Below are 67085 nucleotides of genomic sequence, written 5' to 3'. Positions count from 1 at the left end.
CCGACAAGAAAATGGGCTTGGAAGCAACCGAGTGCTACTCGGCAAGGTCTTTTGGCTTCGAGATTGCCAGGGCCTTGTTCTTCTCGGAGCCAATCTAGCAGGACTTCGGGGTAACAACCACTTGGTGGCCACGATATTCGAGTAACCAATTCCATGGTCAGATGACGTTTTTCTCCTCAAACTCGGTCATGGACTTGTCTACGGCGAGCGCATGTCGGAGTTCCATGACGGTGAGAGATGTCGTCGTGAATGTGATCCATGTGAGAGCCTTTTGTGCCAGCCGCCGAGCGCTCTCACCTTGGTCGTCGATCCTGTCAAGGATTCCCTTGTAGGCTAGTGCCAAGGTCTCGGAGTGGTCATTGCCTTTTTTGAAATCGTCAAGCCGCTTCTCGATTTCCCAGGCTGTGGAGAGGCGCAGGTAAAGTTTAACAATAGGGTCATATACACTGTCGTGAACATGATCGGCTCTATACACACGCTTAGGCACCACATCGACCCATGTTAATGTCCAAAATCAGGTTCACAAACCACGACATGGTCAGTCAAAGTCACCGACTTGAAGGCTTATGTAGGCCGTACCATGCTCAAGGCAGACGGAATGAAGGTGTACATGTTCTGCTACCCCAAAGGCTATGTGGTAGTTTGGCGGACCAGAGCCAGAACTTAACCTCACGCTCACCCACGCTCACCCACACGTATCTCTGCGCAATCTCGAACAGGCCCGATGTCATCGACACCATCGGACAGGCAGCCGTGTCACCCAGAAGCCAAGGAGCTACAGATCAGGGCCTACCACCACACTCTAGAGGCCGCCCATGGTTCTAAGGAGGGTGGGACTTGGTGCAGGACATGCCCAAGAATCCGGTCTTGGCCATGCAGAGTAACCATCACCAAGTCCAGGACGCTGAAGATCAAGAGCCTACCGTCGACCACATGTACTTGAGGGCGTGACTGTCCATTTCCGGGTCTGGAAGTCAGATACCCGTTGTGCCCTGCTCTCAAACCCAACTAAGCAGCTAGTCAAGAAGAGATTCAACAACTCCGATATTGTCAGGAGGATGTCTGCAAGCATGTTCGAGAGACAAGTCTATGTCCACAATACTGTACAACATCATGTGTATGTCTATCAACTTGAGGCAAAGGGTGTGCAAGATTGGCCAGACATACACGTCGACAGGTCAGGGAATCATCGTCATCGCCAGGGCCAAGAGGTTCCAGGAGATTAGCTAGATAAAGCTCTCGGAGTTCTCCTACATCGCAGCCAACTCAATCTTGATACAACCATGCTAAGGAGGGGTGGACAGAGACTCATGGCCATCCCATACAACACCGGCACAAGCATGTACAAGCAGATCATGGCTATCATGAGGTCCCCCAGGTACATGTTGTAATTAGTACGCGGGCAGATTCACCCGCAGTGTTCTCGTTTAGTATATCGTATCACATCCCAATCGTGAATGCGATGAGGGACTCGGGCGTGAGGTCCTACAGATGCACCTTCATCCACGACAACATGCCGATAAGGGGTGCGAGGACTGAGCCAGTGAGCAGGAATGTAGATAGGTCTGCGTCTAGTCAGTCGTTGGTCAGTCGTTGGTCAGGACGGTTTTCAGCATGTACATGTACACCAAGACAATCCAGAACGATGGAGATGGTCCAGGGCATGCCCTGGACACGGAGGTGTTCCTGGAGCTGTGGCTAGACCTTGACTTGAGCACGTTCGAGACTATAATTAGTCCAAGCTGTTGGTCAAAAATCAGAGCCTGTGTAGGTCCCCATTCCCGTCGTTGAGAATCCCCGTGGTTGCGTACGTGTTGGGCTTCACGTCCGGGTACCTGACCGCAACCACGGTCTGCGGCGACTTTGGCCTGGGTCAGTCCCAGTAAAGGCCGCCGACAGACGGAGTAGATGCTTACCTCCGAGAGGTCGGCCGTCTACAGAGCCTCCTTTGCCCCGATCTTGAGGCCCCGCACGATTATTGACAACAACTCCGGCCGAGATCCTCGGGGTACATAGCCTGTACCCCCCCCCTCAGGATCTCCATCGAATGGACGGGCCTGGTCGAGTAGTGCTGCTTGAGCTACAGCTTATGCCTGACAACCATCAACCTCGCAATGCCATAGTTGCACTTGACTACCCTCATCTCCCTATTCACATCCCTGAACTTAATTCTCTGCTTGTCTACGAGCGCATAAGCCCTCCAGGAGGATGGGTGTAGTCGCGAGCCTGTCTATGTGCGTCAATGCCTTACTGCCGGTAGGCTTTTACAGGGATTAACACCCACCAATATTTGAGTACGCCTTTGCCTAGGCAGACATCTCGCTGACCTGACTGTCAATCCCCCTCGTGAGGTTCTTGGTAGAGACAAGGAGATTCGGTTTAACCTTCTCGCCACACCACACATCCTCGACTCCAGACATATCAAGAAGTAGTTCCATGGAGCTAACTGTGAACTTGAGCCTATGCTAGGTCACAAGCCGTTCCCGCCACTACAATTACAAATGAGGCATGCAATTGTGTTAAATTTTGCCAAGTGAATGAACTTTCCAGATACTTGGCTAATGATTTTTTTGACAACACAATCCGCAGCCACTGGCATATTGCGATTTAGAGGTCTGTCCATATCGTGATTGGGACCCACTTTTGTTACGGCGGACCGGCAGAATGGATCGGCCTTTACAGCCTCATTTCCCGGACTAACCCGGAGCTCAGGGTCAGGAGTTCAACCTCCGGACCCGTTGAACTCCAGACCCTCTTGATGAAACTAGACCACGAAAAACCAGCAGGTTCGGATGGATGCGCGGGAGGTCTTGGGGATTACAGATCCGTGCTGAAAGTTTTTAGTCGACTTCCGATATTTAATTGGACAATGGAAAGATAGCCAAGACTCTCCTCCTCAAGATCATCAGGCTGCCCTGTCCTGCCAACGAGTCCGGAGAACAGCCTGTCCATCTGCAGGGTGACTGGGTGAAAGCGGTGACTCTTACCCCCAACTTTAGACAATCCTGTTGTTGGTGTTGGGAATAGGAGAGTCGGACTAGGACCCGAAGTATAGAGTTGGAAGCGACGGGAGGAGCCGAATAGCCCTAGTGTAAGACCGCGCCGGTACAATTTAATTACGCTCATGCGCAGAAAGAAGATATTATGGCGACCTAGAACAACCTGGTGTTGATTCGGATCTGTCGACGGCTTTTAAATTTAACGAACATGATAATTACTATTGGATTGCGGTGGTCGCCTTTAACATTGGATGTGGATTGCAAGTGAACCACCTCTGTCCCCCCCAAAAGGGTTAAGAAAATGGCCTAGGTGGACCAACCTGCCTAAGCACAGAACGACTCGCCTATCGGCACCGGCAGCGGAAGAAGGCGTGCCAACCAGGTGCACTCAATGCTCCTCCATATCCAGGTCTGCAAACAACGTCACCCAAATATCACCACACATTGCCTCAACAACACTCCATCTCGCCTCCCTCGCTGTGCGCACCTCCTCCGACACCCTCTCCTTAACCAAGGGCTGCGACAACCTCGCGTAGAACCACCGCAGCCCCGTCTTCTCAGCAGCCGCATTCATAGCAGGCAAGAAGTCCCCAACATACAGATTCCGCGCATCCTCGTCGCGCAGCATAGCAGCCGACGAAGTCAGGGCAGCCAACCAAGCGCTCCTCCTAGCCTTCTCGTTAGCAGCCGAGTGGCGGTGGTGCGCCGGGGGTCCGTCGATGGTGCGGATCCCAACCGCAACGTCGAGCCCGTTGCTGCGCAGCTGCTGCACCGAAAGCCCCACGGACCCCACGGCGCCGAACACGCCCTGCGCGTCGTTGCCGTCCCAGTACGGCGTCGCGGCCTCGATCCACGCCGCAGTGATCCCGGCGTTGACGTCGTGGATGTGGGCGGCGCGCGCGGAGGAGGACCACGTGGTGGGCGGCCGGAAGAGCGGCGATGTCGGATCGAGGCCGAGGATCTCGAAGGGGTCGGGGGCGAGGGTGGGCGTGTTGGGGGTGGTTAGGCGAAGGGTGTAAAGCGTTGTGCAGACCTGTCGCTTGTTCGGTGGGTAGGAGCGGACTTGGTCGAGGGAGGGGGTGCCTGGGGGTGAGCCGGGCGTTTTGCCGGTGAGGTCGTGCTTGTTGTTGGGGCTGTTGCTGCTGCCAGTGAGGGAGGTCAAAGCAAGGATCGCCAGGATGGCGACGATGATGATGGTGGTGATAATGGTAGTGGAGGGGAGGCCGAATTTCGGGGGCCTGGCTGTTCCTCCCGCGTGCGTCGTGTTGTCTCCCCAGACCCCTTCAGCGGGAGTGGCACCACCGACAACACTCTCTTCATCGGTAGAGGAGTCGCTGGCTCGTCGATGCAGATTTCCTGCCCGCCAGTGGGTGTCACTGTACCCTCCAGGACCAGCGCGTCGGGCATCCCCACAACGACGCGCATTATAAGCGGCGAAGATGTCGGCAGGCCTGCCAGGCGGCAGTGTCGAGGATCTTTGGGCAGTGGCCCTCGAGGAATACGAGGTGTCCCAGCCTGAGTCCGGTTCGTCGTGACGTCTGCGTCGGTTTCTTCGGCGTTGTATGTCTTCGTAACTCGACATTGTCTTTCTATGGAGACGGCATGTCAGCGAGATGCAAACGGAGATGTGGGGCAAAACAACGCGTGATGGGAGGGAACGAGTCGAGAGAAGATTCCAGCTTACCAACCAATAAACCTTTGCTTTCTTAGCAAGTTCTTCGTTGTGTGTCTCACATCTGCGTGTTATCGAGTTCATGCAGAGTCTCCAATGGAGGGTGGAGTGGAAGGAAACGGCTGAGAGAGATGGGATTTTCGGCTGGAGATACAGAACTGATCCCCCTGAGACGCGTCTACAACCAAGAACAAAGAAAAGTGACGGATAATCGGAAATTAATGATCCGGACATTGCCTTGTTTATTTGCTCTCTCCTTTTCTCTCTTCGATTCCCGCCCTTCTCCCTTTTCCCCCAAACATCAGCAGCAGACCAGATACAAACCAAAAAAATACCAACAGGAGAAACAGATTCCAAGTGCCATGGCTCCTTCCACCATCGATGGCGACGCCTCCAGCGCCTCTGGGTCCAATACTCGCCCCAAACCGAAAAATTTTGACAAGATCAGCAAGAAGGTCCGCTCTAGGCTGAGTGATGGGGTGAGTCGCCAATGCCACAGCCCGTCGATGCAGTTTGGCGCAGGAAATAGTGATCCGTGGGTATTAATTATCCTCCAAACAGGGTTCCACTGGCAGCAGGGCCAGCAGCGGCTACCCCGGCGAGCTGGACTTCGAGTCCGAGGCAGGAAAACGAGCCACGCCCCGAGCAGCACCAATTGCTCCAGTCGGGGAGGGGAAGCGGGCGGATGACAGATGGAGCGCGGTAAACCTCCAACCAGAATGCCAGCATCGTGGCCAGCGCCAGAGCCAGTGCCTGAACACTCGAGGATTGCCGTCGACGTCGACTCCGTCACTTACCCGCAGTTGGTACCATTGTCAAGCACCCGAATGGGCACGAGCAGCACCACAAATACAGGAGCGTCGCATGACAATGGCCTGCACACCACGGTCACAGATCACGAGGGGGTCCGTTACAGACCCAGAGCCCACCCGACCGCGTCCAATATCCAACCGATATCCCCAACGTCCCCACCGTTCCCACTGTTTGCGACACTCCCATTCCAATTCCCAAGACACACTACCGAGATCCCTTTCGACGCCGACATCCCGACCATCGAGCACCCCATCGAAAGGCGGCTTGTTGGAATTGCACGCCTCCAGAGGATTGATTGACACCAAATTTGTGTTTGCGATGGAGGAAATGGAAAGTTTGTGAGGCTTTTCGGGGGAGGAGGACTAGGCCGGCGAACTACAGCAAATTATCAACGCAACTACGCAATGCACCTGGTCAAGAGTGTGCTCGTTGGAATCGCTGGATTCAGGGTAATTGATTGATGCTAGTTACATATCTGTAGGGGAAAGGGCTGTCTGTACCGTCTTGTAGAAAAGCATCGTCGGGTGCGCCGTCTTTGTTGGCTCTCTCCAACGGTCCCGAGGGAGGAAGGAATGAGGCGACGGAAACGGGCAAGCTGAAGATGCCAATCCAGTCCAACAAAGACGCCAAACGAGTATAATAGACTCGACCATTGCCCCCCGAGAACTCGACAGTTCCAAGTCCCTCTTCCACCTTTTCCCAGTTTCTCTTGCTTCTGTCACCGATCACGCTTTCCTTCGCTTCACAACCCCCCACCCACCGTTTCACACCACAACAACAACGAGAACAACAACGTCCATCGCGCATCCCAATTGCTCCCAATCACTCCCAATCGCCCATTTCGAAGGCGCCAAACAGCGACGAGATCTCACAATGGACGGCTGGGACGAAGATGACCAGCATTCTCGTGGGCGACCCTCGCAATCGCCCATCCCGTTTGCCTCGCCGGTTCGCGACCATGAACACGACCCAGCGGATGGCCATGACCACCCAGACACCTTCTCGGCCCTGCGCTTTACCCCGATGTACCAGCTTCAATACCATAACGCGCCCCAAATCTAGCCGGTTGAGCTCTGCTTCCACGAGGGATGGAAGGCAGACCCAGTCAAGCCCGTGTCGCTTCACTTCGACAATGACGATGCCATCACCCGCTACAAGGACCCTCCCAACCTCCGGATACCGCCCGTGCCTGCCGTCCTCATGGAGGGCGGGGTGCTCTATCTGGTGGGATACGACGACGACGACTACGACGACGACGACAACAACAACAACAACAACAACAACAACAACAATAACAACAGCAACAACCGCAACAACAACAACAACAACAACAACAACCGCTACAATAACAACAACAACCGCTATGTCAATCCGTACGACGGGTCTCGCTCCAACAGCGACCAGAGTCAAGACCAAGGGCTGTCACCCTCGCCGCCATCGTCATCGCACTCTGGCTGGGCCCCTCACCCGCCCAGCCAATCGCCACGGCTGCGCTTTGCATGGATTCGGACTCGCCGCCGCGAGACCAAGTGGTTTATTCTGTGCACCATGGCGCCCCTCATCGCCATGGGCATCGCAACTGGCTGGATGTGGGGCGTGTGGTCGTCTTCGACAGCGGCCAACAGCAGCTGGGCGCCGGTGGAGGTGGTTGACACGGTCGCTGTCCTCAATGTGACGCAGACATACATGGACCTTCAGACATGATACTCCCGCACGGGGATGTACCTCCCGGATGATGCCCCGTTCCCCAACCGAGGCCAGATTATCGAGTTCGGAGAGGCGCTGTCAGAACTTCACTCGTCGCTACGCGAGTATCAATGGAATGCAAGGAGGATGAAGACCAACCGGACCGAGGAAAACAGTCTTTGGTATCGGTTTCATTCGACGCCCGATTATGACGAGGAAGAAGAAGCACGCAGAGAGGAAGAGATGGACACACGCAGGCCGACAAAGTGGAACACAGTCAGCCTCAACCACGGCATCATCGAAGACTACCACGTCGTCATCATCGCCGAGATAGGGCTGGTTAGGAGCCTGTGGGCCAACATTGACGCCTGGATGGTTGGCTTTTGGACAAAGATGCAGACCATGTCCATACGCCTCGACGGTTTGTATGTGCATTGGAAAGCGCCGTCGGTCGAGTGGACCCGGAGCCCCTGGTCTTCTTCTCCCACCAATGGCACCCTCGTCGACGGTGCCTTTTTTCTCTCCAACCGCAACACAACGGCCGAGGAAGAGGTCCGCCGCCTTCTGGCACTGCGCCTGCCCGACGGCGAGACCGACACCTCGCCCAGGCGCGCTCCTCCCCAGGTCTCGGACATCCCCCGTCGCACGCCGGACGTGGACGGGATTGCCCACAAAATCCTCAAGGTATACAAATGGGGCATGGACAAGATGCACTTATCGGGCAACCTGTGCAACTTCTGCACCAACGCCTGCTCCATCGCCTCCGTCAACGAAGAGCTGGGCCACCCCCACCCGGGCTGCGTTGGGTACTTTCCCAAGGACCTCGACTCCCCAGCCTACGGATCGCCCGGCGACCTGGCACGCGGGGAGACGGGAGCGAGGGACCGCGCAAGAAGAGCGGCGGGAAAATCACCACCACCACCACCATCATCATCATCGCCGTCGTCGTCCACCCCGGCACCCCCCCGGCACAAGGGCTACTCGTCCCTCCTCGCGTACGCCTCGACGCTGGGATACGCGAAGCGCGACAACGAGAGGTTCGGCGACTGGACGCGGAACCTCGGCGAGAAGGCTGAGGACGAGCGCGAGACCAGACGCTTCAAGGAGAGGTGGAACCGCAAGAACCGCGTGCAGCCGGAAACCCTCTGGGAGGAGCCCGAGCTGTTCTCCCTGGCGAGGCACTACACGGTCATGGTGGCGTACGCCGACGAGCTGATCGCCATCAACCATCGCGCGGGGCGTCCTCGCCGGCACCAACCTGCCGCAGGGCATCTTCTGCGACTGCCGCCCCGTGCCCGACGTGTGCGTCGCGTGGAACGACGCCCTGGCCCGCGGCGATGACGTAGCTGGCTTCTTCTGGCTGCGCGACTGGCCGCCCACCGACTCGTACGACTTTACCTCTGCCGACGAGGGCGCTGTTGCCACGGTCAGGCGCTGGCTCCGCTCGGTGCCCTATCCCGGCAGCAAGGCCAGGCCCGAGGAGGCCCTGCAGGCTCGGCGGAAGAAAGTTTGGGAGCAGTACACACACCTGGTACAGATCGATAGAGGCCCGTATGGACCCGACACACGACCCGGAGCTCGTCGCCATAGCCCACATCATAGCAACCGCGTCCGCCTCGGACCTCGCCTACGAAAACCAGGTGGTGATATCCGACAGGATCTACCGCGCCAGAGCCGCCGTGGACATCGACCGGATCAAGCTCCAGATGGTGCGCTCCCTCTGCGGCGACGGCACAGCGACCTAGACCTGGACAGCGGGGGGGGGGGAACTCGTTCCTGCCGCGCGAGGCCGGCGCCGCGGCCCTGCGCGCGGGGCCCGTGGCCGCGCAGCTCGACGCCATCGACAGGTTGGTAGGCGCCACGCGCGACCTCTGCACCCTCACGGCGGCCTTTGACTCCCAGCTTACTGGCCGGCTCAGGGGTGACGGCTGGATGCGCGTCTCTGCTGAGGTGTCGATGCTGCCGCCTGAGGAGGCCTGGGTCGTTGAGTATCTGAAGTACGACGATCCAATGAAGAGAGGGCCCTTGTCTACGCCTGTGCCTCCGCCTGCGCGGTCGTCCTCGCCTGTTACTGTCACGCTGTCGCGGATGCGTCTGGTTCTGCCCCATCTGACGGACTAGTCTGATGTCATTTTTGACCTGGCAAACGACATCGACGTCGATGCAAAGGACCACGCGGCGCTCTGCAATGGACCTATCTGGAGGCTTGTGGACCGGATCAACGAGGCGATGAGAAGGCACAGGGAGAGGAGCTATGCTGAGTCCTTGGAAAGAGAGGCTGCGTACTTGGAATTGCTTACAGAGGAGGAGCGTGAGGAGTATCTTTGCAAAGAGCAGAGGAGGGAGGAGAGAGTGGAGGAGAGGAGGAGGGCTCACAAGGCAGAGGAAGCTAAGAGGGTGGAGGAGGAGTAGGGGAAGGAGTGGGAGTATGTGTACTGGGGGGAGGATGCTAGGGATAAGCACTGGACAGAGGCGGAGGCAGAGGCCAAGGCCGAGGCAAAGGTGAAGGCGGCGGGAAAGGCAAAGGGAGAGGCAGAGGCAGAGGTAGAGGCTGCGGGGCCAGAGGAAGATGGGACAGATAATGCTGAGCAGGCTGGGCATAATGGCAAGTAATCTGGTTTTTATCTACTTTCTACATTGCTTGACTTCCATTTTGTTCTTAGGGTTTTCTATTTCTATGTAGTTATCTTCTCATACCTTGGTTTCTCCTTGCGCTTTGTCATTTCAAGCTACCTTTCCTTGACTGTCCCGTTTCCTTGCACAGTATGTTTCACTTGGTTGCAATTGAGATAGTTAGTTGGTTTTCTTTTGCAGTTGTGTCCCAAATTCCTCTTCTTTCTTCCTATCATCCTTTTTTTCCTACTTGTGTTTTCCTACTTGTGTTTTCAAACTCGTATTCCACAGTTTGTTAGGTATCAAATTTGATTGATCAGTTTTCATCTACCGTGTTCTGTGACACCTAGTGCTCGAAAATGACATGCCTTAGGCTTAAACCTGCCTCTTTAAGAAGCAAACGGATGAGAACATATTTTCTCAATCATCTTCCTTCCTACATCGCCTCCATCTTCCTTTCTACCTCGCCTCAATCCCAAATCCCATCAAGCTCCCATCAACAACATCAGCAACATGTCCAAGCTTTGCGACTGTGGCGTCCCTCTCAATGCCGGCGATCGCATCGCTATCAGGCTGATGAACGAGGGCAAGCCGTGGGAGGAGTATGCCAAAGAAGAGGTCGACGCATACACCGAGCTGATGGACTGTCACTGGCACTATGCCAAAGTCACCCCATCTGTCTCCTCCGTCGCGAGATCGAGGCTCCCCAGCGTCCAGCAACAGGGTTATCGTAAGTATCACATTCCTCAAGCCTCCCACCCCGATTTCCCACGCTGACGGCACCCGCTCGCAAAAACCAGACATCCCCGACGTCCTAGCCACGTCCCTCTCGGACATCTCCCAAGCCGGCACCCTCCCCGACAACCCCCTAGGCCTCCCCCGCCACGTCGTCTTCGACAAGAAACTAACCCCTCGGACCTCTCCAACTACGGCACCTCCCCAGCACCCCGACAGGCCTTGACTGCGCTGCCAACATGGCCAAGTATGCCGCCACCGCCGACGCCTACAAGGCTGCCACCGCTGCTCCTCCCCAGCAGCAGCGACAATCCATCGGTGGCGGCCTGGCCGCGGCTCGGTTCCCGCTCGGGACGCCGCCCCCGCTGATCCTCGGCAATGACTGCGAGGTGCAGACCATGACGAACGAGTTCATCGAGCGCAAGAGGCGGTACAACGAGCACACCAAGGCAGCCCTGGAGGAGGAGAACAGGATGTGGACCATTTGCGTGCGCTTGTAGGAGCTGGGGTGGATGCAGCAGGCTGTTGCTGGTGCTGCTGGTCCTGATGAGGTGGTGACGCCGCCGCCTAATACGCCGACAGGGAGGAAGAGGCAGCATTGGGGTGGGGGGAAGGACAATGCTAGTGCGCAGCAGGGTAGCGGTGAGATGGGTTAGAGGGTGGGATGTGGTTTGGAACAGGAGTATTGGATCTTGAGGTGGGATACATACCTGTGTATTGCAAGACTGGATGACAGATAGATGACTGGTTAATATCTTTCGGAACTACCACACATAATTATCAGTTTGGTTCTTCTAGCTTCAACATACTCAAGAAATTCAATGTCAAGGTTTACAGTGACATTCTCATAAAGGCGTGGAACTGTTTACCGATGGTGACTTGAAATCTTTCTAAGTGCTTAGACGATTGGCGCAAGGATGGTAATTATTAGTGTTCGGATCACCCACAATATCTGTGTCACCAGTGTGCCAATGCACAGTCCGAATGAAGAGTGAGTGAGTGCTCCGTGGGGAGAAGTTATGGAAGGTTACTACTGTTATATCTTGACTTGTACCTCGTGGCGCTCCCAGGCTGAAGGTCGAGGGGCTGGGGCAGACGCACCCCAATCCAAGCGAGTCACTCTAGGAGGTGTGGGGTAGGATGCTGGTCACGAAGCCCCCACATCCCCCCTGCTTTTAATGCAGACTATGCCCTTGCCATGGATCGGACGTGACTTCCTACCCATCCCTTCATTCGAGTACCGGGCAGGCGAGTGTTGACAATGATCGATACCATCGACTGTAGCAGCACCATCGCGGTTGTGATGCGTACTTTGTCACCATCCTGGAGCTCGAGGACGTGGATTGGTGGAGTCCTAGAAGCTCTTCGGGTGTGATATGGCGGGCGTGTTCCCCGACTGAGACCTAGGTCGACGGGACGAGGAATCCTATCCCGGTTATTGTTATTATCCGGCCACATGAGACTATCATGTCATACCATTGTGACAGTCGGGGAACATTAGGAAGGGCAGTACTCACCAAGAGACCCTCTCAAGAAAGATCCAGGCATCCCAAACGACGCCGAATGCGCTTGTTTACCGTGTCGAGGTCGGACAGCCGAGGTTCGGGTCCAAGCCTGCTTTGGTCGATAGCAGGCCTGGCGGAGTTCAGAAACAACGGGCCGGCGGTCTCGGCCCTTTCTAATCTTGAGCTGCGGAAGTAGCCTCGCATGGAGCGTTTCGGGCCGCTCGCGACGCCATCTCGCTGTACGGCATCGGTGTCGGTACTGGCGAGATAGGCCAGAGCTGGGTTATTTCAGGCAGCTGCTCATAGCTAGGGCCATGGACGTTAGCATATCCTAGCAGTTAGACCTGTGAGATGGTTGACGTAGGCCCTGAAAATTAGTGAGATGTGAACCAATGACGAGAACCCTAAGTTTCGATGTGGCAAATAGCAAATGGTAGGAAGGTGGGAGCGGAGGAGTGGGGCTGGTTGCGTTGTGGGGGTCCCGTAGGAGAGTTTGTGGAAGATGAAGCGGTTGAATAGCTGAGCCTAAACTCTTTTTGCCAGAGCAAGTCGACTGGTCCGGAGTTGGTGAAGAAGGAGCAGCCTTTTTACAGCGATTGGCGGCGTCGTTGTTTGCGGTCTTTGGCTGGTTTTCTGGAAGGCGTGACGACCTGAACGCGATAGAGAGCAGATCTAGGTTGGCGAGGTGCATTCTATTAACCTTCCCTGCCTCTGGTGGGTAGCTAATATGAGGCGGCTATGAGATAGCTGTATATCTTTTAAATGGCGGTTTGCACCTATACCAAGAAAGCTACCGTGACCATCCAGGGCACAGTTGACACAATCCCAGGTCCCCTCGCTACTACCATAGGTAGATGGCTGGCAGCGCTGTCATGGGAAATAGTCATGGCATTCCTCCCACTACCCTTCGGAGCAGCTGTGCAGACAATGGTGCTCGCCATGGGATTTTCTTCGCAGCAAGTGATGAAAGTATGCAAAGGCAGAATGCATATTGGCTGCATCGGCATGGGAGATCAACCCGTTGAGCGTTGCGGCGCTGGCAAAGTGGGTTTTATGAATGTAATGGCATTTACAGGACGGACTGTGATTGACGAAACTCGACTGTAAGAGACTTGGGATTATGGTCTCGGACGTCCGATGCTTGACTTACGATACAGCAATGTATGATACGGAATATGCGATACTGGATTTACAGTACCGGAACATAGGTACGATACCAAAATGTATGTATGTACGGTAGTCCATCTCGGAATAGACGGTACCGAGATTTACAGTACTGGAACTGAAAGTATCGAGATGAGGATGGTTTATTATGGGGGCCGACTCATCCGGCACCGAGATTTACAGTACCGGAATTGACGGCACTGGAATCGACGGTACTGACGTTCAGGTATAACAGACGCCGAATGGCGGTAACCCAAATTCCCACGCCATGTCTTTGAGATGAATCGTTCCCGAATTCAATGCTAACCCTAGGGAACAGTAGTGGGATGTAGGGAAGCGCCTGAGAGGGCAGAGTAAATGATCCAGCAAAGGGTATCACACGCGGGAGCTAAAACCTCGCGCACAACACTTTCGTCGATGGCCAGATGCTTTTTCCTGTGGAGTGGGGGTGTGATTTGTTGCAACTCCTTGCGAAGCGCATGGGGTGGGAATGAAGCTTTTAACGTGCATCTTGTAAACCCATGGGCTGATGGTCAGGAGTAGGTTGGGCGCGGAACCAGTCGGTCCGCTCGTCTGGCTGCCCAGCCAGTATTTCAAGTTTCGACGTGACGTCGAGGCGCGTCGGCCGCGAAAAGGACGGCGGCGCGGCCGGATCCGGGTCTAGGTCCAGGTCTATATCGCCACCGCCACCGCCTCCGAGGAGGTCAAGGGGCGGCAGCAAAGACGGGGTGGACGGGCTGGGGCGGAGGACGAGTCGTTTGGGTCCTTGGCGGGGCGGTGGTGAAGGAGCTGGAGATCGAGGTGGTGAGAGCTGGGACATTTCAAGCAGTTATCGGGCAACGCAACTGCATCCCTGGTTGATTACAGTACTGCTTTGTCCTATCTTTCCCCTAAGCTTGCCAGGCAAATGACAGCGCACTAATAGCTGTCGGATAAGTCAGTACACTACACTAGGGTTGGAAGGATGGATTGGTCAAATGCAGGGATGTGTCGGGTGGTTGGGACACTACACCAATCCGGCTAGGGGGACGAAAACTCTGCATCCACAGACATCCACAGTCACAGTACAATACCCACACAACTTTTTTGCATGCGGGCACGGGCCGATTGGGCACCTATATAATCCATCCTCCCCTCCCGCCTTTCGGTTTTCTTTTCCTCTTTTTTTTCTTCATGTCGACAATACTTCAGTAAGCCTCACCCAAGCTTCCTCCCATCCATCTAACACTTCGCTGACCATCCTTCCCCCCTTCCCACAGGAGAATCATTTCTATAGTATTCGTCTTCTTCTTGGTTCCCCAAAAGAGCCACAGATTCCACCCGGGTTGATGACCACAAATCCTCGACACCCTAGAGTGAAGCCTTTTCTTCTAACTCTCGCTCTGCCTGCAAAGGCGGCGGTCCGGCCTCGCGTCGCGGCTGTACAGAGAGTGGTGATGATCTCTACCCCGGTTTCCGAGGTCTTGCCTTTGGGCGCTTGGACGGGGTGGGTGTTGATGGACGTCTGACCGGCCTCTTTTCACTGTGCTCCTGGGCTGGTCTCGGGATGCGGAGAAGAGATGCTGCATTGAACCACGGTTTCCAACTGTACCATAGAGCCGCATGGTCAGGGCTCTGTCATCCAAGACGATACTGTTGAGTCCAGCGTGTGGGAGTCAAACATGGAGCAGGGTAGCGTCCCCAGATGCAATTCGGACGGAGGAAGGATGTCATTCCTTCTCGACGGTAACCAACATCGGACTTTATTGACCATCCCTTTCCCAGAAATTCCTAATCTTTATTCGGCATACAAAGAGTGTGCCGTCGGTACCTGCCAAGCTCTCAAACTAGCCAATGAACAGCCATATTACTTCCAGATTGGGAAGCACCCTTGCGCACGCACAGCCTCCTGGATAGAATTGGAGGCCACTCTTGAGTCCAATGATCATCCAATCTGACTAGGCTAGAGTTTTCGAGGCATTTGGAACCCGAAATCATTGCGCAGGATGTGGATTATGCGGTGATCCTTGGATGTTCGCCGACAAAATCCGGTCCTAATGCAAGAAGATCTACCTTACGGCAGAGTTGAACCGAAAACTTCAATGAAATGATATAGTAGCATGCACAGAATGGGACAGGATTCGCCGCGGAATAACTCTCGTCCTCCCATGATGACGTTGTTTCGATGGCGGAATAAGGGAGGGGACGCCCAGATAATCTATCCCAGGAACTATGAGATTGACCCCGCAAGCATCGTTCATGCCTGTGGCAGCATTCATAAACCAAGCCTCGCGCTCAGCAGACGTCTTTTGCAGTGGTAATTATCGCCAGTCACCCGACCCCCCTCCCACCAGAAGAGGTACCGTACCGCAGTAAGTCATACAAGATCTGTGGATATAAATTGCTAAAACTCTCATGCTTTCAAAACTCTCCAAGAAAAGTCCAGTTACACACTTGCAACCTAGGCGTTGAGATGTTAGGCGTCGCGGATTGAGGGGGTAGAGGATAGGGTTCAGGGGATGGCAGAATTAACTATGTTCACCGCCTGCGCAAACGCAACAAAGACAAACACAAGTAAAGTGTTTCTGTCTCCTTCACCTCCACGCAACCTAAACCAAGATTGCAATCTCAGCCTCGTTTCCCAGGTCATTGTCATCGTTGTCCATTACCTCTCTTTCTTGTTTCAACACAATCCTCGTGCCATGGCCGCCCAGGTTCCTGCGGCGGCCACGGCTGCGCTAGCCGCGTAGGCGGCCCAAGAGCGGTCCGAGTTCATCTTCCGGGGAAGATTCCTCGGGATGCTCCTCGCATCCAAGCGCTGCAAGCCATCGTGGACTGAAGGAGACAAGATCGCGATCAAGTCGTTCCTCGCAGCAGGGAGACACAGCCCCGACAAGGTCAAGATGCTGAAGGTGACGCCAGCGGGCGACGCAGACCTGAGATCGTTGGCAGCCACGCGAATGACGCCCCCAATTGCCGTGGATACCCTGACGCCGGCGGAGTAGACTTGCATCAAGCATCACATCGTCCAATCGCTACTCTACTACATCACCACCCTCACAAGTCAAGGCATCGTGCGAATGCGATTCAACAACGGCACCCAGTTGCGATACATAGAATGGCCGGATTCTGTCGTGGAGGAGTGGATATCCGATGAGTGGAGAGGAAACATCCTTCCAGTCGGGGTGCCGGAACCTCGGCGGGCCGACGACAATGGGCCCCGCGTTGTGGAGATCGTGGACGAGGCAGACATGGATGGTGATGTGGATATGCCCGACGTCGACGTGCAGCGAGGATGGGACGCCTCAGGCGGGGGTTACGAGTTCTAGCCACATGACCGGTTCGGAGGATCGGGTCATCCACCACATTTTCGACCGTCCCAACCTCGACCTCAACCTCCCTCAATTTACACCTCAACCTGCCCCTCAGTTTCCACCGCAACCTCGACCGCCACCGACTCTAAAACTACTCTCACAACATCCACCGGTTCCTCTCGGACGGCAAGTGTCACACCTACTGCCAGTGCCTTCCAACCCGAATCGACAAGATAGACCACAACAAACACCGCGCCTGTTTTTTGCGCAGGACTTGCAACATCGACCAGCACCGGCGCCGGCACCTCCAATAAATCAACCCCGGCCCCCAAATGCAACCAGGTCAACGGCTCATCAACCGCAAGCTCTGCCGCCCTGGCCTCTAAAGATACCGCACAACCCACCGCCTCCTCCGATTCAGCCCCAACCGTCCCAACCTCAATACCCGGCGAACCAGGCATACCACCCGCCACGTATGCTGCCCAGCAGAGAACTAAGGCATTACCAACAGCCAGTCCAAGACCAAACCGTAGACCGGCAACAACAGCAGCATACCGACAATACATTTCCTTCGTCGCCTGGCCCTCCCGCCAACCAACCCCTGCCTGTGTCTCAGACCCCAACAACACCGACACAAGCCCCCCGGCCGACCCACGAGGGTTCAGGCCGCCGCAGCATATATGTCTCTCCGCTGACGCTCGAGGTGCGCGAACAATTGAAGCACGAGACGCAGAAGCTTGAAGACTTGGCTGCCGACGCGAAGGAACAAGCAGAGCTGAAGCGGCAGCTTGATGAGCTAAAGGATAAAATAGCAAGCGGGGGTATGGACATTCGACGTGGGGCCGGACACGAGCCCCAAGGTGGTGACAGTCCTGGTGCGGGAGCTGGGGAAAAGGATGGAGGAACCGATAAACAGGTTGGAGGAGTGGTGGTAGGACAGGGGGGAGCGAATAAACAGCCGGGTGCTGTGGTAAACCCTCGTCCTGCGTCAAAGGCACAGAGGAGACGAAACAGGTATGGACCTCTCCTTTGTTTTGGTTTTGGAATGGATCCGAGAATAACTACTGACGGCGCGCAGGCGGGTCTGGCTCGACGAGCACGAAGTTGCCTAGGAGCTTTTCCTAAACATGCCGGGCCTTCCAAGGGGCATCTAGCAGGGTCTCCCCAAGAACAACCAAGGGCTAACTGCACCTGGAGAGACCCCTGGCGATGGCTGCGACAGGGGTGATGATTGCTTGGAGTCTACGCAGCGTCTAGACTTGCCCCTCAATCGTAACCGTGGGCCGAAGCCCGATGCCGGTGGCGCCGGCGGTGGCCATGATTCCACGGCCGTGTCTAGCCCCACCTCCCGGCCCGAACCCGCGGCCAGATCCCGGACAAGCATACCCCGGACCTTTCTCTACGGCGCGGCAACACGGCCAAGCAGACGATGACCTCTTCCGTTCTCCCGACTCGCCCGTCTCGCCATCCGTGTTGAAGCAGCAGCAGTCCGAGACTTGACGAGTCAGCAACACCTGCCTGCGTCCCAGCGTTAGCCTACTCTTCCTCAATCCAGATGATGGCTTCCAACTGCCAAGTTCCAGCCAGCCCGCACTTTCTCCCGAGGCTGCTACTACGACCATCCCGCTTAATCTATGGTGGTTTCTTCAATTGGGGTGATCTCCTGGCGATTGGAGAATTTGAACAAAGTTGGGTGCCTAGTTAATCATTTATAACTAATCCCTAGTTGTTGGGGCGGCGCTTGTTGTGGTTGTTTCCTGGGAATTTCTGTTTGCCATACGTTGGAAACCTGTTGTAGGGGCGCTCCTATTGCAAAACCTACAACTGCATTTTTCCTGACAACAATATGTTAGATTGGCATGAAACTGCATGCATATAAAAGTACTTCAATCAGAGTATAATTCTACTGCCTTAGAATTTTGAGATTGCTAATAGCTTCAATTGCACCGCCGCACAATGTGGATTTAGGCAAGAACGCCATCTCGCTTTCTACTATGCCATATGCAGCTATTGAGCGTAACACTTGTCTAACAACCTTTAGTGGTAGAAGATGAAAGCCTGGCAGTTTCAATTTCCCAGCGGCTGTCATTTCCCGGCAGCTTGATTGTGACCTGGTAACTCCTCTCCTGTTGGGGGATGGTACCTTTTTGAGTGGTGGCCAAGCGGTTTAATTATGGGGCCGTAGGATCGCTGGCTGGCTCTCAAATTGACTTGACATGGAGGTATTGGGTGGCAGGCCGGCAGCTTTCATGGTTGTGGGCCTAGCCTTTTTGAGGTGTTGCGTGGGTCATGGCTCAAGGTTGGCGCCATATATGCGGTTATGTCATAGCAACACACAGTTCCCTCTATGTCATTGGTCCTATCACTTAGTCCTATAACACCCCATAACAACCTGTGGTGCATGGCAGTGCACGGGCCCATACCAGACTGACAATTACATGGCAAAAGGAAAATTCCAGTTACTAGGAAAGAGGAAAGCCCTATTTCCTAGCAACCAAGTACTATAATAAGAGCCAATTTTGGACCAGTGCATTCCAGACATTTAAAGCTATCTAAGGATACCACATTAGACAACCTCAGCTGCAAACCTAGGTCTCACTAAAGCGTTTTTCTGTTTTTGGGTCAAAGGGGGCGCCCGAAAGACCCACCTCATAGGAAAGAAAGCAATTCCCAGCAACCAAGAACTGCAATGAGAGCCAATTTTAGACTAGTTTATTCCAGGCATTCCGAGCTACCTAGGGATACCAAATTGGCAGACTTTCGCCGCGGACCTAAGTCTCATCACAGCGTCTTTCTGGTTTTGGGTCAAATCCGGCCCGGTACATACATTTGACCCAAAAAGGGGAAATGGCGCCTCAATCGGGGCAATGAGCTAGCTTAGCGCCCCGCCAAATAAACTCGATCGTCGAGTAACGCTGCTAATCAGTAAGCCGCAATCCTACACCACACATCAATTGCATCAATTGTGACGTCGAAGCATGCAATGCGCAAACTAAGGCTGCGTGCTAGAAAGCATTGGTTATTCCAAACCAATTGTAAAGCTGTCGTCAATCGTGGTAAGTCATGATACACAGCTTGACCAAAACCCGCCCCATTTATTGCCCCAGCCACCGAAACCGACAGATAAGGTCAACGTCTTAATGTATAGTATATCAACATACACTGCACCTTTGATACCCATTCCAAGTCCTTTATTTACCGTCACTTTTGCTCTACATCATGACCTTAGAGCATATCTCCTTCATGCGCCGCTCTGCCTTTACCAGCCTATTGAAATGCCCCTGCCGTTCCTCCTGCGACGCGCTGAACTGCTCATACAGCTCCCCAAACCTCTCCGCTTTTGCTCCGCTTTCCCGTCTGCTTCCCTGTCTGCTTTCCTGTCTGCTTCCCCATCACTTGCACTGCTAGCAGCCGCCGTCCTTCCGCTGCTGTATCTGAGGTGAGTAACTGCCCTCATCAATCAAGGCCAACAGCAAACAACCCCATCAAGCCGCATACCTTCTTACACCCCCGCCCTTCACCGAGGGCCTAAGCGTGTCCCGCAACTTGGCCCTTGTCTTTAGCCACGTAAGCTCCAGCTTCTGCTTCTGCTTGGCCGTCAACTCGTCGAGCTAGTTGTCGGTGAGGCCTGTCGGGCCTGTGAAGCCCCTGACGCTCGACGACGGCATAGGAGACTCGGGCTTGTCGTCTTCATTTTCAAACTGCGGAACCCGCGCTGCGGCATATTTCTTTTCTCGTTAGGCGTGAGGGCCGGGAAGGCGATGTTCTTGTCGAGGAGCAAGCGGGCGGCGCGTGTCGGCGTGATATATATTCCCATGGTGTCTTTGTTGGTTATTTCATCTTCAGCTTAGCTTCCCTCTTGCTGCAACTCCATTTTCCCCCAATCTACCTCATAACACTACATTCCTTCTAAATGCGTCATCCAAACATACCTGTGTCCCATCAGTATAAATCCGTCACAATGTCTCTCGCAGTACGTCGTTGGTCGATTGAGGCAAGTTGTCTCTAGCTGTGTAGAGACCCTAACCGCTAACTTCCGCTCAGGTAACCAACCTCGACGCTGTCTAGATCCGCAACGTAAGAGCCAGCTCCTTCTGCACTGCCACGAAGATCACATAGACCCCCTCCAACCGCATAGCCATAGCCTGCCACGCCGCCCGCCACTGTCTTAACCTCTTCAGCGCACGCCACGGCACCCACCTCTCCGCCCTCGCCAACGCCTTCAATGTACTCTTTGTCTCCGCTAACTATCGCACCGCTGCCCGCCTCCAAGCCATCAACCAGATGCTGGCTGCCAAGGTCAGCAACGTGCTGGACTACCTCTTAGCCATGGCTGCGGGCAGTCATTGGGCCATCCTCATAAAACATGCGCGATCCAAGCACTGCTGCCTACCGTACGCGCTAGCCGGCGTCGACGATGGCTCGGGCGGAAGATGCGTTGGATGGGGATATTACTCTGCCGCAGGATGCGGATTGGACTAACAGAGGCAACGTCTAGGTAGAGGACAACAGAGACATTGTTAGGATTGAGGGCGTTGCTGTGCCGCAGGAATAGCTGGAGCAGGTGGCGTAGCCTGATGTTCCTCCGTCTGAGATTTCTAAAGCAACGTCAGGGACTTGTACTACATGCACTACAGCATCGTCCTGCTCTTGTTCTGGCTGCCAGGGCAGTGCAGCAGCATACACCTACCAACCCCTCCTCCGCCAACACCCTCACCCAACAGCTCGACCCCAGTTCTCGACGCCTCTGGTATTCGCATCCATCGCAGAAGAAGAGGAGGATGACGAAGGTAGCGGTAGAGGTGCCGAGAGCGATCCCTCCGCGCGCCCGCCGACGTCGCGCCGTCGGACGATGCAGACGCAGATGACGCTTGAGATGGGGACGTGGATGTTGGCTGCGTCGAGGCACAGTGGATATGGACATGGGAAACGGCATAGGCGGAGGATGGGGTTGCCGCGCGGTGTATGCCCAGGGCAACTTATCAACGCTACCTTCATGTGCCGTCTCAAGGCAATAACGCTGCCGCCATCTCATTAGATATGGTTTCATCTAGGCTTTGTTTATCCCACCACTGTCACGGTTGCCCTTGCAGATGAACTCTAGCTGCATCATCAGCCATCGCGGGGCCTCATCCTTGTTGCTTGTCTTAGAAGAGTCATGCTAGTTCGCTAGCCGCTGTTATCGGCTCTGCGGTGGTTACGCGATGGTCTGCGCTGTTGTTGTCTGCGCTGGCCATGATTTTGAAGGCACATATAATCTAGGCATCTGCCTGAGTGTGCTTGATGGTGATTATAGGACAGCTATAAGGCGTTTCCTAAAAGGCAGTGGATGAAAATGGTGTCGGGGGAAACTAAGTTATGAAAGGGTACCGATGATTTGACGACTGGTTAGACGGCAATCGAAAGGATGGCAGCAGCTTGTCTGCTGTGTGGTGTTGACTAGTATCCTAATCTGCCGGTAGTGGTTGCCTCCTAGCTGCGCGAGTCATGCGGAGCTAATCAGGACGAGGACAACGAAGACACCCCGGAAGCTGCCGGTACAGCGCCGGCTATCTTCCAGACCCTTCCCAAGGCGCACATGTAGAGCATCAAGGCCCGCGCCATGTACATAAACTCATTCCGCTACACGTCTGTCATCTTCAAATGCAACACCTTAGACTTGGCAGGTGCGCTAAGGGGATATCGTCGGTCAAACCTTGCAGTCCTTGCCTGCATGTTACCAGCTAAAGAAGACCCCAATCTGCAAGGTGCTTCCATATAATCCCGACATCCCAACCCTCATAGACCTGCCGACCGAGGCGGCGGGGGTGGCCCGCATCCCGCCTGGACACCATGTTGCGTACGATGGAAGTATTTCGGCCCCTAGCTTAAGTATTTCGGCTCTATGTACTGGTACGGATTCCTCGATTCCCAATTGCACCCAATCCCCACCCACACCAGGAGGATACACGTCAATCCAGAATGCCTCCGCAGACGTGCTTCAGTCCAGCGCACTCGCCTATCTGCAACACCGCCCCGTCCCATAACACGTCTGCGCGCCAGACGTGTGATGGGATGAGGCAGAGCTGCAAGACAGGTCGAGTAGATGCGCCCTACAGGAAACACCAAGCAGTCCAAAACACACTACCAACTACCTCTCCAACAACAATCATCCCATCAATCCACCTTGCCCTCTGGGGGGATAAAACCTGCCCCAGAAAGCAGCACACCAACCAGCAATCAAGTCAAGCTGCTGCCCCAACCCCCAAAACAAACACCAGCTAGCGCGCCGCGCGCCATCCCAAGCCCCTGCTCCACCCCACCCAGTCCCAACACCTCCCAGTGCCTCCCCCCCAGCCCCGCACCCCACACCACCTCCCATCCAACTTACCAGGGAGACAAAACACATAACAAAAGCCACGTATCGCCCCAAGCAACACCCAAACCAAAGCACATGGAACACCGCAAACGTGCAGAAGTGGAGGCAGACAGGAGATAAGGGGAGGGAGCGATGACTCCCCCTCTCTCCAGCCGCACAATCCCACTCCCGCACAAGCGGCTTGTTCCCATGTCCGGTGTGTGCTGCTCAGCGTGGCTGGTGTTTTACTCCCTGTGTGGATGGGGGGTGGGCGGATGCATGGGGCTGGTTGGAAGGGAGAGGCTTTTTTTTGGGGGGAGGGGGAGGTTGAGAAAAGGGGTGGGGGGAGACTTAAGGGGGGTTGGGAGGCGCTGCGTCGGCGCTGGCGGAGGACCGGTGCCTGGTGGGTGGAAGCTGGACGGACCTGGGGTTGGGCGGCGTTGGATGCGCCGGAGGAGGGGCTGCAAACGCGACTTCGCCCGATACCCACAGGTGCGGCAGCGGTGGCCTAGAGTCACACCCGGCCGGAGGGAGGGCCAAGCAAGAGGCCGGAGCGGGAGCCCGATCTAGAGTCGTCGAGGAGGAAGCCCTCTTCCATGTCCTCACTGCGGAGACCGGGGACGCATGCCGACGCCATTGGGGCCTGGCACGTGGTGCAATGGCAGAGTTGAAGGTGTTTTCTTCCCTTTGATAGGCGCTGGTTTGCAGCCTGACGGGCGTGGCGGATTAATTGCCCTGCTTGGTCCCCGAGAATGGGAGGGAGAGGAAGAGGTTCCCCGATTGCTGGGTGGATGGATGATCCGAGAAGCGGTGATAGTCACTTCAGGCTTTCTTGTAGGTGCCTTGCTTGGTGGGAAGAATGTGTGTTCTCCAAAATGAAAAGGCGCCGGAGGGGCTGCCTGAGTTTTGGACTGTAGAGACTGCTCAAATTGAGCCATGATGGGACCCCGTGAAGAAGGCAAGGTTGGTGGTCCAGGTGCCACCGGTCCAGGTTGAAATGCAGTCCCAGTTGAGCGTCTGGCCTGCCTCACCAGCCAACAGGATGGAATGTGCTGTTAAACTAGTTAGATCAACTGAAGTGGCATGAGGTTAATGCTTGGGATAAGTACCTTTGGAGACAGGATGCAATTGGTCCGCGCTCCATTGGAGAGTGGCGGACGGCCGGTGGTCAACAGGATCATCGGCATAAGCCGACCGTGATGATTGTGTTTGACCGGAGATATGTGGCAGATGATGCATGCCATGATGGATGTTTGAGTAGAATGTTCCCAGTCTGCTCCTGCACCAAAAGTGTTAGCTTTTGATCATGTGGTCCACAAGTTGGACATGTGGTTTTTGGGGCAGACGGGTTGACTTACTGTAGGAGCGTGTGGAATGAGCTAGTGGTAGGCAAATTTTTTTTTTTTTTTTTTTTTTTTTTTTTTTTTTTTTGCGTGTGGTGTTGCGGCCAAATCACGGCAGCAGGTCAGAGGTGCCAAGAGGTCAACCTTGATGTAAGTTTTGAGTCCTTTCTGGGCCATCTGATGGAGACAGAGGCAATGGACAATTTGGACATGGAGCAGAGATGGACAGATGGAAAGCGCGAGACGCAAAACGATGGGGGACGACGAGACTTATGATACATTTCGGTCTAGAGCAATACAGGTCATCATCACAAGCACGCCCACCCACACACCTACCAGCCCCCAAACTCAGCCCAGGAGCGGTGAACATGTCTTACCAGTCCCGGTAATGTTGACGCCATTGCCAACGTCTTGATCAGAGTCCTAAAGAGCGGTGAGGAGGAATGATCTAGCCTAGAACCAACTATATTGGATGGAATTCATGAGATCTGTCGGCGAGAGGGGAGGTTGGGGGCGCACTGTCGGGTAGCTGCCAGCTGCATGAACAGGTTCGCAGCTAAGCTGCAGTGGGCCGGTGCATGAACACGTTCGCAGGGCGGCATTTCTGGTGGGGCATGGGCACACTGCGATAATTGTGTCCCTTCCCGCGTCACGCTATCTATCTATCATCTACAGCACTCCCTGCAAGGACAAAATATGATAGATGCAAGGCTGAATCTTATATCTGAGGCGCTAAATACGACAGGTTCCATACAGAGAGTTCCACACGCACTGGATCGGAGTGATGAGCTGGCTTATCTTCATGCAATGTTGAAGAAGTCGGAGGCAGCGAGATCGGCAGGACCTTCCTTCTCCACTCCGGCGGCAACTCCATCCTTCCGGTTGATGGACAGATTGATAAAGAAATTGCAAGTTTCGGCGTCATTAGAACCCCACTAGATCATGCAGGCGATATCTGCTGTCAATTCCCAGCATTTTTAGCCCACAAAATTATCCCACGCTCCAACTCCCGAGTGGGGGCCTGTCTAGCTTGCAATGCGCGGTCCCAGAAGCCGTCGCCTGCATGAACGGGTGGTTGGTGCGTGTCTTGGACGACAGCAGAATGGCGTCTAAGTTTTCTTCACTCCACCCCACCATCAAAATTAATCTCACCTCCTCAGACAAGCACACTACAAAATGGTCAGTCGCTTTACTCCACTCTCTTGCCAGACACTAGACAGCAGGAAGTGGCTTACCTAGCATACAGCGTTTAGGGATCTCCCCGTATTTTCCAATCTGGCTTTAGAGTCAGGTCTTAGATGCCGAGACATTGACCTCCTTGATGAAGTCGCGTGCATTTTGAATACCTTCGTTGGGTTTTTCCATAGAGCTCCACTCAGTGTACGGCCGTTTTTCACTCCGTGTACAGCCTTTTTGAATTTCAGCCACAAGGTCCCACACAAGGCCCCGCAATGCTTACCGCCTACTAAATTTGGTGATAACCGACATTCCAACCACTCCTCTATAATCATTACCACTACTTGTGCTAGCAATAGGAAGTCAAAAACAGCACAAAGTTTGATTTTTCAATGTTTTGGTATGTACCTTTACAGCAAATTTACTAGAAAAAGTACATTAGAATACATAAGTGTAAAATTCCACCACTGTGTTTACACTTGATTCCTATCTACTTAGTAAGTACCATCTATAAGGCACTTGTGAGATCAACTTTGTAATTATCGTTGCCAAAGGGGTTGTCATCTAGCCTAACCTGCCTAGCTAGAGAGGCTAGGAGGCCTAGAGAGGCTAAGGCGCCTAGGATAGGGAGAAGTGTATAGTACTGCAGCCTGCCTGTAATGCCTCTGCCAGTATTAACCTTCTTTGCCTTTGTTCCGCCTGCTGCAAGGTTTTTCTTTAGCCAGCCTTGCTTTCTTGCCGTCGTCGTTGTCTGAAAAGCTGCTAGCGCTATATTTGATAGCAGCCTCTAATTACCAATATCCTCTGCAGTCAAATCAATACCCTCCTATTAAGATAAGTGACAGCAGCTACTAGCTAGTATATGCTGGTTGCCCTAGGCACTTGGTAGACTGTATGGCTTGGCAAAGGCAAAGAGCCTAGCACTTTGCAGGCGACTTTTAAGGACTTTAACTTTGAAGAGGTTGTGGATTTGGAAGTAACAGTCAATATTGTCCTATAAGAGTAACTCTGTTAGCTTGTAAGTCTAAATGAAGGTATCTTACATACCAAGTTGCGCTAAAAGTGCCAATATAGATAGATATCTTCAATCTTCACACTCTTGCTATCTTCTTCCAATTGCAATAGCTTGTAAAGGCAAGGCAGGCTATACTAAGCCTAGTAATGATTTAAACAAGAGCTAAGCAGTCTGTATAGCCTTATTAGTCTAGAGATTGCTTCAAAGGCAATTTGATGCTAGTTTTTTATCAAGACAAGCGCTTTAAGAAAAATCCGTCAAGGAAGATTGCCAAGGTAAACCTAACCACTAAATTCAAAGCAGACCTAGGTCTGTTAATCCTTTTCTTCACGCTCAAAGCTACGCTTCTAATCTTCAACCAGCTTCTTAGCTAACTAAACAACCTGCTTAAGGGTAGACTTGCTAGTAACCCCATAGCTCTTGAGACTGCAATAGGCGCTTTTAGTAAGTAATATAGTGCGCTAGCCAAAGTTAGTATACCAAGAGATATATGCCTGCGCTTATTCTTCCTTCTTTAGCATTACTATTTCTTCAATATACTTCAAAATTGCCGTCTAATCTTTAAAGTCCCTCTTTATCATAGCGTAAGCCTTGTTAAAATCACCTTTAGTCTTCCTATAGATAATGTAACGCTATAAGACAAAAAGGCTAGCCTAAGAATTCTCCATGCAGTTAGAAAGCTTGCCAATATTAACATACTAGCTAGTCTTAACATAAAAGTTAAGGCATTAAAGCTTATTGTTATCTTCTTCTTCAAAGGCAGAGGCAGTCGATAGAGAAATCACGCAATTGTTATTTCTATACTAATAAAGGTAGCTATATTCTAGCTTGTCAAGTGTTGCTGCAGGCGTAGAAGTAAGCGTAGAAGCAAGCGTAGAAGCAGGCGTAAAAGCAAGCGTAAAAGCAGGTAAAGGCATTTCCACAGATGCTAAGGCTAAGGCTAAGGCTAAGGCTAGAGGCTTCTTCTACTTCTTCTTAATATTCAACACTATATTCTTGTTGATATAGAAGATATAAAGCTGCTACTATACTATATCTCTATACACCTCTGTCAAGGCTATCTTAACGTTTGCTTCCTAGTCTGTAATAAAGACTCTAGGACAGGTAGCATCAATGCAAGCCTAAAAAGCCTTAAAATGTTAAATCAACTACTTGTATCTCTCTTTGCGCTTATTGTCAATAAATCTAAAGCAGGCAGTAAAGGTCTGGTTGGTATTTGCAACTCTAGTGACTTGGAAAAGCAAAAGCTAGTATTTGTTAGTCTTGTATATATTGTCTGCCTGTAAGACCTAGGAGAATCGCTTTTACTGCTGCTCACACCAAGAAAGCGTCTAAAAAAAGCCAACAATATAGCTAGAACTGTCAGAATTATACAAGACTTTATGCTTAATATCTTTTGCCTTAAAGATGCAAATTACAGACTAGGTAGGCGTATAACTATCATAGGCTTGCTTCTTCTGCTACGCGCAGAGGTTCTCAAGGTTTTTATTGGTAAAGACAGCGTTAGGAAATTCGTCGCGAAAGATCTAAGAGATATCGCGACTTTAGACTGCCAGGCTAGCCCTAGTGATCTAAGCAACGCGCTCTTTCTAAAGGTCTATAAACCCATAGTAGTTGTAGTGCTTGTCAGGCTAAGTAGAAGCTTTGTGATTCTCGTAATAGTCTTTGCCTTCCTTAATCTTCAAGACATACTTCTAGTCTGTCTTCTTAGTTGCAAAGGCATAAGCCTTTCAAATGCACTCCACCTTGGAAGTCGTATAAGAGTAAGCTTTTAAAAGGCAGGCATTTCCTTGGTTGCAATACCAGTCAACCTGCATTAGACTTCCGTCATGATACTTAGAAAAGCAAGTGCGTGATATGGCAAAGCCATAAGCTTTTGCCTAGTCCTTCAAATCGCCTTCAAGCGCCTCTAGCGAGTTGTACGGATCCTATAGGCAGTGGGTTACTGGCGGGTTCGAGAGAAGAGGTTTAGCCATAGTAGCAGCGATAAGGTTGATAAGGTTGGTAGGTTGAAAGGTTGGAAGGTTACTAAGGTAGGTAGGTAGGAAGGCAGAGTGCGATTCTGCCGGCAGTATTACATGGGCCTGCTTCCACTAAGGCGCAGGCGAAATTTCACCAATCAAATTGCTCAATTCCTCGCACGGGCCATATGGCCGTACACAGAGTGAAAAACAGCCGTACACTGAGTGGAGCTCTTTCCATATACTTGGAGATGGGATTTTCCCACCGCAAGTTGGCTTTAATTTGCCCACACCTGGCTGCCAACATAGTTTCTAAGAATCGAGTTGCCCTTTGTAGATCCCACGAGGTCAGACAGGCGATCCAGCAGTCTCAGGAGCGCTTCCAGTACTTCTAGGCAGCATCGCTTTCGATAGAGACTTTTGGTATTGGATGGTTTGGATTGGCAAGGTGTAGTTTCAGCGTGATGTCCGCTACTCAGAGTCTTGCGACAAGATAGTATATCTATGCGTTGTCTTCCAACAAGTCCTATCGTCGCCGTCGTCACCGTTAATTACCACTTGCAGCAGCATTCCCCAAGCGCTTCTATGGCCTTTCCTTGGTATTGTCTCCGTGGAAGAAGCAAGAGTGGGAATATTGTCTGCAATGTCGGTGGAATGTGTAACTATACAAGAAAGTATCGGTGGTGTCAGTAGTTGGCTATTCAGAGCTTGTCGCATCATCGCTGCTGTCGTCGGCACTGGCTTCCGCAGTTAACTTCCTCAACTGCGGGTGCGTACAAATCTACATTGCCGATGCTATTTCCTATGCCAGTAGTGACTTTATGTACAATCAGCACTATAAGACTGAACTTGTCAAACCCGAAAACCGGGCAAGTCTTCTGCCGTCAGTGGTCCGCATTGCAGGACCACCTGTTCAGTGTCGCCCTTAATGACACAGAGATCTGTGTGGTCCCAAGCTGTAAAGATGATATTTATCCGCGTCAGTCTCGTGGTGGCGGATCTCTTTCTGAAACCGGGCGATTTTCTTCAGTTGAATGTCACCGAGCATGAGGGTGTTCATGCCGAGCCCCTTATGGGGCTCGGTATTGGGCAACCCAACCGTGACCGACGTCCAACGAACGCATGCGCCATATTCGCAGCAAGCCGTAGTCGCACGCTGCCCGACTAACATCCCAGTTTTGCCATCCGCAGTCCCTGTTTTGGGCCACTTCCTAATATCGTGGTCCTTCTGCCTTTGGGCCTTGTTCTGGGCGCGTAATGGCTGTTAAGGCCATGCATAGCGACGATGTTAAGCGAGGGGGCAAAGTTACATAAGAAGTTGCAGGACGCGACATATGACGCAAGAGGCTCGAAGAGCTGTGGAGGAGAGCGACGAGTTACTCAACTATAAGGTCGACGCCACCCCACACCTCTCCGAAGCCGATCGGCTTGCCCGCACAGCAACAATGGCTGTAAATCCCGTCGTCGGTCAGGACTTTGGCATGGCTAGCATCAAGCCGAATTCCAGTGGGTTGACGCTGAAATGTGTCGAGTCCTGCGCATGGCGCTTTCTCGGCGCCGCTGAGAACTTGTACTGCTGGTGAATGGCCTCGATTAATTGCGCGTGGTCGGGCCCAAACTCGGATGTTGTTGCAGAATAGAACCCGTCCGTGCTAACTGTCGGGGTCTTGACCAGCCTCGAGTTCGTAATCGTCACTGCTCTCGGAGAAGTTCGGCTTCCCTGGCGGGGACTTGGATGGAAAAGTGAGGAGGCGAGGCCGATTCTCAAAGGCAACAGGACTTGAGCTTACTGTCGCTGAATTTAGAGAGTGTTAGTGCAAAGTAAAATGACGGGTAGAGTAGACCCATGCAAGGCAACAACAGCAACCCCGGCACAGCGCGCTTCATAAGGATCTTGGGACAAACCTGTACCCCAAGATCACAGCTCTTGATTCACGACGAAGTTTTTGCGATGAGCCGCCGCTATGTTGATGGCTATAATCCCACCGCTTCCAGGGTCGTTGACATGGATAGGGCCTCGATGCAACTTCCGAGAATCCGGTGGGCCGACGAAATCACGTCACAACATCACGCACACATCGCCACATGGAATTAAACGCGTTCCAACAACTCGTCTTCCTTCCAAACCACCTTCTCTTTTCCAACCACCATAACTTCGTCAAATCGAGGCCAAATTATGCCCCCGCAACGTCCTGGCCCGCGATTTCGACTGCTGGCTAGAAAACTGTTCTCCTGTACGATACTGATAATACTGCTGATACTGCCGGTACCTAGACCACCCAAACCTTCGAATCGCAGCTTCCAAGCAGCCGGCCTTCCAATCTAAACCGTCAACAACGAATATATATCCATTTATATGGTTAAACGGACCCCTGAATGTCATGCCTAGTCTTGGTGGACACATATAGCCCTGTTAAAGTGCATAAGGATACCCTTTGCTGGATTTTGGGTAAGCATCTTCCTCGAAAATGGAGAGCAATCAATCGCAATGAATTTTGAGAGGTATCTTGCAGGTCCCGCAGCTCGCTTCCTTCAGTTTCCGCACCTTCAAGGAGTAGCATCCAATGACCTCAACCATCTGCAGACTAACAACTGGGAAGACATCTGCCTCTGCCTCGGGCACGCTTGGCCTTGACAACGGCTACATCGACTGTCTGATCAAAGGGCCCGAATATCCCGAGAAAGCGACTCAAATAGACTGAGGACTGATGTCCGTATGTCTATGGTAGTCAACAATAGCTTCGATAATGCGAGACAGGCTTCTCGGTGATGGTGGCGGAGTCCGTGGAGCCGGAGGAGGAGGAGACGTGTACCATTATCAGCTGTAATTGGTCCCCCAGTCGCAACCTGACCGCAACAATCGATGGTGGTGGTAGTCACTGCTGTCACTCTAGGCTACCGCACTCAACCAGGTTGGCAGTATTGGCAGAATCCAGCTCCCTCACATCTCTCCCAGACGCACCAGACTTCCCCTTTCAAAGTCGTACTTTTGTCCAGGGCATGTTGATAATACGTAGTGTTGTCGTTGCATTCAGTTTTCCCGCCATCACCGCCTAGGCAGCCAATGCCTTCAACGTCCACGCGCTATCCATCCAGACCGTCAAACTGGCCGACTACTACGGCCGCAGCAAGACCGCATCTCCACCGCCATCACCCAACGCTGCTGTTCTGCTCGGCCGGCGCGGCCATCTCGGCCTGGCGGGTAATAAGTGACGGCGTAAGTATTCCATGGTCCTTAACATGGTTGTCCTAGGCATCCTGCGGATTGCTACTATACATAGCAGCATGGTTTCGTAGTAATTGGCGGTGCAGGGCCTATTTGGTCTGTCTATAGAAGATACCTATGCCAATGCGACTGCCATGGTGCTGCACCACTGCTTATAAATATTTTAAATGGTTCGCTATCGTGCCCTTCTTGCCCTCCCGTGTTCCAAGACTAGGCTGTCACCTAGTCTCTGCCCAAGCCAAGTCACCACAGCTGCGCACCAAACATCTTCACATAGCAGAGGCGACTCCACAGCAGGCGCAGCCCATCGAAAGCATAGCAAGAGACCTTGACATATACCTAAGGCATACACTAACCGCCCTACTCTACCGACATGCAGGTGCTGGTTGCGCTCAGCGTGGTGACATGGACTGGATCGGCCGGAGAACACGAAACTGCTGAAACCCGTCAGCCTCTGCGTCGCTGGTGGCAATAAGCTTGTCTAGCAAAGGTGAACCAGCTGTCGGCGAAGATCGAAATAGATGGCCAAAGAATCTGAAATAGATGTTGCTAGAGCATGCTGCTCTGCCCTGCGGCCCCACTTTAAGCCGGGCCGGGGTAGCGTAAGTATTTCGGACTATTTCAGCCTAGCGTAAGTATTTCGGCTTTAACGGGGAGTATTTCAGCTTTAAAAATCGGTGTCGCCAGGCTGAGGGAAACATGCATCCCACCAAAACACAAAGTTCACTACCATTGCAGCACAACAGATCCATTCTGTTTAGTGACTATCGAGAAACAGAGAAAGCCAATTGAAGGGAATCGATTGGTGATTATTGCATGCTATATGACGATTTCCCGTCAAGCTGACTTGACTTCTTGTCTCTGTCTCCGCGATGGGAACTGGAACGTGGGGATTAACTGTATACTTTCAAGGCTAGACGAGAAAACTACAAGCCGACGGGTAGAGCTTCCAGGATTAACTGGCGACACCGTGTCGGGATCTGGCGCTGTTGCGGAGGGTAACGTGACGAACATCACGGATGCCGGGCTTGTCTAGCTACAGACTTTGGATCCCGTTCATTTGGGTTGAAGCAAGGATGGTCAATTTTTGGTTAACTTGACAAGCTTGTCTTTCTGGATACTCCCCGCCCCCAATTGTCTGCGTCGAATCTGAGTTGGTTGTTGGAGACCTCCCTTTTTAACAGCTCTTCGGATCTGTCCCCTCGCACATGGGCAAGGTTGAAGAAGCCTGCACTATCATCGAGAAGGTTCCCCCCGGTTGAGCTCACAGCCTCACAGTTTTGGGAAACTAGGCAAAGAGGGGGCCTTGTTGGTGGATGATTCGAGGTGGGGGCCATACATACGCTTGGATGTTGTGAGGTACATGCTGTAATTGGTTGTGGTTGGGGTTTACTCCCTCACCTCATTGCAAGAGTCCATATGGCTATACACTTGTGCCGGTGGTGTAGTTGAGAGATAACTGGCGTGCGTAGCCTTGGATATAAGTCGATGAAAGGACCTAGAAGAGTCTTTATCATATGTTGATTGTTGTTGAGAATGTTGGAACTTTAACCTGAGATGGGGAGAGAGGGATTCATCAATGGTTTCCAGGGGTTGTTGTCCTCGAGCTGGTTGTCCGATACACCACAATGGTCAAGGACAAGCCCCTCCGTGTTGTTTCCATTGGTCCACACCCTAGGCCAGACAGATATGCTAACCAACTAAGAAACGGAGGAAATATGCGGAGACCTTTGAGCTTAATCAGGTCTCTCGCAGGAGAGCGATGGAGAATACGAGCAGACGATCGTGGAACATTTACAGACACAATAACCCTCCCTCACTTGGCCTCCTCATCGGTATACAACTTGGCCATCAACGCAACCCAAGCCTCACTCTTCTTAATCACGACAGCATCCCACCCATCCAAGAGAGACTGCACCTGCGCCATCTTGGTTTCAACCTCAGCCTTCGTCAGAATCCTCTCCTTCAAACCCGACCCCCCCGGCGACGAAGCAGCGTCAACAGACGTCTGATCAAACTCCCTAATCTTCGCCTCCACCTCCGCAATCAGATCCTCGACAGACTGCATCACCTCCCCCAGCTGCGTCACTTCCTTATCAAGACTCCCCACCACAAGGGCAAGGGCTTGAGCCACGTTAGTAGCCTGAGCGCAAGTCAACTGGCTCAAGTCAACAGCGTTACCAAACTCCCAGACGAGGTTTCCAAGCTCATTCACCTTCGCGCGCCGATCCCGTCTATCCTTGCGTTCGCGCTTCTCCGCAGCTTCATCTGCTTCCGTGGATGCCGGCACCGGTACGTCACCACCATATCCAAACAACCGCATCACCCTCTCCCCAATCCCACCCCCTCTCTCCGCCCTCTCCTCCTCCTCCCGCCTCTGCCTCTCCGCCTTCTCCTCATACCTCCTCTCCGCAACAAGCGCATCCATCCTCGCCCTCTCAACCGCATCCCGACTCCCCGCCAGCACCTCGGCAACACCACATATCGGCTGCACAAGCTCATCAGGCGTATACACGCGCAGCCCAGCGACAAGCCTATTCCGCCGCGCGTCAATACCGTCAGAGACAGCATCGTGGAGCTCGACAAAATGGGAGCGGGAGACGTGCAGTTCGGAGACGAGGAAGGCGGTCCATGGCTGCCGCTGGTGGGAACTGGTAAACCACCACCGCGGATCAATCCACCACCCCCGCCTACTCCTCTCTTCCAGCCCCGCAACAACCCCCTCAAACCGGCCCCCCCTCCCCTCCCCCCACCGCCGAACCCGTCCGACGAGACCCCCCACCCTCCCCGCGTCGCGGTTTAACACGCCCTCCAAAGCGCGGTGCATCGCCGGTGCGTCAGCGGCTAGACGCGCGTGTCGACTGGCCAGGGCGTCGATGTCGGCCTTGGACGATAGTGCGGACGCGACGGGGTGGTGGTGGGTGTGTAGGTGGGGGCCGTAGGTTGATGAGAGGGCGGTTAGGTGGGCTGCTGCTGAGGAGAGGGCTGGGGCTAGGGGGGAGGAGGGGAGGAGGGGGGTTGGGGTTAGTGTTGTTGTTGGGGGGTTGGAGGTGGAGGATGGGGATAGCGGGGGTGGGAAGGTTGGGGAGGAGGATTGGGAAGATGAGCTGGCGAAGAGAGATGCTGGGATGGAGAGTAACCCAAGGGCTTGGCCTGGGATGGAGACTACCCATGAAGACCAAGACGAGACCATGTTGGAGGCGGAGTTGATGGTCGAGAGAGCGCTCATTGCGCCGAGGAAGAGGAGGAGTAGCACCGCCGCGAGGAGGATGACGCAGCACCCCATTAGGACCTGGCTGCAGCTGCAAGACAGGAGGGAGAGGATGCCTGCGCTGGCGACGCCCTTCCGGGTCTTTCGTTTTGGCTCCCGGGATTGAGTGGGAGTGCGGTGCTGGTGGTGGTGATGGCCCGGAATGACGGGACCAGCCGCAGTGTCGTTCCCAGTAGGGGGAAGGACTCCGTAGTTGTGGGTGTGCGTCTCGTAATGGTTCGTGTAGTGCGTGCTGGTGTCGCTCTGCATGGTTGTGCTGGTGCTGGTGCTGCCTGTCGGGACTGGGACTGGCACAGGTACGAGGTTGGCCGACGCAAACGCCGGTGGCATCGATAGCGCGGATGGATTGCGGACAAGAGATTGCGCGTCGGAGTGCGGCTGGGGCAGATAACTGCGGGACATGGGAGTGTCATCGATGGCTGGGAGCTTCCCTCTCGTCTCCTCGAGACCTCGGCCGGCAGAAGCCAGAGTCTCAATGTCCGAGTCTTCAGGATCGGGCCAGCTGCCCGGGGCGTGGACAGGGTGCTTCTCCCCTTCATCCCGTCTGGCCTTCCCCGCGGGGGACTCGGACTGAGTCTCAGGACCCGGAACATGTATCGTGTATGGTGGGTCCTTGACCTCTTCCCCTTTTCTCTTGTCTTGCTGCGGTTTGTGTCCAATGGGATTGAGATTTGTACTCGCAGGTCCCCCTCCCGCTGCATGTGTTTGTCTGTGCGTCGGCGGCGCTGATGATCCGGTGGCGGTGGCGGTGGCCGAGGGAGTCTCGCGCTTGTTCCTTGATACGTCAGACGCGGCAGAGGACAGGCTGGACCGGCCGCTGCTCTGGGATGCCTGGCAGAAGTAATCGGAGTTAGCAGCCGGAGAGGTGGACGACCGCACGAATGTGGACGTGAGAATGGGAATGCATGGGAAATGCGATAGGACGGGGAGGCAGAAATGCGAGATTCGTACCTTCTCGCTGAGATTCCGACGGAGCTTCCGGTTTAGCTTGTCGAACGCGGCGGGTTTCGGCCGGCTGGGCTGTCCCGGGTCTTGGCCCGACGCGTCGGACTTTTCGCTCGGCGGAGCCATGCGGGTGATTGCGCAAGGCGGATGAGCGGACGACAGCAAAAGAGTAACGGATGGAAGGACGGTACTGGATGAGCGATGAAACTGGAATGCTGCAAGCAAAGGTTGTTGCAAGTTTAAGAAGGAAATGTGCTGGGAGGATGCAGTGCAATTAGGGAGAAGACGAAGGAAAAGGCGAAAGAAGGGGAAAAAAAGTACCGAGGGAAAAGTGAGGAGGAGTCTAAAATAAGAAGTCCCAACCGATAAGTCGCCTGTGGAAATGCAGGAGGACTGCGGAGTTGAGCTGTCAGTTTTCTTTGTTGCTCGCGGGAGCCTCCTGTTTTGGGTTGATAAACGGAGAGCAAGTTCAACTGACAAGCCGAGATGGTTAGTTTGTGTCTTTTGAGTTGTGTCTTCCAACCAAGTCCGTCTGTTCTCTTTCCCTTCTTCCTTTCCCACCAAGTCAGTCTCCATCTCAACCGCTGCTACATACACGATGCCGGCTAGAAACAGAATGCGGCATAGGCAGCCCCGTCCTCCCGACTCCGACTCCGAACCCGACCGGTATTCTTCCAACAGACGTGTCCCCAATACCCCCAAGTCCAGCATCCCCTTAGAAACCCCCACCATCTGGAGACCCCACCATCCCCTGTTGATCATCCTCGCCATCCTCGCCATCTTCACAATCCTCACTCTCAGCATCACCATCTTCACCAGCGACAGCAGCAGCAGCAGAGCGGCAGCCATCAACAGCAAGCAGCAGCAGCAATCAACACCAACCCCCCATCTCTCACAGGCCAGGCACTTCCCCCCCCCCCCCCCACCGCCGCCGCGTCTGCACAGCCCTTTACACCCTCCGCATGACCTCCCCCAGCAGCCCCGAGCTGGCGCCTGACCCGCTCGAGATCCTCGGGCTGGACGACGACGAAGCCCTGTTCGGGAAGAGAGGCGGTACGTCGGCCCGCGACGCCGTCATGCGCGCCTACGAGGCGGCGTCGCGGCCGTACTGGAACAGGGCACAGATGTGGCAGGCGTGGCTGTCCGCCGACGCGATCGGGGTCGGGGTGGAGGTGGATGTTGGGGGGGTTGTTGGGACGATTGGGGATGCGGGGTGGGATCAGAAACACGGCAAGCAAGATAAGGAGGAGAGGTTGTGGGCATTGCCGAATGACAGGGCGGGAAGGTTGGCTTTCCTGGCGGCGCTGATCAAGTCTGCGGCTATGCTGCGGGATGACGAGGCGAGGGAGCTGTATCTGGTGGAGTTTGTGCCGGCTATGGATGAGGCGGCTCGCAGGGCTGCGGGGTCGGCGTCGCCGCTGAGGTTGCTTAATGTTATGAGGCATGCGAATCCGTCTGACGAGGTGCGCCGGGCGCGGAGGGCGAGGGCGGCTGTTGCGAAGGAGATGTGTTGGGGCGTGTGGGTTTCGCTGTTCGCGGGGCTCGAGGTTGAGGACGGAGACGAGACGTAGGGGCTTAATGAAGTAGTCGAGCTGCTGAGTTCGGGATCATCTCCCAGGGCAGCAGTATATCAGGATGGAAAGCTGCTCTGTTGTTGTGGTGAGACAGGTGGGAAGGGTTCAATTTGATGGACGGTTGGCTGAGGAAAGCCGGGCCTGGAAAAAGAGCAGAGTCAGCTAGGTCTGGTTTAACACACCGATCCACGACTGTAGCCTACTAGATATGGATGTCCCCCAATCAACCGTTTGGCCAGAGCGATGCATGTTCAACGACGTGGCCCAACAACGTCGGCTCATGGTAGGAGTGTCGGTATGCCACGAAAATATTGGCTGCCGGGCCTTATGGGAGGACTCAGTGCGCACTGGCAAGGACTCGAGTTGCTCCGTCTGGGGGAGGGGATTTGAACAAGGGACTCGAGTCCTCGAGGGGACAAGTACCTAGTGCGTGTCACGTGCGTGACTTTGTGGCTCCGCACCAAGTACCGCTGGCTCGAACTTCTTCTGCACACCGGTTTCTCAACAGCCCGACGTTGGAAAAATACGTACTCTACTTCCTGCGAAAGCGCTTCAATTCGTCTACTGGCCAAAACGAGGCGCATTCATCTCTGCGCGGCAGATACAGTGTACTTTCCTGCGGTCGCATGCTAGGCGTGCTGACCCACCACCCCGCCTGCACGCACGGCTATTGGGCGGAATCTCATCCCACTGTTACCCAGATCCGGCCTCAAGCTGAAATCAGGATGCACCACCCCTCATTTTAGGGGACTGACCCACACATACCCTGATAATGTGCTGCAACCACCGTTTGTGCCAATATTGGATGCAAGGGACCAGTTCGTATACTGCACGATGCAGTAGAACGGGTGGGATGCATTATCATTCGTTGCATCTCGATGCTCTAGTTGGTTCCGACCCGATCGGTGCGGCTTATCAAGATATTCGTGTAGATCTTCTGCTGGCAGGAACAAGTGTGATGGTGGTGTGGAGCACTGTCGATCCCTCCCTTGGTCCCTGGATTTGCAGTCATGTGCCTGTTCCCTGACCACCAACAGAGCAACCACATGCAGGAGACCGGAGAGAAACCGGAGCACAAGTCTGGATGGTTGAGTCGCACATGTTTCGGCTGGAATTTGGCAGGGAGGAGAGTTGGTGATATCCGATCAGCTGTGATCCCGTCACGGTAGTAACAAGCGAGGTGGCTGGAAACTCCAGCGACGCAATTGGCCACGCGATTGGGTGTTGCTCCACGGATTCCTGAGAATGTCAGCCACTCTGCAGATCCGTATTTGAATCACAGAAGCACCACCCCGTCACACAGTGCACTGTAGCGTCAGCCCCTGCAACGGGTAGCGACTCTCGCATCCATGAGTCACGCACAGTGCCTCATCTCACATGTCTCTGTGTGCGCTGTGCCTATTCACCGCCGGAATAGTTTCGGGAGTTGGCAGGCTCCATGACCAGCTGTCTGCTTGAGCTGAGCTGGAGGTGCTTCCGCCAACTTCCGAGTTCTGCGCACCTCAAATCCCGCCGTCATGAGCGGAAATAGTACACGGATTGAAGCGTGCCATTTGGAACAACTCCCACCTCTGAAGCATCCTGGCTTGTTGAGATGCGGATTTCTCACTGGCAGATGGGAGAGAAAGCACATATGCGGATGTACTATACTATATTGTACATTGCTGCAGTTTATGTCCAAGCTTCACAGTCCTAACCCCACACTAGCCATTCACAGCGATCGGTGCACTGACGAGACTGACTGCTATCGGGGAGCTGGGGGTACATGGGTACACTCGCTGATGCATATGGGGTGACATTACCGTAGGGCGGATCTACCGCTGGAGTACTGTACCTCCGTACCTACTAGTGCGGTGGATCGTGCAGCATGCCGGCACTCCTCCCTCCCTTGTAAACTGCTGTAATACTAGACCATCCATTACCCCACTAATGCCGATCCCTCATCATTCCCCCAATGTGGCATCACATTCAATCCCCGTCGCATTCGTTTGCTAATTATCATTTCGCTTTTCTCACATTTCGCTTTTTCTCCTTGTAATCCGTAATTATCTGCACTTTCAATCGGAACCATGGGTGCAGACATCTCGACCGTCTTTGGCGTGCATCCTCGCCGACATTCCATGCCTGCCAGAGATTCACTGGCCCAACGCTACAGCACCAACAGCATCCCCTAACAGTACCCCGCCGACAAATTCCTCCCTTGAATGCCCTCGAGCGCCGCTTTTGTGGACGACTATGCCTTGCACCACCAACAACACTTGGTTCGATTCTGTTCTCGGAGGACAAAGAACAAAGGAGCATAGGCAAACCAGCTCGACTATCCCATCGCTGTCAGGTATTCCCCCTCTGCTTCCCCCGCTCCTCTTTCCCTTCTCTCTCGATTATCCATTGTCAAACAAGCCAGTACTGACAATCATGGCGACTTGGCCCGAGTCACAACAGCGCCCCCCATCATTCACAACATCTCCGGGTCCTGCTTCTCCCCCCAGCCGCGGGAGAGCTTACGTGGAATACATTGACCCCGCCGACGCCGCCATCCTCTCCGACCCTTCCTTTACCCCCCACCCCGACTCCTTCGCGGCGCTCCGCTTCTCCGCCCGCTACAGCCTCCACCCCGACGGCCGCCGCCGCCTGCAGCCCGTCGAGCTCTGCTTCCACGACGACTGGGATGCCCACCCGGAGAGGCCTGTCTCGCTGCACTTTGGCAACGGAGACGCCGTCACGCGGCACGAATGCCCACCTCCAAACCTGCCTGCCCCGGTGCCGCCGGGCGCCATTGTCGAGGCGGGGATCGTGGATGTCGGGGACGCTGTGCTTTCGTCGATTGAAGAGGAGGATATACACGATGCGGGGGACGGTTGGGATGCATCGGTGGCTGGTGACAACGGCCGGATGAGCTTGTCTCCGTCGCCCTCCCCAGGCTCCCGCTTCTCTCCCTCGCCGTCGCCGCACCACCGGCTAGACAGGTTCGAGCAGGTCCGGTCCCACATTTCCTGGCGAACCCTTGCCGTCGCCCTCGGCGTCGCCATCGCCGCCGCCGCCGCCTGTTTGGGTCGCCAACCCGCTCCTGTCTGCGCTGTCGAGGTGGAGATCGTCGACAACATCGCCGTCCTCGACCTCCCCTCCCGCCTCGTCAACCTGCAGTCCCGCTTTGGGAGCATCGGCAAATCCATCGCCACCGCCGCCCCCTACCTCAACCCAGACCAAGTCGGCGAGTTCGCCTCCGCCATGACGGCGCTCAGGCTTGCACTGGCGGGGTACTACCGTGCTCTCGCACAGCACACCGAGACGGATCTTGCGTCGGGGGCACAGACGATCGTATTCGACTACAACCACCTCGCCCGCGAGTCCGACCTCTTCAGCGCCTCCATCTCGCAAGCCTCGGAGCTATGGGTTCCCGTCGACGCATCGCTGCGCGGGCAGTGGGCGCGCATGCAGGCGGTAGACACGTGGTCCAACGCGCACCACCTGGACCTCCTCTCGCCGTGGGTGTGGTGGGGCCCGCTCATCGACGGCGAGCCCATCGACGGGGCATACCTGCTCTCCAACACCAACTTTACTGCTGGCGAAGAGCTGCTGCGCATCCTGCCCCTGCGCACGTCGTCTGCTCCACCCCCCTCGATCATCAGGCAGATCCTCGCCATGTACCGCGCCTCCGCCACGACGGGGATGAGGGCGTCGGTAAAGCACCCGGCCATGACGCCGTGCGAGTTCTGCGCCGCCGCCGACGACACGCTCCATCCCGCCTGCCAGGACACCGCCACGTCGTCCCCGCTCGCCAACTACGCCGCCCAACTGCGTCGCCGCCTCCCGCCGCTGGCGCTGTACGCGGACATGGACCCCCACGACCTGCCCCCGCTGTTCGGCTCCGACGCCGACGCCGGCATGTTGCCGGACAGGTTCCCCGGCGAGCCGGACCTGTTCGCGCTGGGTCGCCACCTCGCCTCTGCGGCTGCTTCGGCGGAGGAGATTGTTGGGATTGCTGCGGGTGTTGTTGGCGGGGTGGATGCGGATGGGAAGGGGCATGAGAGGGTTTGTGCCAAGTGGCGGGATTCGCTCAGCAGCACCGACGGACATGCGTCCCATTGGGGGTTTGGGCAGGAGTTTAAGGCTGTCGTGGAATACGACTTTGTCGCATACACTGGCGAATCATCGGTTGTGTCGCGGGTAGGGCAATGGTTGACCCCCTGGTGGTCCACCCCCGACAACCTCCTCCGCCGCCGCCGCGCCCTCTTCAACCGCTTCTCATCCACCGAGCTTGCCTTTGACGACAACAACCCCCCAGACACCCCCTACCTCCGCATAGCAGCCCACGTCCTCTCCACCCAAACCAACCTATCCGATCCCGCCATAACAGCCATAACAGCAAAAATCACATCCCTCTACTCCTCCTCCCGCCTCGCAGCCGCAAGAGCCGCCGTCGCCCTCGCACTGTGCGGCAACCCATCCCTCCCACCCCCAGCAGCAGAACAGGAGATGGAAATATCCCTCCTCCCCGCCACATCCGGCGCCTCAACCCTCCTGTCAGGCCCCATCCACGCGCAGATCGACGCCCTCGAGCAGGCATTTGCCGTCTTCCGCGACGTGTGCGCCGGGGCGGCGGAGCTGGTTGGTCAGCTGGATGGGCTGGGGAGGGGGGAGGGGTGGGTTAGGGTTGTTGTTGGGGTGGATGGAAATCTTGAACAGATTGGAGAGGCTGGGGGGCGGAGGTTGACGGCGACGGTGTCGAGGACGTTTCTTGTTTTGGCGCATCCGACGGATCAGGCTGCGGTTTTTGCGGAGGAGGGGGAGAGGCTTGTGGGCGAGGGGGGGGAGGTGGATGGGTTGTATGCCGGGGCGGTGGGGAGGCGGAGGGGGGAGGGGGAGGGGGTTGTTGGGGAGTGGTGGGAGGGGCTTGGGGAGGGGGAGGAGGAGGCGGGGGAGCTGAGGCTGCTTGATGGGAGGGTTGTCAGGGTGAGGCCGGTTGTTGAGAGGGAGGTATTGGAGAGGATGGGGGGTTTGTTGGAGACTGTGAGGTGTGTTGGGGAAACCGCTGAGGAGGAGGAGGATGGCGGTGATGATTAAGTGGCGGTTGACTCTCCTTGGGTGGTTGTCGTGTCTTGTTCATGCTGTTCTGCTTCCCTATATCTCCTCTTGGTCAGTCCTGTTCTGGTATTAGCTTTGTTCTGCCACTCGATATTTAGTCTTGGTCGACTCTTGGTCTTCATCTTTCAAGGTGTTGTCCTATCATCTGCCATGTTTTATCTTAGTGTTTGGTTCCAGTTCCAGATCCCGGCTCTTCTTTCCGTGCTTCTTCCTTGGAATAGCCTGGTTCCATTCATCCCATCACTGTTCAACGTTCCATTCCAGTCTTGGATCTGTGGTCTGGGTGGCTTAGTCCTATGTTTTCGTCGTGATATTTGTAGTTTTATCAGTTCCTGACTAGGTAATTCCCAGCGATACTGTCCCCAACACTTGCCCCCTCCCATTTCCGCTCTAGACCATTGCTACAGAGCATCCCCCTTATAGCCTAGCCGAGAGTCATTGCCCTGGTGACCCTCCTAGCCCCTATTCTCCGCCCGGTCCTCATCGTTCCTCGCCCCAGAATGGTCTGACATTTTGTCCTTCCATTCGGTTATTCCATCCCGGCTTCGCCTCGCCGCCAAGCTCGGTAGCAACAACACCCCCAACTTCGCCAGCTCAGAGCCCTCGCTCCGCCGTAGGTCGGCAACCGTCACTCGAGAGGCCTTTCTTCATGGGCCGAGAGGATGTCCCCGCGATGGGTAGCCGGTGGGCTTAGACTTTCCCCGGCTTTGCGTCGCCACACACACATATCACGGTCCTAGTTCCAGTTCAGCCATCGGCGTCGCGGGACGCGTGTGCCACGGCGCAGGCGAAAAGGTCGCGCCTCCTCAACTGCATTCTTTTATAAATTCAAGGAGGGGGCGAAGGGTGTCGTCGGCGTTGTGCTCTCATGGCGGCGGGGCCCGTCTGTAGAAGCGGGGCCGGCTCCGAAAGTGGGGTCGTCTCCAAAAGCGGGTGGTCAGCCAGCTGTCGACAAAGGTTCGCCATCAGACGCCAGATTGTTGCCAGTCTCTTGTCATGGTTGAACCTCGTCGTTACTACGAGTCTCAGCCTAGTCTCGGTCGTCTTCTTAATATTGCTCTTTACCGTTCTCCGTGTTTCCTTCGTCTCGGCGTCCGGGCCCGGATTATGTCGGTCTTTGGCTTCCTCTCTATTTCTATGCCCAACTCCGCTCTTGCAGTCTTCTCATTTCTCACGTCTCTGCGGGTCCGCTACCCCGAGGTTCAATGTTGTTCGAGCCCCCGGTCTGGGAGTTGTACTATCCTTGGTCATTGATCCTGTGCTTTGATGCCGCTTCCTGGTCCGTCCATTTGCGAAACGCACATATTGCTGCCTGACACCGGCCTTCGACCATACCGTGCCTTTGGATTAATATCGTTGATCTTGGTAGTAGTCTTTGCCATTGTCCCAGCCCTGGTTCCGGCCCGCCACCCTTTGATTCTGGTGTGTTTCTCCAGTGATTTTTTTGCGTCCTGCATTGGGTTCCCAGTTGAGTCTCAACTTCACCTCGGGCGTGAGTCTCAGCCGGCTCCCAGGCTACAGTCTGGGACTGAACTCGACCTCTCATCCGTTCAAGGTCGCGGCTCATCCCTGTCCTACCCAGTTGGTCCCAATAACATTCTCGGTCCCAACCCTCAACCTGCGTATTCCATTCCGGTATTCTTCCCCGGCCTGTCTCGGCTTTACTCCTAGTTCTACTCTTGCCGCAAATCTCGCACGTCGCATACGTCTTGGTTGAGATCAGGCCCAGCAGGGTAGCAGCGGTAGCGACATACAAGGTCAGTACCGACGGCAGGAGGGAAGCGGTGCCAGAGTGGGTACACGATCCAGTATCCTGCAAGTTCAAATCGCCCCCTTGCATCTCTAACTTCAGCCGGCATGTATAATACTACCATCCAGGTGCCTAGCCTAGGATGGCGTCAGGTTTGGCGGAAACCGCTGTTGTCTTATAGCCATTGCCACTGCTCTCTTCTCCACCTCCTCCGCCTCCTCCGCCTTGAGACACCGGCGATCCGGGTCTCTGGATCCCAGTCCCGGTATTTCTTGACGGTATTCGGTTCCTAGTTCAGTTTCGTCGTTGCTGTAATTACTGCCTAGGTCGGTTGGGACATGCTCCTGTCCTAGCCTAGTCCCAATGACATTCTACACCCGATTGTCTTGGAGCCCTCGGTCTTAGGCGTCTCTCACACGGTAACCGGCCCTGGTGTAGGTGTCCGTCCTCATCTTACGCCGTATTGCCTCCGTCCTCTCCCCAGGTTTCATCTCAGTGTTTGGAGATCCCATCCCCCCCCTCTTTCCGGGGTCTTTCCCTTCTCCGATATCATCCTCCCTCCACGTCCACCTTACCGGATCCCGATATTTGAGCCCGTGGTGGTGTTTGTCGTCTTCCCAACCCCGATCGTCATCTAGCAGAGTGAAGAAACAAGAGGAGAGTCAGGCTTGGCTGGCCCTGTCGCTCCTGTAAGTATTTCGGCCTATCTCAGCCTAGCGTAAGTATTTGGGACTATTTCAGCCTAACGTAAGTATTTGGGACCATTTTGGCCTTAGCGTAAGTATTTCGGCTTTGAAGGGGAGCATCTCGGCTGGGATTGGAGGTAGGCACACGTGGGAGATGATAGGAAGAAGTGGAACGCCGCATGCTTGTCCAAATACTAACGTTGATGTACGGAACCGACCTGAAAATACCATTCTTATGCTAAAGCTGGGTACCTGCGATATCCGTCTGCCAATCTCATCGCTAGCGATCCCATTCCCAAACCCAGCACCCGTCACAAAGTCCCAATCAAGCTCCCTTCCCCTGCACTCCCCCCCCACCGCGATTCTCCCCACCCCCACCCCCACGCACACCCCGACTCTCCTTATCCGCATTCCGCCCGGCTCCCCCCCGATGCCCTCTCCGCCGCGCCGACGTCGGCGTACCCGGTCCCCCTTGCCTCGGAGCGGGAGCAGCACCACCGCCGCCGCCGGCGTCGAACCAGCCCAGGTCGTGCAGATACCCGCACAGGGACCACAGCTCGGCCTCGTCGCGCTGCAGCGTTTGCATGGTGCGGTTCATGCGGTAGCGGATGGCGACGAATTGCGCGATGGCGGCGTCGCGTTGGGCGTCTAGGCCGTCGTCCTCGTCGTCTTCTTCCTCGCCGGTGTTGGTATCGTGTAGGGGTGCTGCTTCATCTGCTGCTCCTCCTCCGTCGTTGGCTACGATGTTCAGGGGTCGGAGGTAATTATGTTGGGTAGGGGGCTGGTGCTGACCGTGCTGCTGCTGCTGCGGGAGAGAAAAGGACCGCGGCGCGAAAAACGGAGTCGTTGGAGGTCGCTGTTGCCGGAGGGGGGACAGCGGGAGCGCACGCCTGGGACTCGGAGTGGCGCCGGGACCGGGCCTGCCGGTCGGGGACACAGCGGAAGCCGCGGCCCTCGCATTGGCGGCTGCTGTTGCCTCTGCCCACTGAGCTGTTGTCTGCTCCTGCTTCCGGAGGAGGGCGCGGCGGGGGAGGCCGGTGGGGCTGGATGGGAGGGTTCCCCAGTTGGAGAGGTCGGAGATGGAGGGGGCTGGGTTGAAAGATGTTAGACTGGGGATCTTGTTTGGGGGACTGGGGATGTTTGGGTGGAACTTGAACGTGGGGCTGGAAGGACAAGGAAAGGAGAGGGGACGGAGGAAGAAGATACTCACCGACAGTCGCCAGGGAATGGGCGCGAGAGAGACGCTTGGCCACACCCCTCGACTGCACTGACGACTCTCCGGCGGTCGTGGCCTGGTCGTTGAAGTGCGGGTGTCGCCGAAACAGCTCCTGCCAGAGTTCTTGCTCTTCTGGCTGGTACTCATCCCAGGACCTGCCCTCCTCAATCAGGCGGATGACAAGTCGGTCGCCGGCGTCGTAGAGACACTCGCCGTAGGGGTGGTTGCACTGGGACATGATGACGATGGGACAATTACACGTGGGAGTTTGGGGATACAAATGGAAGGCTGGGGGGGAGAGAGATAGCAAAAGAGAGTGTGGATATTTGGATGGATGATGGATGATGGATGGGGGCGTGTTGAAGGCAAGAAGGAACGAGAAATGACAGTGATTTGAAAAGGGGAGAGAGGGAGGACCGGAAAGAGAGGGAGAGAGAGAGGAAGAAAGGGTGGAGACGGAGAAAGCAAAGAACAACATCCGCAGAAGGGTCAACACGACTTGTCATTTTCGCGTTTACCTCTATCGTTTCCGTGTAAGCTGTGGGTCATCCCGTTTGCCAGGTTTCGTCCAATAATTACATCCCACCACACGGTTTGAGATACCCAGCCGCTACAGTACCCGTTCGCACTGATCAATATTAAGCTACATCAACCAGGATGAACATGTTCGATTCCCCGTTCCATTATCCATCACTAGCAATGGTTCATGCCGGTGGTTGGTTTAGGTCCATTTGCTTCCGCTAGCCAGCCCCTCCAGAGTTGGGCTGTTGGATGATGTAGGAGGTGGTTCCCGCTGTCCCACAGCAACCTTGTAAGGCGGCAGGTAGATAGGCATGGACCGGGGAGACCAACAGAGAGGTACATGCAGTACTTGCATCGCATGAACTGACTACTAGGAGGGACAGTTCCAAAAATCTGCAAGGCAATCAATCGCACTCTCACCGCATAGTTGCCCCTCTCTCTCCTTCTTCGCCGCCCGACTCGCAAATACCTCCATCACAATCCCATAATTAATTCCCCCATCAGTAACACAATTCCACGCCAGTCACACAGAGTCACGCAGCTATTCACCCCAGCACACATGGAGCCCGACGTTGCCATGGCCGACGCAGACGACGACCGTTCGCAGCTTCAATTCCGCGGCCGCTGGCTCGGCATGCTTGCGTCGGACCCATCATGCCGTCCGTCCTGGACCCAGGGAGACGTGCTTGCCTTCCGCGTCTTCCTCGCCGCGAATGGCCACTCCCGATCGACCGTCAAAACCCTCCTCATCCGCGACGGGCCCCTCCGGGAGCTGAGCTCTCGACTAGCCCCGCCCATCGACGTCGGGAGCCTTGCCGGCGAGGAGTGGCTCGCCGTCAAGAAGAAGCTCGTGTCGGCTCTGGAGTATCGGCTGGGCGAGCTGGTTGATAAGGGCGTCGTGCGCAAGCGGTGGGATCCGGATCTGAAGAACGAGGTGGTTGTCTGGCCGGATGCTGTTGTGCAGCGGTTCACTGCCGTTGGTTGGTCTGGGAATATACTCTCCCCTGACGTAGCCGAGCCGAGAGTCGCCGAGCAGAGGGGAGCCTGGGAGGTGCGTGGTGACGACAACGTTGATGCAGACGGCGACCTGGTCCTGCAGAATGCTCCGCCCAACGAACGGGAGGGACTGGAACCGGGCCTGCCACTGGGATCGGCACCGCGACCGGATCAGCAGTTGGGAACACCTCCCAGACAACGCGAACGGGATCGCCAGGTGGATCATCAACAAAATCAGCAGCAGCAGCCGCAGCATCACCAACAACAAGAACCACAACGACTGTCCTTTCTCGACAATCCCACTCCGCCGCAGTCCCATCCCCGCCAGCTCCCACCAGGTCCTCGATTCCAACCCAAGCTCATCTCCCAGACGCAATCCAAAGCAGGTCCCACAGACAAGTCCCAACCCCAGCGTCAATCCCGCCACCAAGCCACACCGATGCGCGAGACCACCCCCCACCAGTCATTCGTCTCCCCACGCACCCTCGCCCTCCGCTCGCGCCTCGCCGCCAAGGTCCAAGCACTAGACGACAACGCAGAGGCCGAGAAGCGGCGGAAGCAGATACAAGCGGATGAGCAGGAGGCGGCCGAGCTCGAGGTCCAGCTGCGGGCCATCGACGTCGAGGAGGCTAGGGCCAAGCGGGAAGCCGAGCACCAACTACAACTCCGGAAAACCCAGGAGAACCGCCGCCGGCTTGAGCGGGAAGACGAAGAGCGGGAGGAGAGGGAGATGGAGACGCAGGAAAAGGAACACCGGGAGAGGAGCCGCAGGGAGAAGGAACAGGCACAACAAGAGAAAAATAAAACGGCCAATCTACCACGGGGCATATCAGAGTCGGCACGCGCTGTTTCTCCGGTGACTGAGGATGGCACCTGGACCGCCGAGGTGGAGGTTGCCGAGAAGTTAATCCAGACTCCGATGACCCCGTACAAGCCCCCGCGCTCCCCATCCGAGGATGGACATGGACGCGACGATGGAGACAAGGGCGGCGGGGTCATTCCGGCCGGCAGAAGCAGCGGTATTGGTGGTTCTCGCGTCGCCGAACTCAAAAACACACGCGATGAGGACAATCCAGACCCAGGCCACCGCCGCCAGGATGATGAGGATGACAACTCCTCAGACTCCTCGGCAACTGCGGCTCAGCGAGGTACTAAGGCAGGTCTTAATCCCGTCCCCCTCCATCGACCCAACATCCCCGGCCTCGCTTCGTCCAGACACGCCGTGCATCCAGTCAACCTGCTAGATCAACAGCAGCAGGAGCCATCGCCTCGACCAGTGGTGACAAAGCCCTCGGCCCTCCACCAACTCACTGTTGATGATGTGGACAATACCCTTCTTACCGGTGACAATCTGGGGTCTCCGTTCGATCCGCGGCCGGGTTTGGGAGTTCTGGAGGAAGTCCAGCAGCAGCACTTCCCCGGCAACCGTCCAGGGCCTGCTCCACTCCATCACCGCGGGACCGGAATCGGAGTGGGGGCCAGCACTACCGGTGGAATGTCCAGTATCACCGAGGAAGAACCCGGACCACGCTTCCGTCTACCCCAACCACCACCGCAGCAGCAGCAAACCCCCTTCCGCCCCCGCATGGCAAACACGCCCGCCTCCCCAAGACAGGAGACAAATCCCAGGGATAGAAATACCGTCCCCGTCTTCAAAACCCACCTCCACTCCCTCGCCACCCTAACCTCTGCCCTCGCCGAGGCGAAGATGGCCGAGATATCCGCCTCGTTCGACCTCTGCCTTGCTGCGTTTGATGGGAGGAGGGCTAGGGCTGCTGCGGAGCGGAGGAGGGGGAGGGCTGCTGGGGGTGACGGCAACAGCAACAGCAACAGCAACAACGGCAGGAACAACCCCGCCAGAGACAGGAAGACCACCACCCCCCAACACCCCACCCCAAGGACATCAAGACAAGCCGTCAAGTCCTCTATCACAAACCTCAATCAAGCTCTCGCCAAAAAACAGCAGCTGTGGCGGGATGTCGGAGAGGAGGCAAGCGCGGTACGGGTTGCGCTGCTGGGAGGGGACGGGAATGCGGATGATAGAGATGGCCGTGTGCGGCATTTGATGGTTCTGCTTGGGCTTGGTAGTGGGGGGGATGGGATTGGGGGGGCAAGGTTGGGGTTGTTGTGAGTTTGAGAGGGGGGATGACTTAATTGGGGTTGGACTTCTTGCACTCTTTTGGGAACTTGGATGTTTATGCCTTTTTTGGTTGCTCTTTCTTTCTTGCTGTTTTTCGTCTTCTTACACTCCTTCCGCTTCCCTTTTGTCGACGACTGATGAACTCATGATAAGGTTACACACATGTCCCACATACTATGAAAAGTACTATGCCATAGAAACAACTGCACAGAAATGTTTGGACTATGCACTCTTCTCCTCGGATACCAATTTTTTTGCCACGTACTCCAATGTCCCGGTTTCCCAGACCATAGATAAACCAAAGAATCCAACGGGATGGGGCATCCTAAGCAACCAAGTGCTGCGAGGTAACTTCAAAATTTCCCACAGTACCAAGCAAGTGTCTCCAGTAGGCCCATTCATCCGAAGCATGCTTATCTCAGTAGGCACCACCACGTTGACTACGTGTGGCGGACAGAAAGCCCCACACACGATCCGGTTTAGCTCGATGTCTATCACCAAGCGGCGTTTAGACCTCGAGGATTCTAAATCTTCCAACAACATTGCCCATAGTCAGTTGGTCATACATCGGCGAGGATGTTCCGCCGCAACCTTGGTTGTGGGTGAGTTAGGATAACGCAAGTGAGGGGGCAGCCCTGGATGCGGAGCTATCAACCGGACAGTCATATGTTGCCCGCAAGGCTGCAATTGTATCTGGTCGAACGGTATTCTAGGGCATTGATTGACCAGAGAGTGAGGATTCCACCGCATTCTTGGTGCTCGATGACTGAAACCCGGAGACCCCTATGAGGGTAATTAATTGATCTGGTGGAATGGTACAAATCCCGCCAAAACACAAAAAGGACGATGAATTACATTACTCGACGAATAATAGGGGAACGGGCCAAGCCAATTGATGGATATCGATTGGTGTCATTGTCTTGTTGATCAGACGGCGTTAAGCGGGTGTTCAATTCACATTAAGGAGCGCAATCACCATGAAAATGTAACCATTCGATTGCGCGTGGTCAATATGCTATATTCTGTGGAAAGTTACGGTGTCAGCTCCGATGGTTGTTTGGAAATTGAGGAGTGTCCTTTTCCATGCGGGTGGGTGATGTTGGATCATTTTAGCTCGGAGCCTGTGACTACTTGCACCCCTACTTCAGCGCGACAAAACCCTGGTAATTCCTCCTGGGACGAGCTGTTGAATAGCATTGATCACATAAACAGAACCATACTCCGTGCAATTATTGCAATCCCAACGGGTCCGTGGGGCATAATTGGGCTATAACTACATGTGGGAATCCCCAGTCCAGGGCGAAGATCGCGGGGCAAACGCCTCCCCGTTTCTTGCTGGACTCCTTATTCAGAGCGACGAAAGTCCGGCATTCAGTTGAGAAAAGCTTGTAAATGGTAAACGATTACTACCCAGAACCGCGTGATTTCTTACGACCTGGTGACTCCGGAGGATATGGCTAATCAGTGTGAACTTTCCGCTTGGAAACTGTGGTTTCTTCTTAGTTTCTGGTCCCGGTCCCAGCCTCCAATAATTACTTGGAGCGGGTCTCGCCGGTCGGCAGAGACTTGGATCTCTGATCCGTAGACACAATCAGCCATCTTGAACTACAGATCGATCGATCGACCCAAACCAAGAGACCAGTTGATGCACCCTTAATACCCTACACCTTTCCACGTAGGATGAATATTGTCCGCTTAAGTGTCCCCGTTTCAATTATCCTAGCATGCATGTTGCTAGCAACGTCTTTGCGGATTGTTCCGTTCCAATGCATTTACCGAGGGTCTCGCGTGCCACAAGGAATCCAAGAAGCGGCACATAATATTCCTTAAAGCACTCTAATCTTGCCTGGTTGGTTCCTCCCAAACCAGCACATCCAGCCGCTCCTTTCCATCACAAAACAAGCCAAATCACCATCAACAAGAAAGCGAGAGCAGGTATGCACCATCACTTATTCATCTCATCCGCATTGACTGATCCTAGTATCCCACGAAGGTCTCATTTCCCCGCTGATATCAACCCGCCGACTTCAAACCTCTAGCTCGGTCAAACGGCCGAGTCGGCAGCAACCACGGCCTCCAGACATGGGGAGAAACGATTTTCAAACCCCTTCAAAGAACTGAGAATCGTCTCGCCGAAAGAAGGACCAAGTGAGTTATATTTTCCAAGGACCAACTAGAACAAGCCGCATCCTGTTATCCCTTTCCAGCTCATCATCTCCTCCCTCTCCGCTGCGAAGCATGCTCTCATCGCCATCGTCCCCATAAAACCACCATCAATTAATTATCCCAAGCTAACGCTCCTCGCAGCAAACGTCCTCACAATGGCCCGCAAGAATAACACAAAGGACAAGGCCCAGCCCGGCGTCAACCGTGGGATGCGCGGTCGCCAGCTCCTCCGATTCATCGCCCACCTGCGAGAGACAGACATATCCAGCGACAAGATCACCGCGGCCATGGAGACCGACCCAGGCCTGCTGTTTGCAAAACATCTCGCCTCCAACGTGCCGCAAGAGGATAGCAGCCAAGACAACGAGGAGGAGGAGGAGGAGAGGTTCCCACCCTCGTGGCCGGCACGGGGCACGTTCAAGTCGTGGATAAACGGCTCTTACAAGGCCTGGAGGGAGGAGTCTATCCGGAACAAGTCGTTTGACCCTGTCGCTGCTGCGGCCCGGGAGAAGAAGCAGCAGGAAAAGGAAAAGGCCACTCTGGAGATCAATAACAACACAGCGGCTGGAGGGTCGGATCATGGCAGCGGGGAGCGACACCAAGACCCCGCCGGCGGAGATCACCTGCCCGGCAATAATGTCCCGACCCCGTCGCCCGATGGCCACGTCCAATCCAGCGACAAGTCGCCTTCTCCGTCAATGAACCCGAAGAGATCACATCTTCCGTCTACCGGGCCGAGCACCGTGGCCCTGGGAGCCAAGCCGGTCGAGTTCCAGCCCAAGCTCCCGGTTTCGCCTGTGCCGCCGGCTCTTGAGAAGCCGAAGATCCCACCAGTGCAGCATGCGGCATCAGCAGGGCATAGCACGGTATCTTCGGGGATGCCGCCGGCGCAGCATGACAAGCGCCCGGTTCCGTCGGCGTCGTCTCCAGAAGATCTGCATAGGCCGTATCCAGGGAAGTCATCGACACCGCCAGTCCAGCCTCCCCTCCCAACGACAGACCACCAGGCCCCGCAAGCCACCAGCACGACGTCCACCGTCTACGGCCATCGGACCTTTACCTATTTCGATTCCGACGGGTTTCCGGGAGAGCCGCGTCCGCCGACTCCGCGCCCGAACATCCGAGACGCGCTTCTCCCCCAGTCGTGCCGTCCTGAACCTCGCGTCCTGGTAGTGCATAACAACCCCCCTCCTCCGCGTTCCGACAAGGGCTCTGCACCCGTGCCAAACGATGCCGAGCAGACTAGGGCCAAGACCATCGACCACAGGTATGTCCCCAGCGGAGCCAACCCCGACACTTATTCCGGACATGCCATTCCCGGCCTGGCTCCCGCCCAAGCAAGTGGAAAGCAACCCAGTTTCGGCCCAACCCTCGCCCCAGACACTGGAAAAGGTACTGCCGCAGCATCCTCCACCGGTATCTCTGCCGTCGCCGGCCCAGCCACCGTCATCGGACCGTCCGGTGGTGGCGGTGGTACCGCGCTGACGCGCGAGAACCTGCTGCGTAACGCCGCCGCGCACAGGAACGCCGGGTCGGCTGCGGAGATGAGGGAGCGAGATGCTGCTGGGGCTGCTGGGGCTGTTGGGAGGGGTGACCCTGAGGTTAATGGGGATTGGTATAGGTGGTATGCTGAGGTGCATAATCGGAAGAGGAGGGAGGGGTGATGGGTGGTGAAGACAGGATTCATTGGTTGGTTGGTTGGATAATACTGGTGAAGAGATCGGATATCATGGCAGGGAAGGTTTGGAACACAAGTGCTTGCGTGGTTGGAGCCACTGGTTAACTACCAAGACAGTCATTGAGGGAGCGCAATTGACAGGGAAAGCCCCATTTTCCAGCGACCAAGTCCTGTAATAAGAGCCAATTCTAGACCAGTTTGCTCCAGACACTTGGGGCTTTCTGAGAATACCAAATTGCACCAGTTCTGTGCCAGTCCTGACAGTCACAAAGTTTCTTCGGGGAACCTGAGGGCAATTGACAGTAAAGCCCCATTTCCCAGCAACCAAATACCGTAATGAGAGCCAATTTTAGACCAGTTTGTTCCAGACATTTGGGTCTATCCGAGAATGCCAAATTGCACCAGCTCTCAGCTAGTCCTAACATTAAATCGGTGGAGGGAATCTAGCTGACCCAACAAAGGAGGAAACCCCATTTCCCAGCCCCCAAGTAACACAGTGAGAGCTAATTTTGGACTGGTTTGTTCCAAATATTTGAGGCTATCCATGGATACCAAATTGGCCCACATTAGCTGCAAACGTAAGCCTCACCAAAGCGTTTACATTTTTAGGTCAGTTATATGAGCGTGAGTAACATACTCTCTACCTACTGAAGGTCATCCAACTTCAACCTAAGCTTATAGTCTAAGTGGAAATTTAGAACCCTGTCAAACCTATAATGTCAAAGTCTTTAGTCAAGGAGCCTGCTGCGCACAGGCTATCAAAACCCCGGCGCAATTGACCCAAGAAAGGGGAAGCCCATTTCCCAGCGCCCAGGTATCATAATAAGAGCTAATTTTGGACCAGTTTGTTTTAGACATACAGGGCTATCCGGGGATACCAAATTTGTCACATAAGCTACAAACCTAAGCCTTACCAGCGTCTTTCCGATTTTGGGTCAAATCGGTGGAGGGACCAGGGGGAAAGCCCATTTCCCAGCGCCCAAGTATTACAATAAGAGCTAACTTTGTACCAGTTTGTTTTAGACAACTATGGCTATCTGGGGATACCAAAGTGGTCACATTAGCTGCAGATCTAGGCCTTACCAAAGCGTCTTTACATATTTGGGTCAAATCGGTGGAGGGACAAGGGGGAAAGCCCATTTCCTAGCGCCCAAGTATCACAATGAGAGCCAATTTTAGACAGTTTGTTTTGGAGATCTGGGCCTATCCAGGGATACTAAATTGGTCACATCAGCTGCTGCAGGCCTAGGCTTCACTAAAGCGTCTTCGCATTTTTGGGTCCAAGGAGGTTATATCAGCGTGAGTAACATGCTCTCTACCTAGGCTAGAGGGTCGTCCAACTTCAACACAAGCTTATGGTCTAAGTGGAAATGCAAAACCGTGGTAGAAGGGACGAGGACCCATCCACCCCAGCGCGTCCAAGGGGTCAAAAGCGCTCCAGAATAATGCAAAAGCGGCATTTTGCCTGCAGTCCTTCCTTGCCTTCCCAGTAACGTTGACCCTAGCAGCCGATTGAGTGGGTATCTTGACTAACGCAAGGAGAAACAGATGGTTAACTAGGTAGAGATATCTACGGACAATCTTCTTAAGATATTGGTAAAAAACATTTGTTACCCTCTGCTTAGGCTCTCGGTAGTTCAACGACGACATCAAGGATGAACTAGTTTCTAGTTGCTCACACATATATAGGTCTTGACTGACTCGGCTGACAGATAGAGCAGGACGCCGGGAGGGTCCAGACAGCCTAGGCCATAACACGCAGTTCGTCCCTCCCGCCAGGGACCACAACCTGGCTAGCCAGCAGACTAGTAGACAGCCGTCTTGTTTGTATCATAGGGGGCAGTCATGGCATTCTCATCTACTGCTGCCAAAAGTAACATCAACGCTGTCTTTTTGACATTGCGCTCCTCAAGCAAAGGGGTCGGCTCGGTGGCTGGGGGTTGGCGCTGGGGCAGCTGCTCCTTGACCAAGGATTGCCATCTTTATCGAGTTGAATCGTCCCGTGTCTCTGGTCGGAACAGGTCATCCTAGGTGAACAGGTTCCTTGCAGAGACTAGTAACATGGTTTCTCTCAGTCATCCCGCACAGAGAACTAGGAGTTTCGGCCAAGTACGCTGTAAAATAATCCACATCGACACAAACGGCTGTCAGTTTCTACACCATCAAACCCAACGCAGCCAGGTCAGGCACCCCAAGCGCAACATTGTCGTCAAATACATACTTTCTAGCTCATCTACAAACAGGCTAGTCAAATTGTCCACAAGGGCTACCACTTGATTCCCCAACAACCGCGTCTCGGCTGGGCTCCAGAACAGGCCGCCTCCTCCCCAATTCGACGGCAAACATAATCGCCACACTACGTCTGCCCTCACTCATCAGGCAGCTCACCGATATGACGACCAATATGCCCCAGGTACAAACTATGATACTAACCCACCGCCAGTCTGACGCGGAAGCCAAAAGAGAACATCCGAAAACCCTGTTGCTCCGCTGCGAGTCTATCAGACACCTCGGCTAGCTCCTCCTCCTTCTCAAGGAGTGCCGCGCTACAATCTCTGAGGCTATTTACATGACTACTTCGTCGGTACCCGTCCGGAAGACCGGAAGCCGCTGGGCTTTGGTTATAATCTCCCTCACTGACCACCAATGTTACAACCTACAGCACCCATCCGCACATCACAATCGTACCAGGGTGTCTCCGCAGTTCCTGGAACGCCGGGTTGCCGCCACTAAGACCGGGGCATGGTCCCATGTCCCATGGGCGGGACTCAAAGATCCTGGAGGCTATAATAGAGGGCGATGCGGCCCAAACCCCGACCCTGACCCGAGGACAGTCGAGCATCGCTGACAGGTTTGACTAGTCCCTGCCTGGCGATGCTGATCTTTTGTCCTCCTCCGTCTGCGAGGTGCTGGCGAACGAAGAGTGGGTGCTCGTGCTTATTCTCCAAGCGGTCCGCGGGTATATGTGAGGAGATCAGGCGACCTGTGCGAGGAGAGTGCCAGAGTCTGCGCTCCTAGGCCAGATCCCACGGCTCCTCGCTTTTGATGTAAGTTATGCGGGAGGCTTCTAGGAGGTTGGAAGTAGTAAGTAGTGCCGACCTTCTATCACCTCGAACGCCTCTGTCGCGATCTTACGAGAAGGAGGAGGAGTATATGCGCCACCGCCGGTTGCAGTGGGAGGCCGGCTCTTATATCCCTTCCAACGACACTACTTCTGGGTGGCTGGATACTGGCGGCTGCCTCACGCACTATACTGATCGGCGCGTTGGTGAAGCGGTAATGCCTCACGCACTATACTGATCGGCGCGTTGGTGAAGCGGTAATCCCCCAGCGCTCTTGTGAGAGTCTCTACCATCCTCCAACCAATGCAGACAAGACAATATATATGGCATAGGTAGCTGCTTGAGGAGTAGACGCGAGCAGGTTGCTGGCTTGGCGAGGCCGTGCGAGTCACTATACCACGGTTCTGTCCCATCCCATGACTTGGCAGGACTTGTATCGAGGTATTAGAGATCCTAGGTCGCAATACTGGTGAAGAAGGTCGTTAAGTTCGGGCATTGGGTCTGAAGAGGGAGGAAGAAAGCTGGATTGGACTAAAGTCTTTAGTTGCTGTTCAATGAACTGTTAAGCTGCTTGGCTGGTTGAAGTTCTTGTTAGTCATTCTCAAAACTATTCCAAAATTAATAGTTTACATAAGCTTATACGACAGTGCCTCTCATATTCCACATTCCTCCAATTCTTTTCTAGAGGCAAAACATAATCCTCACTCTAAAACCTTACAGTCTACAACACAGATGCGATTATCTTTGATAGGTTTCTAACTAACTATCATGTCACGCTCTCTGCCTCCTATCTCGTACGCAACAACCGCACTTTAGTGCCAAAACAATATTCCCAGCCAGAGAGGTCGTCAGCCATACCAGCATCCTGCCTCTCTTGATTGGAATATCCAGGCCCACCGTGGCACCAGATCTTGCTCCTCCCCCATGATCTTCGCATCAAATCCGGACCGTCGGGAGTATAGATCACATCCTAGCGTCTAATGCTGCAAATGAATCGGAATTCCTGGAGGGACGTTTTCTCTGGCCCTTCGCTTTCCAGCCGGCCATCTCTTGGCAGCCAGGCTGTCAAAATTTTCGGCATCCCTTTTATTTGCCTTTGTCTTTGCCGCGGCCTCCTTCTTGACATCAAAGGCAGCCTGGCGCTCAGCTCGAGCTGCCGAGTATAGGAGGATGTTTCTATCCTAACTATGCATCACCTAGCTGTCGGATACCGCAGTTGCAGATCCGCGGCTACACCCTTGGCAGCTACTTGAACATGCCAACGCTGGATTCGCGGAGGCGGAGCAAGAGCGTTCGATTGTCACTGTATTCTTGGGTTGCTTGGTGGCGTTGACATAGCTTTACAAAAGCTGCGTTCATGTAAAAGAGTTCCACTTCCGCTACATCGACATCTCGGTCGCCCAGGGCCGCCTCAACCATCTTTGGTATTTTGTCAAAGTCTTGGGGCGATGGAAGAGCTTATCCACGGTGCTAGTAGCTCTTCTCGGCCCCTGAGAACTCCTACCTCAGACCCAGCAGTTCGATGGGATGGCTTGTCCTAGACAGTAGCTGTTTGCCTGCGTCGCCTGCATCAAGATCATTGACCTTTTGGCCCTCCTATCGTAGTTCGGTATTGATTCCAGCGACAGCCTTGAGAAAGGCCTTGTATTAGTTAACCAAAAATGAGACGGCAATGTCTACACGATCCACACGCATAGACTCGCGTTGAACCCATGACGCGGAAGAGACTCATGCGAAGCGGAATTTTACCCCTGCCCATCCCCCCGGAAAGCCCAATCTTTTCGCTAGCCTTGATAGAAACCCTCCTTCTTTCCAGACTCAATGAAGCCCATGAAACAATTATATTAGAACTAGCTAACCTGTTACATTGCTTAACTACTACAAAGGCCTGGGAGGACCAACTCCTTGAGTTTGAGGCTCTGGTTATATAGGGAGGTGGGGAACGGTCAAAGATAAAGACAATATCTCACCCACCTTTGACCGACAGAAGCTGAATGTGAGGTTCACCTCTCGTTTAATCTTCCAGCTCTCAGTGCAAAACACTGCTAACCCAGGGGCTTTTTTGCCGCAGTTGATAGACCGCACGCAATGAGGAGCTTCCAGGCAAGCGTATAAACACACATCGACAAGGTTCGGCATATTAGGACGGATTCCCATGTTGCTTCTGGTGGACAGGGGTGCAGCTGTGCCATGCACGCAGACGACAAACATCGCAACGCTAAGAGGTCACCAGAGGCAGGGTTAAGGGGAACAGGGTTCAGATGAGGGGTAATTAAGTTGGTGGCACCCACAATGCTCTCCTCGCAAAGGGGGGAACCTACTCATCTCTTGCGCCAACCAGAGTCTCCGCTCCGGTGCTGACGACCTCCCGGGCCACTATCTGGGCGAAGACAACTCGTGGACATCGGAATGCTCTGGACAGGCTCAACGTACTAATTATTCCATAACAATGAGCAGTTTGACACCCAGTGGCAGATTATCTTCCAGAAGCTCGAGGCCTTCTACGGCACGGGTGCTGAGGTGGTGCTGTCCAAGTTGCCCATCGGCAATCTTGCGACGCAGTACTTTGCCGTCAGCGATGTCGGACAGCGCTCCCTTGCAAGCAGGGTGCTTAAGCGGCCCATCGCCGTCGCAGATCGGCAGGCGGTCAAGGATATTAGATAAGTCCGCAGAGACGAATATCACAATCCACGCCATCCGGATCCCGACTGTCATGTCATGCTTCAAAGGTCTGGATAATATTGGCTTAGCCCCTAAACGTCCCAGACACTCGCTATTAATTCATGTAATTCAACTCGAGGTTATGATTAGTCCCCAGAGAAGCCATGGATCGCAAGCAATCTCATATTCGACAGCGGCGGATTAGACGTGAAACTAGGGGCTGGCATTGCCGTCTAGTGATACTGGAACGTTTACCAATTCTAGCTTCTTTCTTAGCATCAGGCATTTTCCCATTTACCTCACCATGCTCTTGGCGATTTTGGACTACCTTGAGGACCTTGCATAGGACTTGTGGAATGCCTTATCTGCCTCCAGTGCAAACCAGCAGCTAGTTTAGCTTTGAGAGGACTTGGTGCTACGAAGAGGGTTGGTCAAGGTAAGATAACTGTAGGCTGCCTAGACGACGCTTCCCGGCGAGATGTCGCTGCTGTCGGGATTCAACACGGTTGCCGGATTTGAAACGACCGAGATTTAGCCCAGGGCGACGCGATCACGACTCATTGGGTCACGGTCTCCACGATAATCGGGGGTTCAAGAAGATATCCCCATACATCTATTCCTAGATGGATAGTGTCACGCTAAGCTTAGTCCATATGCCGTGCATGGCGAAGACAGTAAAGTCACAAGCAGCCCCTCCGTTTTCATCTACCCTAGAGGGATTTCCTGATGTGGTATAAGGTACTCTTCACTCCGAGCCAATCTCAGAACCTACTATCTAAGCCTCCCCCTAGTAAGGCCACAACTTCGGTTGAGATACAGAGCGATCATTTATTCCTCGGTACGACCGATCACTTCTCCCACTTCTCCTTGAGGCGCGCCCTGGGGTGCTAGCAAAATGATTTGGATTTGGATTCACAGGTGGCGCCTTCCCCCTGCGTCCCAAATTCACAATCCAGTCATGTGTCAAGTTGATATCTTCACCATCGGCACCCCTTGGGCCACATGTAGTAGGCAGGTCCCTTTCTTTGAGATTTGCCGTGTTCCTACCAGATTAATATGTTAGAAATGGCAGGGAGAGCTCATTCTCTTGGTAAAGATGTAGGTCGCATCTCCGGGAGCATGCGACTGGGCAGCAGCGTCTCAAAGGCCAGCTCGTTGGTCGGCGTCCACTCGGTGGCCCTATTTTGTTATCTGTGTAGCTCCTCGAGTTAAGAGCCTCGGACTCCTCTCCGTGGGCCCGCTACCTTGGATCCTGCACAATAGTCGCCGTAATTAACGAGCACTTCTAGGAGGTTGGCGGCAAGTTTCTCGCAATTAATGCAGTCACAATATTGGAACCGATGTTACCGTCCGGTTGAAGCTGCGCCCACCGAGACCGGCACCTCCGGGAAGTCCATCGAAGCCATCAACACTACACTAGAACTCTACTGGAGATCCAATGCGAAAGAGTCATGGGTTTTCTGCCGCTCCTCCGCTTGCTCGACATAACGGAATCCTTATATTCCTCGGCTTCTTCGGGGTGCAAGGGTGGTCTGGTGCCTCCTCCGCATCCTCCCTAAAGCTTGGCTCTTCTTTTCTCAAACACGCAGGTTCCCCTATCCGCCTTCTTTTCCAAGATCGTCGATTTGAACGACTTACCTACCAAGGCCAAGGCGGGTGATGGAAATGAGAGGGAAAAGGAGAGACGGGCAAGGCTGCTATACACTCTGCTGTCCTCGGACCTGGCCTGGAGATGCGGAAGGCGGTTACCACTTGGTTCAATAGAATTGCCAAATACCAGGCGCCAGTGCCACCGCCGCCTCGACCAGAGCCACGGACCCTGCCACGGCACCGCCTCGCCGGAAAAGAGTCCTGGGATCCCCAGTGAGTGGTGAAAAGCCTTGCCTGCCACTTGGGGAGAATCGGCCGGCTGCACAAGGTGTGGTCTGCGCAGCCCCTGAGGCTGCGCAGATTGATCATGGTGTGTCCGCCAGCTGGTCATTCTTGTCTGGGCGAGGACGCACCCAACGAGCGAGCATCGACGCCCGATGCTGCAGGAGGGCTGGATTGGCCCAACGAGCCGAGACTAACCAATGGATACAAAGAGCTATGTTATAAAGTAGGAGGCACCTTGCGAACGCCCCAGTTTCGGAAATGAATTCAGCTGAAAGGGTGCTGGACAAGACAAACAAGATATTTGTAGATAAATGTAAATATACCCCGTGGAACTAACCCACTAGCCGACGGGAAGCACTTCTCCGATTGACTTTGCCTTGACCATGTCAACGTTAGGCTCCGTGAAGGCGCTGGCGCCTAGGGGAGAAGTTGGGGATGATAGTCTTAAGCATATCAGGCTTCTTGCCCATTAGCTTGGCCGTCACCGAGGCTCGGAAAACCTCGACGAGCCCATGCTTCATCGTCATGCCAAAGAAACGACCCAAATATGGCGATCAGTGTAGCCTCGCTGCAGACCAGTAATTAGTGTCTCCTATGGTGACCATCTCCTGAACGGCTCTGTGGCTTGGCTTAAGTAAGGAAGAAGTGGATTATGAAGGCGACTTTATCAGAAACACGTAGAAGTTCTCTTCCTTTACCTACCATCGACGTCCGATCATGCCCTCAACCCACATCCATCACTGCTGAGTTTGCAATAGCCCCTGTCCTCTCGGCACTGCGGCGGCGCCCTCGGTCCTTTTCCCCTTCCCCCTTCCCCCTTCCCCGTTCCAGCTAGCAAACCATTCAGGCTGCGCTATTAGCCGACAATGCAAAATTTTATAGCGGAACTCGGGCGTCCCGCTTGTTGCTAAATGCATGTCCTATAATGGTGCGTTTTTGACGTTCAACTACTTGCGATGAAACATCAGCAGCCAGATATAAAAGTGGGTCAGTGTGGCTTGTTATGTGTTTGAAAAAAAGCATAACAAGCCACAGCTGGTGTTAATCCTTTGTTGCCTGCACTCAGGCTACCTCAGCGACATCCGCGCTATCTACAACCTTGTATCAAGTTGGCAGGCAACATTGACTTCCTCTTTATTTGAGGAGAAGGCCAAGTACAAATCATTGCTGTTCTACTTCTATCCCGAAGACAAGGTACTACAGAAATATGCAGTCTCTTATAAGAGCTTCCAGTATAGCAAAGACGAAGACCCTTAAGTCCAGCGGGTAATCTCATGGACCCCCAAGATTGCCATGTCTAGTAGGCAAAGGGGTTGACCCTCCCTGTCCCAGTCGCTTCACCATAAACCAGCGCTTGGTGTAGGGCCTGGTTTTGCTACCTCCTGGCTCCATCCCATGTTGAGACAGAGCGAAGTTGGATCCGAGAAGCACTGGTTGCTTGTTAGACTTGCTAGTGCTGTCTTTGGGGTGAGGGTGGTTCTGTGGGTGGCCTACCTTCACTTTGATACGGGGCTCGCCAAGAGACCCGAAGCCGCCGAAATACGGCCGCCGCCGGAGGTGGGGCGTCGGAGGCGAACGGGGATGGACGCCCGAGCAGGCTGATGGTCGTGGATCTGCCGCTATTACCATCACTGCTGCCATTGCCGCTGCTTGAATGTCCCTATTCACATGATGAAGGAAGATTAGACTTGCTGTTGCTATTGAAGCAGTCTCGATACGCTTGGGTCCCAGCCGCCATCTGGCTGGACGACGTCTTTGAGGCCAATGTTAATTAATTGTTGGTAAGAACGGCTCTTTCACCCGTCGCCGTCAGCATCATTGGCCACATTCTAGGCACCAGCAGCCACCTAACAGCCTTGGAAGGGATTACATGCTATACCGATCAAAGGAAACAGCCTGAGATTAATGATATGTGATGTGCAATGTAATATAGAAGCCGGACATAGAAATCGCAAGTTTGAGTTCATGGCCGGCAGGACTGCGATGGAGGTTGGGATGTGCGTATCATGGAGAGGAGGTAGATTGCGCCCGGGTTCAGGCCCTCGCATCTCCATACCAATATCATAACTAGCCACCCATCCAACCTCCAGTTCGGAGCCAACCCAGCACACTGCTTCTCACCACCTCTGTCTCTCCTATTCCATGTGCCTTTGAACCTGTTTTTGCTTTATTCAAGCCAATATAGCGTTGAGAAAGGGGGTGTGTCACATGCGTGTCCGAGTGCGCCGACGCGCCCGCGTACGGCGTCGCCGGCCACGGGGGAGAGGACGCCGCCAAGGTGATCCCAATTAGTGGGCAGCTCGCGGCACTGGTGTGAAAGGCCTCGGCGCCAGCCGACCTTGACCGAGAAGGCTGGTTTCTTGGCGGTCTTGCAGGCCATGTTGCGGCGGAGAAGTACATCTTGGTGGATACGACAAGGATTTGGCAGGGGCGTGAAGCGGACATGTCTGCAGCGGTCTGGTCCGGTCCTTCTAGTTTGAGTCGTAGTTTTTCAGTGTGTACTAGGCCATGTCCATCCGCAGCATCATCTTGACCTTGGGGCTGTAATTGCGCCGCTCGGGGGTGCCCTAGACATGCGCCGGGACCTTTCGGTCCTGTTCGTTGAGGTGCTGAGCTACGTCCTACTACATGCAAAATGCGCCATCGAGATGAGAGCATGCATGGGCGACTGCCTGTGGAAGTCGGTATCTACTAAGGACAGCGTAACAACTCATCGTCTAGGCGGCGCGGCCGACTGCTTCGGTCAACTTTGCTTTGCAGCCGTGTCCTCCGCTACGTCGTTGTCGTTGACAATGGCTGCTCTGGTGCAAGCAAGGGAGATGCGGCTACATCTAGTCTATCTTGGCGCTGCTGTGCGAGACTCTGGACAAGAGTAAGAACTGGAAATGGGCTGGTGCATCTATGTTGGTCCCTGGATTCTTTTATGCGATTCTGTGAGCCAAGAGAGCTTGACTATCCTGATGTTTCTCTCCTCTGGGTCTTGTTCCGACTTTGCGATCCTGTCCCCTGCCTCAAAACGAAGGGAAACTTTAGATAGATGGAGCCGAAGACATTCGAGTCTCTGTCGCGAACGGGAACAGCAACAAGCCGCGTCTCCTCATCACGGGCACCTCGATGATGCAAGCAGAGAGTGTCGGGTGCGAGTCCACGGCTACAGACAGGGAGGCTATAAATGAACCCCGAGAATCTGTCAAGCAAGCGGCCGAACCGAGAACCCACGGGCATCGGATCTCTTGCTTCTGGCATTGATGAAGAACGCGGCGAGATTGCTGGAGGACCAGTTTTCCTGCGAAAATGCAGCAACTAAGCGCGATGGACATGTTTCACGCCATCGGTTTCGAGGTTATCCTCAGTCCTGCAATATGGCTTTATAAAGGGGCCCTGCTGTGGTGTCGCTGTCTACCACTCTTGCTATCGCTCTTGCTATCGCTCTCAGAATACGATAAACTGGTCGAATTTACTGGACGAATTTCGACTATCAGACCGACCGATCTCAACGGAACGGGGACCAGGTTATCTCACGGTTCATGGCGTTCCAGTGGTTTGTATGGGAGCAGAGCCAGCGTAGGTTTGACCAATAGCACGCGCTGCCATCTCAACTAACAGCATTGGGGCTGGAAGATTATCCAAACTCGGACAATGATAGGAAGTAAAGGTCGTAACAAGGTCTCCGATAGTAAACCGGCGCTGCACGGCTTTGGGACGACTCCCGGCGCGAGGTTGCTAACTGCGACCGTGGCTGCTGCAGCGGACCACGTCGCACAAAAAGGCGCTGAGAGCACACGTCGCGGAGGCATATGACTGGTGTGGGATTTTGTAACCAAGGGGCTTTGGCGTTGGGACTTCCGATGAAGAGGTCCTGGGCAAATTGTTAAGATTTGGAATTAAGAGTAAGGGAGGGGAACATTGAGAGAGAGATGAAGAGGAAGGAGGAGAATAGGCGGAGGGATTTGAATCAAGATATACGCATTGGCAAGTCTGCCCTTGACATCGCGTGAAAGCTTGGTATCAAGCAAAACATGCCTTTTCAATGTAGTGAGGATATCAATCGAGGGCTGGTTGATAGTCAAGCCATGGTCCAAATCATGACGCAGCGGGTCTAAGGCCAAGGCTTGACGTCTAAGAGGTCCTGCCCTTGATCGCAACAATGCGGCCCGGGACAAGGTGGCGCGCAGGGCGGGGGCGAGAACGTCGCAGTCTAGGGTTGAGAGGGCACCCAAGCCAAGCTAGGAGGCAGCGCGACTGCTGTTTGCGTGGAAGACAATGCCTTACCTGGAGGCGCTGGGGGGGGGAGTTAAGCTATTCAGGGGTTTGGGATTTGGGGGCTATAGACGTGGATGGTTATGTTACCATCCATGATCGAATCAAGGAAGACAAGCCTGTAATGCCGGTGAAGATATCCAGATATCCGCACGATGACACTCCCTCCCTATATGTAGCCGGCAGCGGAGACTGCGGAAAGACCTTGCAGGGAGGTGGATATGGAGATATTGGAGGAGACTGCAAAGCCAGTTGTGTCTGTCTGTAAGCTAAAAATTATATAGATTGCTTCGGTATGGTACGAGAACTATCGCGATCAGCCACAGCAGAATTCTATCGCGCTCTGCCTTCCCCCAAGTGCACACCCATAGTGGCAACATGGAAACACAAGGACCCCTCCATTCCCAGCGGGGCTTATGCACTTTGTGCGCCCCTGCTACGTGTTCGGCTTATCCATAACCGTGCGTAAAATTTCTCGCTCCCTTTATCAGGTGTTTATGCGTATATGCGTAATTTATGTATTCACCGAGATGCCCAGGGTCCCTCGACAATTTTTCAGGATTTGGCGGCCGACCCGAGACAGCCTGCACGTGACAGGGCGAAGGCGAAAAATTCGGCGTTGCTGCAGCGACGTTATGCGGGGTAGCGGACCCCGCCCCTATCGCAATGTTGACAAAACAAACCCCTCCAAAAAACCGCGACAATCTTTTAAACCCCAGTCCTAATTATTCGCACCACAAACGTCAACTATCCACAATTTCCATTCTTGTATATATGGCCAGTGCAACATCACTCCTTCGCCTGCCTGTCGACGAACCCAGCTTGGCTTCTTGGGATGCGTCGCACCGCTATTCTCCTGCCACGATTGATTTCCTCCATCCCGGGTATCCCGATGGCGACAACACGCTCTTGTCACTCCCGGCTCTTGATGACGGCGGTATATACTACGACATCGCGCTAGCGGCATGCGGCGTGATTGCCGATAACACTTGGAGCACCGGCTTCTTTGTCGAGTCACGACCGGTTGTCGCCGCTGAGGATATAGCGGCCAAGGATCGCGTCGCTCCTCCGCAAATAGATCGAGTCCTTCGGAGGCCGAGATACTACTTCTGCGTTCCCGGTTTTGCGGGTTAGTCTTCCCTCCCTCCCTGCGCCATGTCTCCTCATCTGTCTACCTTGCTAACGGTGATCTGCGCTCAACAGACCATCTCTACCCGATTGTCCCGCGCTTCTCTGACTGGCGATTTCCCCACGGCGAATTACCAGATGCTTGGACACAGATCGAGTCTGTTGCGGGCCACCCAGCACCAGACCCACGGTTCTGTCGGTTGACGGGACATGCTGATGGCGTCGAGGGTGCCCATCTTGTTCCGGTGTCGCAGCTCGAATGGTTTAACGATAACAGGATGTCACGGTTAGCTTTGCCACCGGCCATGACGGACTTTCCATGCTGACACTAGCCTGGCCCAGATACGCGCGTGTTGATAGGTTCTCCACGGCTATGATTGACTGCGACGGAAATGTTATCCCCCTTCGAAGCGACATCCACAAAGTCTTTGACGAGCGCCACTTCTGCTTCGTCCCAAAGCACCACCACCACACTCCTCCCGCCGGCCCAGCCGCTAGTGCTACCTCATCTTCCCTACCAACAACCGAGTCA

The 67085-nt window shown here is 54.5% G+C and overlaps 14 protein-coding genes across 14 annotated transcripts in view; 8 read left to right on the top strand and 6 right to left on the bottom strand.

The window, feature by feature from the left end:
* QBC33DRAFT_602111 (uncharacterized protein) overlaps positions 1-740 on the bottom strand; it is a gene marked incomplete at its 5' end in the record, with an annotated part of 776 nt that extends 36 nt beyond the window's left edge. Inside the window, 2 exons of the mRNA XM_060432141.1 lie at positions 1-402; positions 680-740. The exon at positions 1-402 is cut by the window's left edge and continues 36 nt beyond it. Of these exons, the coding sequence (XP_060278368.1) occupies positions 158-402; positions 680-740 (306 nt within the window). The 3' untranslated portion in view covers positions 1-157. The remainder of the gene's footprint in view (positions 403-679) is intronic.
* A 2647-nt stretch (positions 741-3387) lies between these two features.
* QBC33DRAFT_519825 (uncharacterized protein) lies at positions 3388-4581 on the bottom strand (the record flags this gene model as incomplete). The annotated part of the gene is made up of 1 exon (XM_060426314.1): positions 3388-4581. The coding sequence occupies one exon, from the start codon at positions 4579-4581 to the stop codon at positions 3388-3390; it is 1194 nt and encodes a 397-aa protein (XP_060278367.1).
* Positions 4582-6357: 1776 nt separating this feature from the next.
* On the top strand, positions 6358-9783 carry QBC33DRAFT_519824 (uncharacterized protein; the record flags this gene model as incomplete). The annotated part of the gene is made up of 8 exons (XM_060426313.1): positions 6358-6432; positions 6547-7155; positions 7246-8364; positions 8438-8677; positions 8718-8879; positions 8926-9237; positions 9292-9578; positions 9624-9783. The coding sequence occupies 8 exons, from the start codon at positions 6358-6360 to the stop codon at positions 9781-9783; spliced, it is 2964 nt and encodes a 987-aa protein (XP_060278366.1).
* A 4546-nt stretch (positions 9784-14329) lies between these two features.
* On the top strand, positions 14330-14707 carry QBC33DRAFT_291194 (uncharacterized protein; the record flags this gene model as incomplete). The annotated part of the gene is made up of 1 exon (XM_060423337.1): positions 14330-14707. A coding segment is annotated over one exon (366 nt), but the record flags the coding sequence as incomplete, so codon positions are not given.
* Positions 14708-19593: 4886 nt separating this feature from the next.
* Positions 19594-21717, bottom strand: QBC33DRAFT_623909 (uncharacterized protein; the record flags this gene model as incomplete). The annotated part of the gene is made up of 7 exons (XM_060432919.1): positions 19594-19927; positions 19979-20091; positions 20534-20767; positions 20874-21078; positions 21198-21375; positions 21551-21626; positions 21682-21717. 7 exons carry the CDS (start codon positions 21715-21717, stop codon positions 19885-19887), a joined length of 885 nt encoding a protein of 294 aa, XP_060278364.1. The 3' UTR covers positions 19594-19884.
* Positions 21718-29780: 8063 nt separating this feature from the next.
* QBC33DRAFT_519819 (uncharacterized protein) lies at positions 29781-30199 on the bottom strand (the record flags this gene model as incomplete). The annotated part of the gene is made up of 2 exons (XM_060426312.1): positions 29781-30007; positions 30103-30199. The coding sequence occupies 2 exons, from the start codon at positions 30197-30199 to the stop codon at positions 29781-29783; spliced, it is 324 nt and encodes a 107-aa protein (XP_060278363.1).
* Positions 30200-33151: 2952 nt separating this feature from the next.
* Positions 33152-36094, bottom strand: QBC33DRAFT_574466 (uncharacterized protein). Its single transcript, XM_060430758.1, has 3 exons — positions 35761-36094; positions 33720-35640; positions 33152-33662 (listed from the first exon to the last, which is right to left on the bottom strand). Exons 1-3 carry the CDS (start codon positions 35878-35880, stop codon positions 33355-33357), a joined length of 2349 nt encoding a protein of 782 aa, XP_060278362.1. The 5' UTR covers positions 35881-36094; the 3' UTR covers positions 33152-33354.
* Positions 36095-36109: 15 nt separating this feature from the next.
* Positions 36110-37325, top strand: QBC33DRAFT_574465 (uncharacterized protein; the record flags this gene model as incomplete). The annotated part of the gene is made up of 2 exons (XM_060430757.1): positions 36110-36657; positions 36731-37325. Exons 1-2 carry the CDS (start codon positions 36353-36355, stop codon positions 37323-37325), a joined length of 900 nt encoding a protein of 299 aa, XP_060278361.1. The 5' UTR covers positions 36110-36352.
* A 2403-nt stretch (positions 37326-39728) lies between these two features.
* On the top strand, positions 39729-42764 carry QBC33DRAFT_602099 (uncharacterized protein). Its single transcript, XM_060432140.1, has one exon. The coding sequence runs from the start codon at positions 39744-39746 to the stop codon at positions 42390-42392; it is 2649 nt and encodes an 882-aa protein (XP_060278360.1). The 5' UTR covers positions 39729-39743; the 3' UTR covers positions 42393-42764.
* Positions 42765-44338: 1574 nt separating this feature from the next.
* Positions 44339-46303, bottom strand: QBC33DRAFT_519815 (uncharacterized protein; the record flags this gene model as incomplete). Its single annotated transcript, XM_060426311.1, has 4 exons — positions 44339-44452; positions 44739-44797; positions 45312-45938; positions 46060-46303. The coding sequence occupies 4 exons, from the start codon at positions 46301-46303 to the stop codon at positions 44339-44341; spliced, it is 1044 nt and encodes a 347-aa protein (XP_060278359.1).
* An 843-nt stretch (positions 46304-47146) lies between these two features.
* Positions 47147-49714, top strand: QBC33DRAFT_519814 (uncharacterized protein; the record flags this gene model as incomplete). Its single annotated transcript, XM_060426310.1, has 2 exons — positions 47147-47567; positions 47601-49714. 2 exons carry the CDS (start codon positions 47147-47149, stop codon positions 49712-49714), a joined length of 2535 nt encoding a protein of 844 aa, XP_060278358.1.
* Positions 49715-51791: 2077 nt separating this feature from the next.
* On the top strand, positions 51792-53553 carry QBC33DRAFT_623905 (uncharacterized protein; the record flags this gene model as incomplete). The annotated part of the gene is made up of 2 exons (XM_060432918.1): positions 51792-51871; positions 52031-53553. The coding sequence occupies exon 2, from the start codon at positions 52045-52047 to the stop codon at positions 53551-53553; it is 1509 nt and encodes a 502-aa protein (XP_060278357.1). The 5' UTR covers positions 51792-51871; positions 52031-52044.
* A 4331-nt stretch (positions 53554-57884) lies between these two features.
* On the top strand, positions 57885-59293 carry QBC33DRAFT_564067 (uncharacterized protein; the record flags this gene model as incomplete). Its single annotated transcript, XM_060430333.1, has 2 exons — positions 57885-57920; positions 59087-59293. 2 exons carry the CDS (start codon positions 57885-57887, stop codon positions 59291-59293), a joined length of 243 nt encoding a protein of 80 aa, XP_060278356.1.
* Positions 59294-66199: 6906 nt separating this feature from the next.
* Positions 66200-67085, top strand: part of QBC33DRAFT_462078 (uncharacterized protein) — a gene marked incomplete at both ends in the record, with an annotated part of 1612 nt that continues 726 nt past the window's right edge. Inside the window, 3 exons of the mRNA XM_060425054.1 lie at positions 66200-66554; positions 66629-66839; positions 66896-67085. The exon at positions 66896-67085 is cut by the window's right edge and continues 726 nt beyond it. Of these exons, the coding sequence (XP_060278355.1) occupies positions 66200-66554; positions 66629-66839; positions 66896-67085 (756 nt within the window). The remainder of the gene's footprint in view (positions 66555-66628; positions 66840-66895) is intronic.

This window comes from Phialemonium atrogriseum (genome assembly GCF_030411735.1).
Source record: "Phialemonium atrogriseum strain 8032-3 unplaced genomic scaffold QBC33scaffold_46, whole genome shotgun sequence".
NCBI classification, from domain to species: domain Eukaryota; kingdom Fungi; phylum Ascomycota; class Sordariomycetes; order Cephalothecales; family Cephalothecaceae; genus Phialemonium; species Phialemonium atrogriseum.
Note: the sequence above shows the minus strand (reverse complement) of the source record. Positions and strands in the feature narration are given on the sequence as shown.

Coding starts and splice junctions, on each gene's coding strand:
- QBC33DRAFT_602099 (XM_060432140.1), top strand. CDS start 39,744: ATGGCGACTTGGCCCGAGTCACAACAGCGCCCCCCATCATTCACAACA.
- QBC33DRAFT_574466 (XM_060430758.1), bottom strand. CDS start 35,880: ATGGCTCCGCCGAGCGAAAAGTCCGACGCGTCGGGCCAAGACCCGGGA. Junction 35,641..35,760: donor GTCGGAATCTCAGCGAGAAG/GTACGAATCTCG, acceptor TACTTCTGCCAG/GCATCCCAGAGCAGCGGCCG. Junction 33,663..33,719: donor AAACCTCGTCTGGGAGTTTG/GTAACGCTGTTG, acceptor ACGTGGCTCAAG/CCCTTGCCCTTGTGGTGGGG.